The sequence below is a fragment of the Mesoplodon mirus genome, assembly GCF_964341445.2.
Source record: "Mesoplodon mirus genome assembly, chromosome: 7".
Lineage (NCBI taxonomy): Eukaryota > Metazoa > Chordata > Mammalia > Artiodactyla > Ziphiidae > Mesoplodon > Mesoplodon mirus.
The window spans coordinates 12,191,747-12,261,941 of record NC_138983.1 but is presented as its reverse complement, the minus strand read 5'-3'; the positions used below and the strand labels follow the sequence as shown (position 1 = coordinate 12,261,941).

Sequence of the window (70,195 nt, the reverse complement as noted above, 5' to 3'; positions counted from 1 at the left end):
GTAACATGTCATTGGGGAGGGGCGTTGATCTAGACTGGAAGGCAGGGAGGAGTCCTTAAAGGTGTTGTTTGTGCCACAGTCTGAAGATATAAGACTTCCCGTGTCTAAATCAGTAGAATTTATCAACCCCCAAGAGGAGGACACAGCACGCAGAGGCCCTACAACAGGAGGATGCCTGAGACATGCAGGGAACTGAAGGAGGGCCTGAATGGAAGAACACATAGAATGAGGCGGGCTGTGGCATGAAGCTGCAGCTGGAAAAGTAGATACAGGCCAATTGTACCGGACCTTCTAAGATAATAAGAAGTGCTCAGGGCTTCCCTGGTGGTGCAATGGTTGAGAATCTGCCTGCTAATGCAGGGAACACGGGTTCGAGCCCTGGTCTGGGAAGATCCCACATGCCGTGGAGCAACTAGGCCCGTGAGCCACAACTACTGAGCCTGCACGTCTGGAGCCTGTGCTCCGCAACAAGAGAGGCCATGACAGTGAGAGGCCTGCGCCCGGCGATGAAGAGTGGCCCCCGCTTGCCACAACTAGAGAAAGCCCTTGCACAGAAACGAAGACCCAACACAGCCAAAAAAATAAAAAATAAATAAATTTAAAAAAAGAAGTGCTCAGTGGGACTTCCCTGGTGGTCCAGTGGTTAAGACGCCACACTTCCAATGCAGGGGGTGTGGGTTCCATCCCTGGTTGGGGAACCAAGATTGCACATGCCGTGCAGTGCAGCCCCAAAATTTTTTTTAATTTAAAAATTAAAAAAAAAAAAAAGAAGTGCTCAGTGATGACAGAAAATGACCCTCCTCCTTCCTCCCTAACTCGCCCTACCTCCGTTGCTGCCTGTGTCGGTAAAAGCACCACCTTGCACACAGCTGCTTAAGCTCAAAGCAAAGTTATCCAGACTCTGGCTCCCAGCCTTACTTTCCACGTCCAACCTACCAGCGAGCTTGTGGCTCCTGCCTTTAAAGACTTCTCCTCTCCATCTTCTGCTGGCCCCCAAGCCTAGGTCTCATCAACTCCCGCCTGGACTCCTGCGACCCTTTCAGCCTGGCCTTCCTGATTCCACTCTTGCCAGTGAGTCCACCTTCCAGTCAGAATGATCCTGGCTTCAACCAGGCCTCTCCCCTTGGAAGTTTCCACGACTGTTGGGCAAATGTACAAACTCCCAACGATGCCCCCTCGTCCATCCGGGCCCTCCTGCTGCCCCCACCTCCCTTCTGGCCTCTCTCTTCTCTATGCTTTCACTGTTGTGACCTGTTCTCATCCATTAAAACCCCGTGTTCTCCCACCTGGGCCTGGAACATTCCCCCACCCTGGCCTATCTAACTAATCCTTCAGATTTTGACTTAACGGGCACTTCCTACAGGAAGGCTCCTTGCCTGACTCCAGCAATAAATCCCTTTGCTATATGACTCGTACAACATTCGAGTCACCCTTTTATAAAACTCATCACAATGTGTCTGTTTCCTCTGATACACTGTATGGGCCAGAGGATAGGGACCTGAGCCCACCTTCTCCACCACTATCCTCCCACCACTTAACAAAGAAGCCACCACCCACCACTGTCCCCAACCTGGCAAATTCCTACCCATCCTTCAAATCTCACTCACCTATGTTGCTTTCGGGGGACAGCCTTCCCTGAGCACCCAGACTTGGGGGTCATCCCTTTACATAGCCCCACACTTCCCTGGGCATCTCTTACAGCACCTATCACAGCTGTAAAAGTGACTGATTTTAATGTCCCCCCCTTTGATTTTCTGTCTTGTTTCTCTTTGCCCCAGCATTTAAAAAAATGCTTGTCACAAGACTCCCCCCAGCTCAGCCCACAAGAATTCTTATGAAAATCCCTAAAATTGCATGCAAAATTCTGTGCGTGAACAATTTTCTGAAGAACCAGTCTGTGGCTTTTGTTGGCGTTTCAAAGGGGCCCAAGATGTGAAAGGTTAAGAACCTTCTCCCAGGAGCTGAAGGGGCTGTCTTTCCTTCAAAACAGCCCTGCCAACCCAGACTTCTATGCAAAACCATTGCCCTAGAATATGAGTTCCAAGTGGGCAACAATCTTTATTTTGTTCATTGGTGTGCCCCGAATGCCTGGAACGGTGCCTGGTCCCTTCCAGGTGCAGGTGTAGAATGACCAAACGTAGTCTTTGACGGCTGTAACAGCTGTGAGAACTGTCTGTGTAGTGGTTAACTATTGCTGCATAACAAATTACCCCAAAATGTAATGGCTTAAAACAACATTTATCACCTCAGTTTCTCTAGGCTGGGAGTCAGCGTGCAGCTTAGTTGGGTCCTCTGCTTCAGGGTCTCTCACAGGGCTGCAAAGTGCCAGCCAGGGCTGTAGTCATCTGAAAGTTTGACTGGGGAAGGATCTGCTTCTGAGCTCACTCATGTGGTTGCCAGCAGGATTCAGTTCCTCACTGGCTGTGGGCTGGAGGCTGCCCTGAGTTCCCCACCACATGAGCCTCTTCATAGGGCAGCTCATAACATGGAAGCTTGCTTCAACAGATCTTGCAAGGAAGAGGAGAGGAGGAGAAAGGGAGGAAGAGAGAGAGAGAGACAATAACAAGATGGCCGTTACAATCTTTTGTGTCTTAACCTTGGAAGCAGCTTTCATCACCTTTGCTCTGTTCTGTTTGTTAGAAGCAAGTCTCTATTTAGGTCTAGTGCACGTTCAAGGGAAGGAGATCATACTAGGAATAAATAGGAATGAACAGCAGCGGCAGGACCATTACATGTTTTCTCATATAGTGTCTGGCTCACCTGAAAACCCAAAGAGCAGAAGGTGCAGGCCAAATGCCTACAGGTCAAGCAGATGGTGACGAGGGAAGAAATGAGAGGTGGGAGGTTTGGCGGACAGCTGAGCCTCCACCCATCCTCCAGCAACGGACCACTGCCAAGCAGGAATGTAGGCTGACTTGTCAGATCTTCTAACTTTTCAAAAGAAGCCAAAGTCCTGATTTTTATGAGACACTTCCCGGTTTTTAAAACTGATAATCGCCGCGGAGCAACTAAGCCTGTGCGCCACAACTACTGAGCCTGCGCTCTAGAGCCTGTGCTCCACAACAAGAGAAGCCACTGCAATGAGAAGCCCATGCACCACAACAAAGAGTAGCCCCCGCTCGCTGCAATTAGAGAAAGACTGCGTGTAGCAACAAAGACCCAGCGCAGCCAAAAATAAATACATAAATTTATGAAAATAAATAAATGAAACTGATAATCTAGCAAACACACATGCGAGCAGTTTTTGACTCTTCTCGATGGCAGAAAAGGCCTAACCTATTCTACTACTCTTTATATGTTTGTTCCATCTCTCCTATGCCCACCCTCCCAAACGCCACACTTGTTCACTGAAGGCAGGGACCTAGTTCATTCACTTGCACACTTTCTAAGGCTTTCTGCATGCAGCAAGCCAACAGTAACTACTGCTGAATAAAATATGTCATGGCTGACATGGAGCGTGCCCCACCCACACCCGCACTCCAGTCCTAGAGGGGCAGGTAAAAGTGGGCGCTCGTGTCTGAATTAGCTGGAATCCTGGCTCCAGCACTTGCTTGGTGTATGACCTTCAGCAAGTTACTAACTTTTCAGAGCCTCAACTTCTTCACCTATAAGGATAATGGTACCTGCCTCAGAGTTGTTATGAGTCTTAACTGAAATAATATACTTATTAGCACACTGTAGCAACTCGATAGCTATTCTTACTGGCATCATCCCCCTGTTTCCTCACCAGCTCCCTGGCATGTCTCCCCTGGATCCATTAAGCCATCATCTACCCCTACCCACCTGGCTGACAGCTAGAGGGAGCTTTAAAATGCAGATCTGTCATTTTCACTGCCAGGGTTTACATCCTTCAACAGTTTGCCGATGCCCTTCGGAGGAAATCCAAACTCTTTTAACTTAGCTCATCAGGCTCCTTGGAGCTGCGCCTGCCCAGCCCTCGGGCAGGTCTCATCTCTCACCACTACCTCCCTTCCCACTTGGCACTCCAGGCAGGCCAGAGCTTTGTTTCTTGACTGCTCCACACTTTCTGCCACACTTCATAGCTTTTGCAAGTGCTCTCTGTCCAGCTGGAACCTCTTCTCTCCATTCTCTACTACCCCTTCTAGATGTTCCAGCTATGTGCTCTGAAAATTTCTCACGTTCCTTGCTAAACCTGAGGGCAGGTACAATATCTGTTTTCCTCACCACTCTGCTCTTCCTAGTATAACGGCCGCAAGGAATACACGAATAATACACATTTGTAGAACTGGCCACAGCAGTGCTGATTCCCGTGGGCAGACAGCGCCACCTGTTGACCCAAGTTGGCACTTCAGTACCTAGAAAGGAGCCTTAGCTCTCTGCCCACCCTTAAGGTAGATGGACAATAGTTTTGAAGCTTTCAGGGGGTCTATCCCGAGACTCCTTACATCAAAGTTAGCAATTAAAAAAAAAAGAGCTAACATTATTGAGTATTTAACGTGGGAGAATTAGGCACTTTCCTAAGTGCTTTAGTTATTAACACCTTTAATCTTCACAACCACTCAATGAAGTAGGTACTTTTATCGCTTTATAGATAGGGTAACTGAGGCACAGAGTAGCCAAATGCCTCACCCAGGATCACACAGCCAGAAAATTTCATCCCAGGTGGTCTGACTTGAACCTGGATTTTTTTTTTTTTTTTTTTTTTTGGCCACACTGTGCAGCTTGTAGGATCCTAGCTCCTGACCAGGAAACGAACCCAGGCCCTCGGCAGTGAAAGCGCAAGGTCCCAACCACTGGACCGCCAGGGAATTCCCTGAACCTGTACTTTTAAGCCTGAAACTCACTGCCTCTACCGTCTCCTTTCCTGTGAGCCCAGTGACCTGGTGAGGTTACATCCCAGGCACCTCCCTCCGCTGTGAAGGCACTGGTATCAGTGGCACTGGCGTCCACCAAAATTCCTTCTGCAGGGAACCCTACATTTTGAGAACTGCAGTTCTCCAAGGGCACCCTCAGGACAGGAAGTAGATGCGGCCTCTCCTCCGCGAGCGGTCAACCCTGACCTCCGTTATTGCTCCTCTCCTGTGACCTCTAGCAAACCACCACCTCTCTGAGCCCCCATTTCCTAACAGGGCCTTTAGCCTGCTGAGTGGATGAGACTGGATACCCAGTCTCAGGAGCGCAGTCCCTGATTCACATTCAGGTGAATGCTGAATGGCAGCGGTTATCACTCGGTCCCTCCCTGGATCACACACATCACACATGAAGCTGGGTTCCTTCACGTTTCGATATCGCTGTTGAGAACCAAGAGGTTGTGGCTACTTCAGGCTTAGGTTCCACCTACTTTGCACTCTCTCCTCTAAATCATTCCTTTGTATCATTGAGGAAAATGCCTGCCTGCACTTGATTTTAAGTTGTTAGACAGAAATAATATATACCGGGCACTTTCTATGGCCCAGTCATTATTCTAAATAGTTTATTCCTATTAACTCAGTTAATCTTCACAACAGCCCTGATTCTCTCCACTTTACAGGTGAGGAAGCTAAGCACAGTGAAATGACACGTTCAGGGTCACACAGCAAGTGGCTGACGTGGAATGTAAACTTAAGCCATGGTACCAGTCTGTGCTTTTAAACACTACGTTAGACTCCCTCTGCTGGTTGAGGCTGTGTCTGCTGCCTTTACTCCCAAGTGCCAGGCACACCGCTTTGCACACTGTAGGTGTCAACAAACTTGTTTTAATATATAATATATATAAACACACAGTCACATGCCAGTGTGACAAATACCCTTTCTCCGACCGAGAAAGAGCTCCATCATACCCTGGGCTCCTGGAGACTTTCCAGAAAGAGCCTAGGCCTGGCAGTCTTCACAGACGACACCCAATGGGGGCACTTTTATTAGACAGGTGGGAAAGGACACGGTGCGCCTTAAGGTGTACCGCCTGGGCCTCATGCAGGCCCAGAACTCTGCTGCACCCTCTTCATCAGCTCTTCATCTTGCATAGACAATTCTGTCAACTTTTTGCCCATCCGCTCATGGATGTCCAGGTACTTGGAGACACACCGGTCCAGGCACACAGACTCGCCCTTGGACAGTTCTGCTTCCTTGTAGTGGGGAGGCACGCACTTCCGGTGGCAGGCACTGGTCATTCTAGAAAGAAGGAAGAGCAAGGTCAAGCCAGCAGCAACCTGTGGCATACCAGGAACCCTCAGCCATTCCTGCCCTGCTACACTGATTTCACTTCCCGAGAAGGCAGTGTAAATCCTCAGTTTGCAGCTCAACTATCTTGGAAGATCCTTGAGAGCAGGAACCATTAGCCATGTTTATGATTAATCAAACAGGAACCATTAGCTGAGTACCAGCTATGTTCCAGACATCATGCTAAGTGCTTGACATGGATTCTGTCATGCAATTCTCATGATAACCCTAAGAGGTAGGCACAATCATTATCCCCCTTTTTACAGATAAGGAAATGAAGGCACAGAGAGCCTCAGGATCACATAAAGCTGGGCTATGAACCCAGGTAGCCTGACTTTGCAGCCTACATTTAAAAATTATTCTGATAAAGAGCCCCCAAGATAAAACAACTAATCTAGGGAGGATACCAGAGAGCTTAAGCCAATAAAAATAGCAAATATTTGTTGACTGCTTACTTGACTTGTGTTGGGCTGAATGCTAAGAGCTTGTCATATACTTTTACATTTAATATGGATAATGTCTCTGTGAGGAAGGTACTATTATTAACTCCACTTTACAGATGGGGAAACCACTGGTCTAACAGTCCATGTAACTTGCCCAAGGCCATAGTAGTGGTGGTTGGTGCAGCTACGATTTGTTCCCAAATTTGCCAGATGGTTATGGGCACTAGTCAGGAGTCAGGCTGAGTTACTGGTTCTGACTTTGCTACTGACCAGCTGTGGACCCTGAGAGTTATTTAACCTCTAGAAACCTCAATGTCCTCACCTTTAAAAAAAGATAATGCATATAAAATGCTCAGCATGTGTCTGAGATGGATTAAGAGTTTAAGAAATGTTGACTACTAAGTGGGCTATGTGCTATTTGTCAAAAGGCAAATGCTCTACTGTTCCTGGAACACAACCAGAGCCTGGACGGGACCTTCTCTTCCTGCTCAGCTCCTACATCGCCAATTCCATCCGAACCTAAATGCCCAATTCCTTCTAGTGACCCCACACTGCGTCTGCATTAGCCCTAAGCATGGGGCGGGAGTTGGGGGGCGCCGGGAGGGTAAGCCCGGGCCTCAGGTTTCCCCAGAATGAGGAAAATAATCTTCATAAGTTATCCACCTCTGCCTTGGCAAGAGTGACCTGGGATCATTCTCTAAGACAAGGCAGCTTAGAATCAGCCCTTACCTGTTGTACATATCAGCCATCATCTCAACCTCCAGCTCTGCCGCCAGCTGCTGGGCCCTAAGCGGGTCCATTTCAGCCCTGCACCGTGGAAGAGATCTTCCTCTGGCCTCCTAATCCTGGGGGCAGACATCATGGTCAGCACCCACCCTTCCCATCGCAGGGGCTGGAGGATGTGGAGGAATCAGAGGGCATCAGACCAGCAGGGGCCACTGACCTCAGTGAATTCAAACGTCCCATTTCACAGATGTGGGAACTGAGGCCCCGAAGGGGAACACTGCCTAGCCCAAGGTCACAGAACATGTCAATGGCGGGGCTGGAAATCGAGCCCCGGAGCCCTGACTCCCAATCCCTCTAGGTCACCTCTAACCAGGAGAAGAAGGGGAGACCGGAATGGAGCATGAACCTGCGGGGCCCTAAGAATTCGATCATACGCGGGACTAAGGCGCCCGGGCCCCAGCCCAGGGTCTACACCTCTGAAATGGCGGCGCCATCATCAGGATCACCTTGAGGTCAGACGTCACTCACCACGGCCTGGAGCCTGCCACAACGCCCCCTATGTCCCCAACTTCGGGTAACTACTAGAAACTCACCGGGCGCTCAGGTACGATAAGGCGGAAGCACCTGCGTCATTTCCGGGAGGGAAGTCCCGCCTCTTCTCTGATCCGTACGCGCTTCCGGAATGAAGTACCAACGAGGCGGCGCTGGAAAATCCACTACCATAGAGAGGGAGCTGCTGGCCCCAGGCGTCTCCCAAATGCTAGAGAGGACTCCAAAATACCATAGAGGCTTGAGCGGGGCGCAGAGCGCCTACAGACTGGTTAGAATTCTTGTCTTTAGGGGTGTCACGGAGAGATTTGAGTTTATTGGTTCTGTAAGAGGGGCAGGACCACAGAACTCAGTGAACTTCGCCCTCACCTCCGGAGAGCTGAGGCCAGAGCGCAAATCAGGCGCCGAGTTGGAAGAATGCAGCCAAACAGGAGCTCTCAGTTTGTGATGTACTTAAGGTCACCTGGGACGCTTAAAATAATCCCGAAGCCCAGAGCTCACTTCGTACCAATTAAATCAGAATCCCTGGGAGTAGGACCAAGGAATCAGTACATTTTAAAACTTCCCAGGTGATTCCCATGTGCAGCCAAGTTTGAGGACCAAAGCTCAGAGGCCCTTTGTGTAAATACAGCTGTGTGTAGGTCACTAAGCTTTCTCTGGGGTTGCAGAGCCAAGCGAGACACGGTTCCTGCTTGCAGAAAGATGAGTCAAGTATACAGTATGTTTTAGTCAGCTTCTGTTAGACGCCCTGGGCCCTAAAGAGATGAATAGGACCATTGTGGCTGCCACCAGAACTGACCTAGTGTGTTTGGGTGAGGAAGACAGAGGGTACTTGTGAACTCTTCATCTTTCAAGACAATGTATTCCTTGGTCTGCACGCCCCCCTCGCTCAATCCCCCCCCCAAGAAAAACCCACCTCAATCCCTGGATTTTTCAAGGGATTTCCCAGTAAACAAAATTTAGAAGGTGCAAATTAATAATGCAGTGGTACACTGCCCATAGGAGAAGGTGGGCTAGACACTTTATATGGCTGGTCACCATATGCTTCCCTAAGGAAGTCCCAATTTTAAATATTGGCCTCATTACTGCTCTAAGGACTCAAACTTCTTTGTCAAACCCTGTGCCTTGATACTTTAAAATTTAGGTATAGCATTCAGATAGTAAAGTAGTAAAATACACAAGCTTAATTTTTAAATATATATTCATTTTTATAACTATCACCCAGATCAAGATACAAAATATTTCCAGCACCTTAAAAAGTTATCTCATGTTCCTTCCCAGTCAATACTCCCTCTTCTGCAGTGAACCACTATTCTGACTTCTATCACCATCAGTTAGTTCTGCCTACTCTTGAACTTCATGTAAATGAAATTATACATTATTTTCTGTTTTGTGCCTCACTTCTTTAGCTCAATGTAGCATCCGTAAGATTTCATCCATATTGTCATGTGTATCTCTTAGTCATTCTTTTTTATGGCTGTCTAGTGTTTGATTGTATAAATAAGCCACAGTTCATTTATCTATTCTCCTACTGATGGACTTTTGGGTTGTTTCCAGTTTGGGGCTGTTATGATAATGCTGCCACGTATATTATTGTATATGTGTTATCCTGGTGTTTACTTTTGAGAATATAGTCAACATATTATGGAGTATTAAGAAATTGCATGGAAAAAGGAGATGGGTTCTTAAGAGAGGAATCTGCTTCCTAGATGTGGTTTTTGTTAGGTTTTATGAAAGTTTACATACTGTATGATTCCATTTAAATCACATTCTCAACATGACAATATTATAGAGATGGGAGAAGAGATTAATGGTTGCCTAGGGTTAGAGTTGGTGGGGGGAGGGAAGGAGGTGTGCCTAAGGGGATAGCACAAGGGAGATCTTTGTGTTGATGAAATTGGTTCTGTGCCCTGATTGTGGGAGAAAGTGTTTATTCAAATCTAAGCTGTCATAGAAGTATACATGCCATTGTACCAATGCCAATTTCCTGGCTTTGATATTGCATATAGTTATGTAAGATTTAGCCTTCAGTGGATAAATCATAAGTAAAATTTAACCTTCTGTACCCTCTCTGTACTATTTATGCAACTTCCTATAAACCTATAATTATTTCAAAATAAAGTTTTAAAAATCATTACAAAACAAACGAACAAACAAAAAGATAAAAAAGGATAATGTATTTAAAGCACCTAGTCCATGACAGATGCTCAATAAAAATGAATCTTTTTGTTTTAGATTTTTATTTATTAGGGATAATTTTTAAAGTACAGAAAAGTGGAGAGCACAATATATTGAACTTCCACATATTAATGACCCATCACCAAGATTTGACAGTTGTCAACATTTAGCCATATTTTCTTCATCTAACTGTATCTCTAACAGATGAAGTCTTTTTTCCACAATGACATTTTTTTTCTTTGTTTTTCTTTCTTTCTTTTTTTTTTTTTTTTTGCTGCATTGGGTCCTTGCTGCGCGCAGGCTTCCTCTAGTTGTGGTGAGTGGGGGCTACTCTTCGTTGCAGTGCGCCGGCTTCTCATTGTGGTGGCTTCTCTCGTTGTGGAGCACGGGCTCTAGGAGCACAGGCTTCAGTAGCTGCAGCACACGGGCTCAGTAGTCGTGGTGCACGGGCTTAGTTGCTCCGCGGCATGTGGGATCCTCCCAGAACCCGTGTCCCCTGCATTGGCAGGCGGATTCTCAACCACTGCGCCACCAGGGAAGCCCCCCACAATGCCCTTTTCATGCCCTTAAAATTACAGACATCTTATCACTAAATGCAGCTGGCAATCAACAATATTGCACTGTTCAACCATTGGTACACAAACCTGGCTTTCAGATCATCCCAGGAACAGGCTCCCAAATTCTGGTTCCATATTTCTACTAACTAATTAAATTATGTATTTATTCGCTATCCATTTATTGAGCACTTCATATGACCCAGGCAATTTGCTGGGCCCTGGGCATACAGCCATGAACATGACAAAGTCCCTGCCCTCATGGAGCTTAGAGTCTAGAGAGAAAGTCAGGTAACAAGGAAATGAATAAGATAACTTTGGATTCCAATCCATATTCCATAAGAAAATAAAATATAGAGAAGCGATGGAGAGGATCTCAAGGTCATGGGAGACCTCTCTGTGGAAAGGAAATTTGAGCTGAGAGAAGGAGAATGAGAAAGAACCAGCCTTGCAAAGAGCAGAAGCAGAACGGTTTACAGTCCTGAGTATGGAAAGGAATCGACTCATCGGAGGGATACGAAGGAGGCCAGTGTTGCTGAAGCAGTGGGGAGGGGGAGGGGGAGGGGGAGGGGAGTCACAAGCCCTTAACACATTCTCCAAAACTAGTATGTTTCTTAGATCACAGGACACCTACAGGAGGTAAAGGTGTTTTGTCTTTCTGAGCAAAATCTCGATTCAGCACAAAAATCTGTTCAGAGCCTCCTGTGTACCCGTCACCCCGGCTCCAAATAGAACTCGTCTTTGTATTTCCTCGACTCTCAGCGCAGCGGCCCATCAGCTTGGGCCATCACTCTTCTCTCTCTCCCCAGCCGCTCCCCGCCCAGTGGGAGCCCTGAGAGACATCGCCCCCTCTGCAGCTGGCCCCTTCACCCCTTCTTAGCCCACCCTTCTGCAGCTGCTTTAGTCTGAGGAAGGGTACAAGGGACTATTTAAAGGAACGTAGTGGGGGAGGGGTGCAGAGGAGGCCTAGCCTACGCTCTGGATGGGCAGGGGAGGCCAGACAGCTGGTGACCATGCTCCAAATGGGCCTGCAGATGGTCTGGGGAGTTGCCAGGGCCAGGCGAGTACATCGAGAAGGGAGATGATCGCAGGACGGATGCTGCCCGGTGTCAGGCGGGAGGCACTGGCTGTGATTGAAAGGTGCCACCTGTCAGATCTCCATGGGAAATCCGAGCCTCCCAGTCCAGGGGAGAGTGTTGTACCAACAGGACAGTAAACAATGCTCGTCTGCAGCCCCAGGATCTTGAGGGGGCGGGGTGGGGGCGGAGCGGGGACTGAAGAGCTGGGGGCTAGAAGCCGCAGGGGCTTAAAGACAGCCCGGGAGTGCAGCCGCTCAGCTGGAGGAAGGAGACAGCTCCAAGCCCCCAGGGAGAGGCCCTACAGGTAGGAGAAGCCCTGGGCCCCTTTCTAGGCACCCCCTCCATCTGCCAACTCCTCTCCCATCTTCCAAGGGCCCGAGGAGCCTCCAAGCAGGGCCCCACAGTTGGAGAAATCCAGGCTCCTTCCTAAGTCTCTCCATCACTATGTCCACTCTTTTTCAATGCCAGAGTTTGGGGACTCAGCCCTGCGGTGCTGGGCAACTTGAGGTCACCCACCGAGCAGCCTGCAGGTGGCCATCCATGTGGACCTGACGGGCAGAGAGGGCCTTGGGAGACTTACCAGTTCAGTTGGGGTGGGAGGCAGAGTCTCTAAGCAGTTGACAGTGACATCTCCAAGGGATGTCCCTGCTGAGGTGAAAGCTTTAGGACCACTGGAAGACAGACTGGGGGGCAGTGGATCGTGGAGGTGTTAGCTGAGCCATCAAACGTTGTCTGTACCATGTGGGGCTTGGAACTCGGGCTCCTGGGTACTTTTCCTTCCAGTCTGCTGAGAAAAACAGGAAGAGAGAGAGGGGAGCTGTCTGCAGTGGACACAAAACAGGGGTGGAATGAATCTTTCCTTCCTCCTTCCTGGGGAAGGAACGAGGGAGGAAAGTGGAGAGGAAGGTCTGCCGTGCACTTGGAAGAGAGAGAGCTGACCTCTCCAGCCATATCGGACTGCCCTCCCCACCAGTGGGGCACCCCTCATCCTGGGCTGGAGCCTTTGAAGCGACACTGGCTGAGGAGCTGGTAGGGGCAGTGTCTCTGGCACATGCTCTGGACTGGTTGTCAGGAAACCTGGGTTCTAGGTACAGTTGGGCCATTTAACTGTCCTATGACTTTATCAAGGGACTTCAACTCCCCAAGCCTCAAATTCCTACTCTGTAAAATGGGGCCAGGAACACTTATTCAGAAGGGTTAGAGTCAGGAAGTAGGGAGGTAAAGCAGGACACCGCAGCGCAAGCTGTAAACTGCTATGGAATTAATGCTGGGGGTGGGTGGTGTTATCCGGGTGTCTCAGTATTCTGAGTTTCTTCACTCCTTGGCTATTTATGACAAGGCTGGAGGGTGGAAAGCTGAGGTGATGAGCGCACAGGATGGCTGAGGGGTGTGTGTGTGTGTGTGTGTGTGTGTACACCTGCCCTTCCCCTCCACCATGCTAAGTGTGTAGCATGTAGATGAAGGGTAAGATGGCTGCAGCACTCAGCTATGTCTTAGCCAATTACTCCTACATTTGAGGTACAAAAATGGCTTATCGGAACTTCCCTGGCGGTCCAGTGGTTAAGACTCTGCACTCCCAATGCAGGGGGCACGGGTTCGATCCCAGGTCGGGGAATTAAGATCCCACGTGCTGCACGGTGCAGCCAAAATTTTTTTTTAAATAAATAAATAAAAAGGGCTTATCATCTCATTGGTGTTCAGTTCTTTTTGCCTTGTCTTTTACCAACTAAATGCCCTCATGGCTGAGTCAGGACCTTAATCTGGCACAGGGCTGGGCAGAGGCCAGCCTACACCATACAAGCTGATGTGTACTGAGTGCTCCTTCCATGCCAGGCACACCCCAAAATACTTTCTATGCATTGGCTTCCTTAACCCTCCACTGTCCCTATGAGGTGAGACCTATTTTTATCTCCAGAAATCAAAATACAGGGAGGGTAAGTAGCTTGCTCAAGGTTACAGTGGGAGAAGCAGTGGGAGCTGGGATCCCATCACAGGAAGCTCCAGAATCAATGATTTTCACTCCTCCGTACCACCTTCCGAACAAGAGTGCAAGGCAGGGATGTGTTGTGTGGATCATTTAGACCGGCACTTGACATAGTTTCTTCTGCTAAAGGTGGCATCGCTCAAGAGGGCAATAGATGCACCTCAGGGAAAATAAAGCAAAAAGAAAACGAAGCAAGAAAAAAAAAATCCATGGCCACATAGGTTTGGAGAAAAGCAAGTTAAATAGAGCTAAGCAAAATTAAGGTTCCTTTACCATGGGGTATCTGGAATCTATTTAAGTGCTAATGAAGTTGTAAGACTCTAAAAGGGTCAAGGGTAGGCTGTTTCTGGAACAACCTTAGCCAAAGAACACCTCCCCCGCCACCGCAGCCCTTAATAAGGTCTTAGGAGACCCTAGTTTTCCACAGAACACAGTCTGCAAACCTGATCTAGACCAATCCTGTCATTGTATTGGAAACCGAGGCTCTCTCCAGAGAGGTAAAGAGACTTGCTCAGGTCTCAGACCAGGAGATGGGGGTCAAGGTATGCTCCTAGCTCCCTGCAGATGTGCATTCCATCTCCCAGGCTCATTTGTTTCCCTCTAACTTTAATAGATTCCCGGAGCTGCTGAACCATGAAGGGGCTCTGGTGGGAGGGGTGGAATTGGAGGGCAGCGTGAGCACCTTTGAAAATCCCAGCCTACTTCCTAGGAAACGGTGGGAGACCAAATCCAGGGATACCAGGACTTTGATCTGGGGGCAGTAAGAACTGAATGGGTGGCAGAAACAGAGCCCTGTCCCTCATACACCTGTCTTCTTGCCTCTGTCCCAGTTACTCAGGTACCCTGGGTACTGTATCCAGAACGATGGCCCTGCAGAGGGCAGGAGGTATTTTTAGCCAGTGACAAGGGGTGTGTACTTTTTTACTGCCTGAGTCATGCCCTGAACGTTATTTGGGGATTATTTTCTCTGTAAACAGACCTCCCCCCGCAAGAAGGGCAGAAGGCTGAAGGAGCTGACCCTGTCCGCCGCCCCCCACCCCTGAGCTGTTTTTGTAGATCGGACAGTACAATCATCCCTTAATGTCTGTGGGGGATTAGTCCCAGCTTCCCTTGCGGATATGAAAATCTGTGGATGCACCAGTCCCTCATATGAAATGTTGTATTTGCATAGAACCTTACAATCCTCTCTGATACTTTAAATCATCTCTAGATTACTTATAATACCCAGTACAATGAAAATGTTATGTAAACAGTTGTTCATAACAATGTAAATGCTATGTAAATAGTTGAAGTGGCAGCAAATTCAAGTTTGCCTTTTGGAATTTTCTGGAATTTTTTCTTCAAGTTTTTTCCATCCAAGGTTGGTGGAATCCACAGAACCCACGGAAAAGGAAGGCTGACTGTATATACAGTACTTGAATAAGAAACCTCATGATAAAGTTGGAGGATCAGATCTCCCTGCAGAGGTTACTTAGGGAGAGTATTTTCTGTTCTTCACCAAAAGAAACGCTTCCATGCCCAGGCCCAGCTCTTCAGAGAACCACACACACAGGCTGGCAGTGCTGGCAGAGACCCAGCGACCAAGCTGGCCCAGGGTTTCCCAGATTTCAGGCATTTGAACACCACCTCCATGATTTAGGTATTTTGTATCCTGTATTCTGCTCTCCTGAACGTCTTCCTTTGAATTAACTTACTTGACTTCAATAAATGTATTTATAAAAGAAACTTTATATCACTCTTGGAAATGGAAACTCGATATCACTGGCCAGAAACAGAAAGTAACTGTAAAAATAAATACAATGGAATCAAAACAGTATTATCAGGGACTTCCCTGGTGGTCCATTGGGTAAGACTCGGAGCTTCCAAGGCAGGAGGGCTGGGTTCGATCTCTGGTCAGGGAACTAGATCCTGCATGCATGCCGCAACTAAAAGAGCCCACATGCCTCAATGAAGACCCAGCGCAGCCAAAATAAATAGATAAAATAAATACTCAAAACAAAACAAAAAACAGTATTATTAAGTTCTATCTAGAGACTTCTGTCTGCTTTGGGCTCTGAGCATGAGGGCAGCTATCTCCATCAAAAGGGGAGAATAGCAAGTGCTCCATGGGGGTCTAGGAGGCTAGTCAGACTATAACCACCTCACTGGCTTATTCGAAAAGAGGCCAAGTCATTGAAAAGGCATTACAGAACCCAGTGTTCCTTAAAGCCCAAGTCACAACCTGCAGAGGACCTTTAGGTGGACATCATCCAACGTCAAGTAGACGTGGCTGGCCCAGCACCCCATGTTGGGGGATGTGGTGTTCTATCACTTCATTTAGCCAAAGGGAAAGTGGCTACTTGTGTCACATGTCCGAGCAGTGGGGGACCCAGGACTGAATCGCAGGTCTCCAGACTCCAGGGCCTTCACCGGCAGAAAGGGGGCATGACCAGGCCTGCTTGTCTTCTCTTTTCAGAGATGGAGTGGAAGGAAGGGAAGCCCTCTGAGGACGGGACCCCTGTGTCCCCAACCACGGAGGTCCCGGAGACAGTGGGAGGGGGAGCCTCTGCTGAGGAGGAGGCCACAGGCCCAGCTGAGAGGACCGTCACAGAGGGGCCTCCAGATGGGGCAGGAAAGCAGGAAAGGGCACCAGCTGAGGACAGCATGTCAGCTGAATTCCAGGGGAAATCCAAAGGGGAGGCTGAACTTCCAAAGGAGGACAGTGGGAAGAAAGAGACCACCGTGGCTCCTCAGGAGATGGCGGATAGGAAAGAAGAGACCAACTCTGAGCCCAAGGAGGCTGAGGGAAAAGAGGAGACCACATTGGCCTCTGAGAAGCAGAAGGCTGATGAGAAAGAGGCCAAGCCTGGATCTAGGGAGAAAGCCAACGTGAATGATGAGGCACAGGCTGCTGGGGAGCAGGAAGACAAGGCTAGAGGCAGGGAGGCTGCTGGGAAGGAGGAGGCCAAGGCTGGAGGCAGAGAGGCCAAAGGGAAGGAGGAGGCCATGGCTGGAGGCAGGGAGGCTACTGGGAAGGAGGAGGCCAAGGTTGGAGACAGGGAGGCCAAAGGGAAGGAGGAGGCCAAGGTTGGAGACAGGGAGGCCAAAGGGAAGGAGGAGGTCAAGGCTGGAGACAGGGAGGCCAAAGGGAAGGAGGAGGCCATAGCTGGAGGCAGGGAGGCTGCTGGGAAGGAGGAGGCCAAGGCTGGAGACAGGGAGGCCAAAGGGAAGGAGGAGACCATGGCTGGAGACAGGGAGGCTGCTGGGAAGCAGGAGGCCATAGCTGGAGACAGGGAGGCCAAAGGGAAGGAGGAGGCCATGGCTGGAGGCAGGGAGGCTGCTGGGAAGGAGGAGGCCAAGGCTGGAGACAGGGAGGCCAAAGGGAAGGAGGAGACCATGGCTGGAGGCAGAGAGGCTGCTGGGAAGGAGGAGGCCAAGGCTGGAGACAGGGAGGCCAAAGGGAAGGAGGAGGCCAAGGCTGGAGGCAGGGAGGCTGCTGGGAAAGAGGAGGCCAAGGCTGGAGACAGGGAGGCCAAAGGGAAGGAGGAGGCCATGGCTGGAGGCAGGAAGGCTGCTGGGAAGCAGGAGGCCACACTGGCCTCTCAGGAGGAGAGCGACAAGACCGAGGAGCCCAAGGCTGAAGCCCAGGAGAAAGCCAGTGCTCCAGAGGCCAAGTCGGACTCTCAGAAGGCCATGGAAGATGAGGCCAAGCCTGAACCACAGGAGGAGGAGGTGAAGGAGGAGGTGGTGAGTGAGGAAGAGGAGAGGAGGGAGGAGGCCCCACGATGCTCCGGAGCCCCCTGCCCAGCCCTCCCCCAAGCAAGCCCCTCCCCTGCTTTATTCCTTTGGGACAATCCAGTCTTCCACCCACTGATATCAAGAGCCTGGGGTGGGGGATGCAGCACTGTGGCCCCAGGCTGCCTTCCAGATCTTTCTGAAGCCCTCACAGAGCCTCAGGCAGGGGCGAGCCCACACAGCCCATGTTCTTTCCAGGAGCCAGGCTGTCCTGATGAAGAACAGGACCAGGCTGCGGAGGAAGAGTCAGAGGAAGGGGCAGGAGCGCTTCCCAGCTCCGCCGAGGACTGGCCGGAGAGCCCCACGGAGGAGGGCAGCGGCCTCAGCCCAGGTGAGTGAGGGCCCAGGAGCCCACGGACGCCGCAGGGCCCTCCCTGAGGGATCACGCGGGCAGCGCACCATGGGTCACCCCAGCTTGCCTCCCTCCCGTTCCTTTCCCCTAGATGGGCTGAGTCCAGACACCGCAGCTTCCGGAGAGACCAGTCCTTCAGCCAGGTAATGTCAGACTCTGGAGCCCCAGCTCCAACCCCTCCTACCGCTTGCTTCCTTTTTTTTTTTTTTTTTTTTTTTCTCGCGGTACGCGGGCCTCTCACTGTTGAGGCCTCTCCCGTTGCGGAGCACAGGCTCTGGACGCGCAGGCTCAGCGGCCATGGCTCACGGGCCCAGCCGCTCCGTGGCATGTGGGATCTTCCCGGACCGGGGCACGAACCCGTGTCCCCTGCATCGGCAGGCGGACTCTCAACCACTGCGCCACCAGGGAAGCACCCCCCGCTTGCTTCCTTTAAAGGCTGCCATCCCCTGGGCCTGGGCCTCCCCAGTGCTGGTCTCAAGATATGCCAGGAATTATGGTTTTCAGCCCCCTAGCCCAGGGCAGAGCCCAGGAGACAAAAGGAGCCGGAGTGTGGGAGCGAAGGGACAATGGAGCCTACCTGGTCCGTCTCTCACTCATCGCTGAAGCCTCCTGGTCTTGGTTGCCTCCGTGGTGTCAGCCTCACCCAGAAGCGAGTGAGCAGAAAGCCTGAGTTTGGACAATGACTCTACCACTTACCAGCTGTGTGACCTTGGCCGCATCACTGTCCCTTTCCTCCCCTGTGAAGTGGGCACAGTCACGGTACCTACCCCGTAGGATTTTTGTGAGACTCGAACGACATCTGTGTATAAAGCACTCAGCCCAGCGCCTGGTGCCTGGCTGGTGCTGGATAACATGAGAGCCTTACTCTTGCCAGGGCACAGCTTTCGTCATTAGAAGAGTCTTCCTTTATTTCGAGCTGAAGTTCACCTCCGTGTCACCTTCTTAGGAAAAGGTACCCGGTTGAACGTTCGTGGAGCGTGGTCTACCTTCCCCCTCCCACACAGGCCTTAGAACCACCTTGTCAGGTAGCTATTCTTGCCCCATTTTACAGATGAGGAAGCTGAGGCTCAGAGGAGTGACATGACAGTCCCAAGATCACACAGCAAATAAGAGGCAAAGGCAGGATTCAGACCCAGGTCAGACCTCAGATGTGCTCTAGCTCCGTCCACACCTGCCACCAGACCACACGCTCACCAAAGTGAGACTGAGCCTCACTATTCCTTCCCAGGCCCTCCCGGTGCTGGGCCCAGAGGAAACGTGTGCGAGAGTGGGGACCACAGCTTCGTATGCCTCTTGAGACTGCAGGGGCCGCGCTCAGCCAGCCTCCTCCCTCCTAGGTGGCTGGTCCCAGCCCCTCTCACCCTTCTCCGAACTTTTCCATGCAGTGAATCTTCACCCAGCGACGTGTCCCAGAGTCCCACGGAGCCCCCTCCCTCACAGGAGAAGAAGAAAGAGAAGGCACCAGAGCGCAGGGTGTCAGCCCCTGCCCGGCCCCGGGGGCCCCGTGCCCAGAACCGCAAAGCCATCATAGACAAGTTTGGGGGGTAAGATGCATGCAAGGAGCTGTGGGGCTGGGTTGGTTGGACGGTCGGGGTGGGGGAGTCCTGAGGGGCAATAGGAACAGCCCGAGCCTGGGCAGGAGGACTGACATCTGGGGATGGGGCTCCTCCCTGATGGGACCCTCCCACCTCTCTGGGCTGACCTTCTCTGTCCCTCACGCACAGGGCGGCCTCGGGCCCCACGGCCCTGTTCCGGAACACCAAGGCCGCGGGGGCAGCCATCGGCGGCGTTAAGAACATGCTCTTGGAGTGGTGCCGGGCCATGACGAGGAGCTACGAGGTGCATGGTGGGGCAAGGGACCCTTCCCCAGGGCAGCAGTGCTGGGAGGGTCTGTGCGGTGCAAAGCCCAGAGGGTGGGAGGTCTGGAGGGGGCAAAGTCCAGGTCCTCTGGCTGAGGCTCACCAAGGCCTCTGGGCCCCTCTTGCCCACAGCATGTGGACATCCAGAACTTCTCCTCAAGCTGGAGCAGTGGCATGGCCTTCTGTGCCCTCATCCACAAGTTCTTCCCCGATGCCTTTGACTATGCTGCGCTGGACCCCACCAAGCGCCGGCACAACTTCTCCCTGGCCTTCTCCACAGCCGAGTAAGCCATGCCAGGGGATGCAGACGTGGGTGGGAGCTTGGGTCACCTACACAGAATCGAGTGCCGGATTCATAGGGGTCGGGTAGTGCGGTGGTCAGGTAGAGGCTGTCACCACATATTCATGAATTCAACAGATATTTTTTTATGAGTTATTTATTTATTTTATTTATTTTTGGCTGCATCGGGTCTTAGTTGCGGCATGCGGGACCTTCACTGAGGTATGCGGGATCTTTTGTTGCAGCGCGCGGGCTTCTCTCTAGTTGTGCATGCAGGTTTTCTCTTCTCTAGTTGTGGCGCGTGGGCTCTGTAGTTGTGGCGTGTGGGTTCCAGAGCACGTGGGCTCGGTAGTTTGTGGCACGTGGGCTCTCTAGTTGAGGCGCGCGAGCTCAGTAGTTGTGGTGCGTGGGCTTAGTTGCCCCACGGCCTACGGGATCTTAGTTCCCTGACCAGGGATCAAACCCGCGTCCCCTGCATTGGAAGGTGGACTCTTTACCGCTGGACCACCAGGGAAGTCCCCAACAGATATTTTTTGACTGCTGGGAACTGTTTTAGGACATAGCAGTGAGAGAAAGTTGCAAAATCCCTGCGTGCCTGTGGTTCACATTCTAAAGGGAGAGACAGATCATAAACACACATACGTGTGAAATATAATGTGAGGGAACAGGTGCCGTGAAGAAAATGCAGGCAGGGTCAGGGGTAGAGGAGGGGCAGACAGGGTGGTTGCTGAGATTTAGGGCCAGATTCTGACTCTGCCATTTGTTAGCTGTGTGATCTTGGACAGGCTCCTTCACCTCTCTGAGCCTCTATATTCTGATCTTTAAAATGGGTGTGACATTTCCTCTTTGGCAGGGCTATGGTGAGAATTAAGTAAGTAAGTAAAGTCCCAATAAACAGTGCCTAACCCATGGCAAACACTTCAAAAAAAAATCTTAGGTCCTATGTTATAACGAATGATATCACAGTTGTTATGATAATTATTATTCAGTGTGGGACCTGGAGGGGATTTATTGCTGGGGTTCACACAGCTGGGTGCCGGGGTGGTGGAGGGATGGAGACAGGGGTGGACTAGATAGGCAGGAGGTGGTGTGAGGATCAGTGTGGCCCAAGGAAGAACCTAAGAGACCAAGACATGGTTGCCAGGTAGAGGGGGAGGAGGGGGCACTCCCCCCACAGAAGCACCAAAACCAGACTCAGCCAAAGGCCTCCATCTCCACCCACCGGAGAGGCATGACCTGATGGCCTTGGGGCTCCCAAGGAGCTCACGCCTGGAGCGGCCTGTCCTTTCCCACCTGGGAGGGGCTTCTGAGCTTCCTGGTAGAGACAGGACTATGCACAGGGAGTGGTCCATGAGCACAGCTCTGAGGCCCAGGAATGCATTTCCCGCCGAGTGTGTTTCTAAAGCCCCGGGGCAGGGAATAAGTCACTGGGGATGTTAGCAGCACCTTGTTCCAGGAGGCTGAGCCCTTTGGTCTAGTCCAGGCCTGGCCATCAGCCTGCAGGGAAGCCTGGGCAGCAATCTTCCCCTTTCTGGGCCTGCGTGTCCCCATCGGCAAGACGAGATGGCTGATATTGATCTATGCTTTTCAGATGTTTCTTTCCCCCCGGACGGATTCCTCAAGCAAAATATTAAATGAATGCCCAACATATTAAACAGATTTTAGGGAGGCCTTCTGAGGTTGGGAGGGGTTCCTGGAGCACTCCAGCTCAGCGCCCAACCCTGCTTCCCAAGATGGTCCCTGAAGCACGTCTATAGGGCCCTAGGGCACCAAGATGCCGTTTGAAACCCACCAGACTTGGTGCTCCAGAAGATCCCTTCCAGTTGATCCTGCCAAGGGAGGGGGGAGTGCCCTGGGGTGGGGGGTTGAGGGCATCGGGAGCACCACGTCCTGCTCTGGGCTCAGAAGCACCTTTAATGGTGATGAACCAGGATTGGAAAGTGAAACTCCTAGTCAGGGCTGAGAGCTCTTGGTGAATACAGAAGGGCACGTGGCTTGGCCCTGACCAGGGGTCCCCGGACTGTGGGGCCGGGTCATTGTCCTCCTGCAACTGCCTTGCCTTGGCTCCAAGCCTGCAGAGCCACAGAAAGGCAGAAGGAATAATCAGGTGATGGTAACAGGCTGAGAGGAGGCATCAGGCAGCAGTGAAAAGGGAAGGATGGGCAGGGGATGCGTGGGGATGGAAGCTGGAGGGAGAAGAGGTGGGGGTGCCTCCTTCTTCCTAGCTCTTCTTTTCTTTTTTTTTTTTTTTTTTTTTTTGGCTACGCCATGAGGCATGCGGGATCTTAGTTTCCTGACCAGTGATGACCAGAGATCGAACCCGTGCCCCCTGCAGTGGAAGCTCAGAGTCCCAACCACTGGACCTCCAAGGAAGTCCCCCTTCCTAGCTCTTTGACCCTCGGCAGCTGACTTAACCTCTTTTAGGGCCTGGTGTGCAGATTAAGCGTGCAAAGTAAGGGGGCCCCTGCCGCAGCTGGCTCCCTTCTAGAACTTGCCTCTGATTCCCATGGAACGGTCAACGCTGGGGCCCCCAGGCGGCTTGATGGGCTGTGCTGCTCGAGGAGCCCGACCCCGTTCCCCAAGCCCAGTGGGAATGAAGCTTTTGCCTCTCCTGCATGGGAACAGCACCCCGACCCACACCCAGGAGCCAAGAGCCCTGCATTGGTTGCAGGGAGCTCGTCCCATTCTTCGAAATCCTCCCGTCTGTGCCCCTGCCTCCCGCTCCCAGGCCAGCCCGGCTTGGGTTTCGGCCCAGCTGCCTCAGCTCTAAGAGAGGATTTCCGCTGGGACCCTGGTTTCTCCTACTGCCAGCACCCATGGCGGTTTGGCAGGCTGGGACTGCTGAGACCCGACTACAGGGCAGGGATGCCAGAGGCATCAGGCAGGCCTCGGTGGAGTCCCAGCTGTGTCACTCACTTTGACATTGGGCAAATCACCAAAATGCTCTGAGTCTCCAGTCCCTCTTCTGCTGGTTGAACATAGAGGAGTGGAGTAAATGAGACCATTCAAGGGAAAGCACTGGGGAGTTCCCTGGTGGCCTAGCGGTTAGGATCCCAGGCTTTCACTGCCGTGGCCTGGGTTCAATCCCTGGTTGGGGAACTGAGATCCTGTAAGCTGTGTGGCGCAACCAAAAAAAGGTGGGGGAGGGAAGCACTTGATAAAACTCCTGGCACATGGTGGCAAGGTCCCAACAGCAGTTAGATCAGATGATCAGCTTTAGCAAAGCCAGGAGTAGCACGTGGCCCCAGAGAGCAGCTGGGAAGTTAGAAAAAGAGGACTTGCTGCTAAGTTCTATGCGGTTGCTCAAACACATTAAGCACTCCGGCCTCAGGACCTTTGCACACGCTGTTTCCTCTGCCTGGAATCCTCTTCCCGCAGATATGTACCCGATTTACTCTTTTTAAATTTTGTTTAATAAATTTGTTTTGTTTATTTATTTTTGGCTGTGTTGGGTCTTCGTTGCTGTGCGCAGGCTTTGTCTAGTTGTGGCGAGCGGGGGCTACTCTTTGTTGCGGTGCACGGGCCTCTCACTGCGGTGGCTTCTCTTGTTGCGGAGCACGGGCTCTAGGCGCGTGGGATTCAGTAGTTGTGGTGCACGGGCTTAGTTGCTCCGCAGCACATGGGATCTTAGTTCCACGACCATGGATTGAACCTGTGCCCCCTGCACTGGAAGCGCAGAGTCTTAACCACTGGACCACCAGGGACGTCCCCAACTTACTCTAAGAGAACTTTCCTGGGCTCCCTATTAAAATTCTCCTTGGAGAATTCCCTGGTGGTCCAGTGGTTAGGACTCCGCATTTTCACTGCCAAGGGCCCAGGTTCAATCCCTGGTCGGGGAATTAAACCCCACAAGCTGCGAGGCGCTGGCACAAAATAAATAAATAGATGAAAAATAAAAAAATAAAGCCATCACTAACATACTATTAAGAAAACATCCCCCTGAACACAGACACATACCCTGTCCCGCCTCCCTGCCTTATTTTTCTCCACAGCACCTCTCATCGTCTGAGGCACCATCGATTTCTGTTTGAGTACTGTCTGTCTACTGCAGTGAGAATGTCAGTGACATGAGAGTGGGGAATTTTTATTTTGTTCAGCGCTGAATTCCCTGGAAGAGTACCTAGCACATAGCACCCCTCAATAAATACACGGAAACTGAAGCTGGAGATATTGCAGCTACAAGCCAACACTCTGGCTAGTGTTGGGGTTCTGTCCTTTAAACTCTCCCTGAGGACAGGTATATGAGCACGTGGAAGGGGTGGGCTAATGCAGAACTATAGACCAGAAGGTCCCGCTCCTACGTGAAGGCACACAGTGCAATGAAAACACGGGCTCAGGAATCAGACCACGCTGAGTTTGAGTCTGAACTCTGTTGGGCCTCCGTTATCTCATCTGTACGATGGGACGGTTGCCCTAGATGACCTCCCAGCTCTGCCACACACAGTTCTGTGGGTTTCATCCTTGCCGGGCTGTCCCCTTAGGCCCCGCATCCTTCACCGTTGGCTCTCTGCTCCACCCCTCCTCACCCCTCCCCAACCTGCCCCTCAGGAAACTGGCCGACTGTGCCCAGCTGCTGGAAGTGGATGACATGGTGCGGCTGGCAGTGCCCGACTCCAAGTGCGTCTACACCTACATCCAGGAGCTGTACCGCAGCCTCGTGCAGAAGGGACTGGTGAAGACCAAGAAGAAATGAGGGAAGAAATGAGGGGCTGACCAACCCTGTGGGCAGAGGTGGGCAGGGAGCCCAGGTGACCAGCCGTGGCCCAGAGGCTCACTTCTGCTCATGGTGGCAGCACTGCTGGGGCTCAGACAAGGGCACATGGCACCAGTCTTAACTACATGAAAAGTTCTTTTGTAAAATCCGCTCTAGCCCCTTAGTGCTCCCTCCCTACCCCACCAGGAACATCTCTCACTTGGATAATAAACCCCGGCCGCCAGGGTTCCTCATCTGACATGATTTTCTCAACAACCATGAAAGGCATTTGGGAAAGGAGAATGGGCTGGGTCCTACCACTAACCAGCTGTGTGTCCCTGGGCCAGTGAGTGAACCTCTCTGAGCTTCAGTTTACCGTCTGCATGGGGATGATAGGAGCTCAAAATTATGCAGGTGCTGTGAGCGTTAAATGACATCATGAAAAGGACAAACAGCCTTGCCCGGGGCCTGTCACATAAGTGTTCTTTAAGTGGTGGCCCAAAGTAACAACACATCTTACATTTCTAGCCATGGGTGGCACTTTCCCAATTCTCTTCCCTTTTTCCACACTTCTCCCAGATTAGGGAATTCCAGGGCAAGGACTAGAGTAGGAGATTCTCTACAAATCTCACCCCAGCTAGGCTAGTGGGGCCTGCAGTGATTCCCCTGACTCAAAGATACCCCATATTCTGTCTCTTAAAAGCCAGTGGTCTTCTAGGAGCCTAGAACCACTGCACCCAGCAAGCTCCTCCTTTGTAATCCCTCCAACCCTGGCTAGAGTTTTGGCTTGTTTTTGTTTTTCTGCTGCTCACTAGAGATGAACCCTGGAGCTGAGTATAATTTCCCGCTAACAATCTTGTCTGGCTTTATCAGCCATTTGGAGCATGTGCGCTGATGAGAACAGTTCATGAAAAACACAAAAACAAAACCCAGCCCGCTTGGCAGTGCAGCTGGAGGGGTGGCCCCTGCCCTGATCAGCAGAGTGGACCTGGCAACCCACTGAAGCGCTCTGTGCCTTGGTTGCCTCCTCTATAAAAATGGGGGTGTTACCCTTGTGGATGTGTCGACGACCGCTCAGGCCAAGGGTGGTCTAGTCCCTCACGGCCAGCTTTCCCCACAATGCTTGGGGTCACACAAGGCTCCATGCCCAGCGAGCCCTCAGCTGATGGAAAGCAGGGTCACACCTTTGGCTAGACTGCAGCTAAATCCCCAGCCTCCTCTTCTCCCGATGAACCACCCATCCCCTCAGTGAACACTCAGTTGGACTCCACAGTCCATCTGTGACTTTAATAGCTGGGCAAACACATGGTCTCCCTGGCTCCGTGGACTGGAAGCTGGAGGGGAAACACCTCCCCGCCTAAAGCCTGGTCCCTAGGAACCAGCAACCTAATGGGATAGCAAGTGGTTTAAAATGTAGTCAGGGAACCTCCCCAGCGGTCCAGTGGTTAAGACCCTGCGCTTCCACTGCAGGGGGTGTGGGTTCGATCCCTGGTTGTGTGGCCAAAAGAAAAATTAAAAGAAAAAAACCAACCAAAAAACCCCATGTAGTCAGATTTCTGGGATGGAGATTAGTTTCTTCACTTTATGATTCATCAGTGGAAGAGAAAAGGTTTTGCATCTCTACATGTCTATCAGCGGTCTGGCTGTTTTCAATCACTCCATCAGCAAAACACTCAACGTAAGTAGGAGTCCCTCATCCCTGTGCCCTGCCTCCCTCCCATACTCCCCCCTGTTCCTCTGCCCTCCCCGCACCCCCCATGCCTGGGCCCTCGGGGGATTCTGGTTGGCTGCTGGGCTCATTTCCCGCGAGCCGGCCTGCAAGGCAGCCTGAGTCTCTAAGGATCAGGCTTCCCACATCACAGAGCGCTGGAGAGCTGCCCTGCGACTCTGCAAACCTAAATGCCCCTGGCTCTGGGGCAGAGAAAGGAAGTGGGGAAAGCACACCTGAGGCCAGTGGGTCCACGTACCACACACATAACTGCGGCCCCACCACCACCACACACACATACACACACACACTCACACGTGCACACACACACACAAATGACTAATAATCTAAGAAGGAAAACTTGGAAGAAATGATCAGGAAATGGACCACAAAGGGGCTCTGGCCCCTAGCCCATGACATGTGTCCGTCCATCACACAGAAAGCATCCAGTGCAGAGGTGGGTCAGAGGCTGAGTTAGAAGGGTCGGTCCACTCCAAACTGGAGGGTGAACTCTTTGGCCCTCCTGTTGAACAGCTCCGGGTCCTGGGTCAGCTGGTCAGCAAGCTCCAAGCGAAGGGGCTGCCCCAGCTCTGGTTTATTCACCAGCACGTTGAGGGCCTCCAAAACTGGGGAGAGAGGTCAGATCAGGACATCAGGATGGAAGGAAAAAAATCCTGGGAAGGAAGCGACGGCTGCCCACTCCCCGAAACATCACACTCACTCCCTGGGAGACCCCCCCAGGAGGTTCTATGTCTTAGGATGACGCTACAACCAAATGAAATGCCTCTCACCACATTCACTGATGATGCCCAAAGCCATAACCAGTTACATCAGTGCTTTTCAAACTATGTTTCACGGTGTCACAGAAGCTACCTATCATGGGGGTTGGTGAGATAAACAGGGTTTCTGGGTTCTATTCCCTTTTCAAGAAGAAACACTTTGCTTTTCTCTGTTGTGTTATTAGGATTCCAAAACAACTTTTATTTGGGAAAAAGGATTCTGAGGCTCAAGACTGGAAACCACTACTGCCCCGTGGCTGGAAATCTTTCACGGGCGACTTTGGAAACCTGGTGAAGGCAGTGGCCCATCTCCCCAGGCACATGCACATATGCATACACACAGACGTGTGGTTCTGGGTTCAGAGCGTTTCGCCGACCTCCTGAAGCTCATCCAAGGACCAGTCCGCCCCATCCCCGCCCCCAGGATTCTTGTTTCCAGGGTTAAGAACTCCCGAGCTGGTCCAGAGGCAGGATTGATCGCACACTGATTACGTCCATAGGCTCTAGAGCCATAGTGTGCACTGTGGTAGCCACCAGCCATGCGTAGTTATCTCAATTTAAATGAATGGAAATTCACTACAATTAGGAATGCAGTTCATAGTCACATCAGCCACATTTCAAGTGCTCGAAAGCTACACGTGGCTAGTGACCGTGGCATTGGACAGGGCAGCTATAGAAGGATTCCATCACCACAGAAAGTCCTGCTGGACGGTGCTGTTCCAGAGTCACCCAAGCAGGCTCCGAATCCCAGCTCTGCCACTGGCCAGCTCAGGCAAGTGCTTCTCCTCTCATATGCCTCGGTGTCCTTAACTATTAAATGGAGCTAATGAGAGCACTGTTTCAGGGGGCTTCTGAGGGGATTAAATGAAGTTGGTAGGTTAAAAATGGCTGGTGTCCCTGGGTTAGAAAGTTCAAGCTCTCAGTGGTGCAGGGACATGTCTCAGGCCAGGTCCTCAATGGCTACCCAGCTCCATCTTTGTATGCCTGAACTATGATTACTCCATTATAATTTTAATTTGTCATCAATGGATAGATACCAAAAACATAATATGGAATAAAAAAGTGAATTTTTATACCAGAGAGGGTGTGGAGAAAAGGGAACCCTCCTACACTGTTGGCGGGGAATGTAAATTGGTGCAGTCACTATGGAGAACAGTATGGAGGTTCTTTAAAAAACTAAAAGTAGAGTTACCATATGGTCCTGCAATCCTACTCCTGGGCATATATCCAGAGAAAACTCTAATTCAAAAAGATACATGCACCCCAATGCTCAAAACAGCACCATTTACAATAGTCATGGAAGCAGTCTGAATGTCCATCGACATATGAATGGATAAAGAAGATGTGGTACATATGTACAATGAAATATTACTCAGCCATAAGAAAGAATGAAACAATCCCCTTTGCAGCAACATGGATGGATCTGGAGATTATCGTACTAAGTAATGTAAATCAAACAGAGAAAGACAAATATATGATATCACTTGTATGTGGAATCTAAAATACGATACAAATGAACTTATTTACAAAACACAGACAGACTTAGGGACATAGAAAACAAACTTATGGTTACCATGGGGAAAAGGGGGGGAGGAGGGATAAATTAGGAGTTTGGGATTAACATATACACACGACTATATATAAAACAGATAAACAGCTAGGTCCTACTGTATAGCACACGGAACTATATTCAATATCTTGTCATAAACTATAATGGAAAAGAATAGGAAAAAGAATATATGTACATAAGTATAACTGAACACATGTGCATAAGTATAACTAACACAACATTGCAAATCAACTATACTTCAAATAAAAAAGTGAACTTTTGGGACTTCCCTGGTGGTCCAGTGGCAAAGAATCCGCCTTACAATGCAGGGGATGCAAGTTCGATCCCTGGTCAGGGAACTAAGATCCCACATGCCATGGGGCAACTAAGCCTGTGCGCCACAACTACTGAGCTTGCGCACTACAACTATTGAGCTTGCACACCTCAACTAGAGAGCCTGTGTCCGCGAACTACACAGCCCACGCACCCTGGAACCCACGTGCCACAACTAGAGAAGAGAAAACCCACACGCCATAACTAGAGAGGAGCCCGCACACCACAATGAAGAGCCCGCGCACCGCAAGGAAAGATCCCGCATGCCGCAACAAAGATCCCACGGGCCGCAACTAAGAGCCGACGCAGCCAAAAATAAATGAATAATAAATAAATCTTAAAAAGAAAAAAAGTGGGGCTTCCCTGGTGGTGCAGTGATTAAGAATCCGCCTGCCAATGCAGGGGACATGGGTTCCATCCCTGGTCTGGGAAGATCCCACATGCCGCGGAGCAACTAAGCCCGTGCACCACAACTACTGAGCCTGCACTCTAGAGCCCGCAAGCCACAACTACTGGAGCCCACGCGCCACAACTACTGAAGCGTGCGTGCCTAGAGCCCATGCTCTGCCACAAGAGAAGCCCCTGCAATGAGACGTCCGTGCACCACAACAAAGAGTAGCCCCCGCTTGCCGCAACTAGAGAAAGCCTACGCGCAGCAACGAAGACCAAACGCAGCCAAAAATTAATAAATATATAAATAAATTTGTTTTAAAAAAAGAAAAACGTGAACTTTTAAAAAATGGCATGTGGGAATTCCCTGGCAGACCAGTGGTTAGGACTCTGAGCTTCCGAGCTTCCACTGGGCTGGGGGTCCACGTTCAACCCCTGGTCAGGGAACTAAGATCCCACAAGCTGCAAAACACAGCCAAAAAAAAAAAAAAAAAAAGGCATGTGAAGCTCTTAGCACAGTGCCTAAGTGCCTAATTAAGTGATGTATATTATCATTGTTAGGCCAGTCCCCTCAGCTGTCATTTAGGGCACTGAGCCCTAGAAAGGAACAGACTTCACCAAGGTCCCCAGATAGGGCATGTGGCCTACTTATCCCAAACCCTTCCCTCTATAGCCCAGCTGCTTCTCTTTCTCTCTCCCCTGACCCAGAGCAACGCTGCTCTTTCCCACCTGCCCAGGTATGAGAACAGAGGCAGGAGCAGGTCAGCCAGCCCAGGATCTAAGGACACATCCCTTCTATCTGACGACAGGCTCAGCTGAGACTCACAATTTTGTTTTTTGTTTTGTTTTGTTTTGTTTTGTTTTGTTGCAGTACGCGGGCCTCTCACTGCTGTGGCCTCTCCCGCTGCGGAGCACAGGCTCTGGACGCGCAGGCTCAGCGGCCATGGCTCACGGGCCCAGCCGCTCCGTGGCATGTGGGATCTTCCCAGACTGGGGCACGAACCCGTGTCCCCTGCGTCGGCAGGCGGACTCTCAACCACTGCACCACCAGGGAAGCCCAACTCACAGTTTTTATCTCCTTTCTTCTGGGCTTTTCTAACTGAAAATCAGTCCCATGACCCCCTCCCCCATCCAGTCCAGGTCCCTCCCTCTAGGCAGGGCCCAGGCCCACCTTGGCAGGTCTTGGTGAAAGGCTTCCAGTTCTCCTTGCTGATGATGGGCAGGCACACCCGCCCACTGCTGTCCACATTAGGGTGGTAGATCCTGGTTGTGAATGTCACTGTCGGAGGCTTGAATGGATAGTCCTCAGGGAAGCTGATGCGCAGGTTGAAGGCCTTGAGGTTGTAGGGAGGTTTCTCCTGTGCAAGAGAGGGATCAAGCTCTGTGCTCATTTTCCTTCTAGGGCCTGGATCCGGTTTCCCCCTCTCCCCGCCCCCACCCCAGGGTCCCAGGCATCCTCTGCTTCACTCCTAGGAAGAATCATGAATGGCGACATGCCGCAACACAAATAAACTCTGAAGGCATTGTGCTAAGTGAAATAAGCTAGATCCAAAAAAAAAAAAAAAAAAAAAGAACAAATATTGTGTGATCCACTTATGTGATGTACCTAGAATAGTCAAATTCATAGACATAAAATAGAAAATTAGTTACCAGATGCTGGAGGGAAGGAGGGATGGGGAGTTAGTGTTTAATAGACACAGAGTTTCAGTTCTGGAAGATGAAAAAATTCTAGAGATGGATGGTGGTGATCGTTGCACAATCATGTGAGTGTACTTAGTGTCATTGAACTCAGAACATAAAAATGATGAGGATGGTACATACTGTTATGTGTATTTTACCATGTTAAAAGAAGAAAAAAAGGAACTCGGAGCTGGAGTGACCAGTTGCCAGGAGCCAGTAGAAGACCCTCTAGATTTCCAGCAACCAGAAGGCTTTCCTGGGCATCTACTCTGTGCCACCCTGTGCTAAGGGCTCCACACACATTAGCCCATACAGCACAGTGGAGGGGTTATGTGGACTTTGGAGCCACTCTGCCTGAGTGTGACTCCTGGCTCTGCCACGTCCTAGCTGTGTAACCTCAGGCAAGTAACTTAACCTCTCTGTGCTTTTCCATACGGAACAAAGAACAGACTTCTTCATAGGGTTTATGTAAGAATTAAGTGAGCTAATTTATGTTAAGAGCTTAGAGTAGGGCCTGGCACATGGCAAGCACTATGTACATGTCAGCTATTAGGATAAGTATTATGAAAACTCATGAGTATTAGCATCTCCACTTCCAGATGAGGAAACTCAAGTGTAATGTATATAAGTAACTTGCCCAGGGCCACAGTGACAGTGCTAGGATGGGAACTCAGCACTGTCAACTTGACTTCTCCACACGTGGGCAGTACTCTACAACCCTAGTGGGGAGGAACCTCAGGACTTGGGTGACCCCAGCATAGAGCACAGGGGCCTTCAGGCTGGTTCCAAAGCTCCAAATCCTTCCAGAACCTTCGTGATAGAGAAGACAGGACAAAGACAGTCAGAATGACACAGGTATGCAAGCGTAGAGTCAAGGTTTTAAGAGAGCTCCTCTTCCTTAGCAGAAGGCAGAAAGGAAGCCATAGGGGTCTTGGGTGTGTCTGAGATAAGAGCTGGAGCAAATGCTGGGCAGATAAAGGAAATGCCTTAGCTTTCATGTTTTCGATAATAAGAAGAGGCTGGGACCTGGGAAGGAGACACAAGCCACGGGTGAGGCCTCAGAAAAGGACGAGAGAGCGTCTGTGTGTCCTTCTGCAGGGGTTGCAGGCTGGGCTGCCCAGGTCTTATGAGAGGAAGGAGGTGGCGGAGCCGTGAAGCTGAGAGCCCTGGGTCCTGGGAACCCATCCTGGCTCCGCCTCGAGCTTGCTGTGGCTTTGAGCAGCTCTGGGGCTCAGTTTCCTCATCTGTAAAGATGAGGAAGTTGGACCAGACAGAGGGCTTCACACTGCACCTTAGGGTCAGCTGAGAAAGCCCACTTCTTCCGAAGTCCTGAGGTAAATAAAGCATTTTGTTATTCTTCCAGCCCAGAGCAGGTGTGGTGGACTGTTTCAACCCAGCGGCCCATAGGACATGACAGAGGGTCAAGGGTTGCCCTGACTCAAGCCTTTCTCCATTGTTCTGGGCTACAGGTCAGTTGAAAAAGAAGACGGCACAGGGACTTCCCTGGTGGTCCACTGGGTAAGACTCTGCGCTCCCAATGCAGGGGGTCTGGGTTCGATCCCTGGTCGAGGAACTAGATCCCGCGTGCATGCCGCAACTAAGAAGCCCGGGAAGATCCCGCGTGCCGCAACTAAGACCCAGCACTGCCAAAATAAATAAATAAATAAAATTTAAAAATAAAGGAAAAGAATATGGCACAACCCAAGCCATTGCCTTGTCAGTAAGAAGTCCAAATCCTAAATAATCAAATGAATTGTTCCCATTAAATTCCAAAGAGCTAATAAAAAGCTCAATTGTTTTCATTTTTATTTCCAAGTATCCAAAGGTATATAGATGAACTTCTCAAAGAAAATATCTGTGGTCACTAATAATTAGATGATACAATAGACATCTTGCACTTTGATGGGTCCTTTGGAATATTACTTTCAAAGGGAGAGTCTACCGAGATGATCTTTAATAATAAACAGAGAAAAAGCAGAATAGTAGAGATGAGTTATCTGTGTTGTCATATGTAACAATAATTTTCTGAAATACGACTTTTTTTTTTTTCTTTTGCGGTATGCGGACCTCTCACTGTTGTGGCCTCTCCCGTTGCGGAGCACAGGCTCCGGACGCGCAGGCTCAGCGGCCATAGCTCGCGGGCCCAGCCGCTCCGCGGCACATGGGATCTTCCCAGACCGGGGCACGAACCCGTGTCCCCTGCATCGGCAGGCGGACCCTCAACCACTGCGCCACCAGGGAAGCCCCTGAAATACGATTTTTAAAAGAGAACAAAACACATTTTAGGTCTGAGGCAGCAAATTCTGCCAACTGTGGGAAACAGGAACTTTATCCCTATCCTCTGACAAAGACCCAACAGATCTTTTCCTCTTTTTCTTTTTCATTTTTTTTTTATGCCCTTTGTCTACTGAAGCTTCCGTGGTGGGCTTGGTAGCTACTGGCTTGCAGAAGGGTCTCTTACTAAATCCAGAAGGCTTTTAGCCTCTTCATCAGTCGGCCTGAACCTCAGAAGCAGTCAATCCAGAAAGAGACCCCCTCTGCCAATGATAACCTCCAGTGAAAAATAGGGTTCGAAGGCAGGGCAGATTCATGCCCAGTCCTAACCCTCCCTGCCCAGGCTCCTGGCCTAAGTGGCCCCAGTCCCAGGCCACGGTGCTATGGAAACTCACAGGCAGGAGGAGAGCGTGCCACACCAGCACGTTGGCATCATCGCTGAACAGGTTCCGCAGGTACCTGGGGAGCTCCTTCTGAAGGTCCTCCAGCTCCTGCAGGGGGACAGAGCACGGGCAGTTGGCCTAGTCTCCCCGACTTCAGCCCCCTTCCCCTGCCCCCCAGCACACTATCCAAGTCCCAAACAGGACCGCCCAGGGGACAGAAGCTGGCAGAGTCATAGAGAGTCATTTACTGAGCACTTGATACGTGTCAGGCACAGTGCTCAGGGCTTGGAGTGAATCACCCAAGTTTAGCCTCACCCCAGCTCTGTAGGTACCAGGTGGAGGGAACATGCACATCACTGCTTCCAGATGTTACAACTTGGGAGTAAACTCTCTTAGGAGCCTTTTCTCCTGAAACCAAGGTACTTAATGTCTGTCCTCTTGTCCTCTTCCTGGAGAGTCACGAGGTCCTCCCTCCCTTCCATAACACCCAGTATGATGACGTGCCTTTACACTGCTCAGGGCAGAACAGGCAGCAAAGACATCATCCCTGTGCCTGTCAAACTGCTCCAGACCAGGCCTGGGGAGGGGAAATGACTCAGGCAGACCATAGCAGAGGAGAACTCTACACACCAAGCAGAGAAACAAGAGGACAAGCAGTGACTCACTTTCCCAGAAAGGTGACCCAGTCACCTGGACATCACTGGGTTCCCCCAACAGCCCTCTCCTCAATAGCATCCTCTATTGCCACTTGACTAAGACATGGCCCAGCCCTCGAGAACTTCATTGGAGTAATGGAAGAAACACGGATGTGATTATGTGAATAACATGTGGACACATAATAGGGAAGGAGAGGAGAGGGGAGCAGGAAAGCTTCACGCAGGGTGACACTGTGAGCTGGGTCATGCGGAATGAATAAGAGTCTACCACGCAGAGAACTGGAGAGGTACCAAGGCAGAGGGGCCAGTAAGAGCAAATGTATACGGTGCGTCCCATGCAAGATTCATAGTTATTATGGGAAAAGGGCTCTACGGTCAAGTACACTGGGAAACACTAGGCTAAACAGACTTCTTTCCTACAGGACTTCCCAAAGCCTTTAACACGTTACTGTGTGTTGTGATTCTCCAAGGTATGAGCCGAAGCGTGCAGTACTTCTCAAATGTATTAGACCAAAGAACCCCTCTCTCCATTTTTGAGTCCATCTTGTGGAACAATAGACTTTAAAAATATATATATTTCCTTTTCTTTTTAAAAAAATTTTTAAAAATTGAAGTATAGTTGCTGTACAATATTATATGTTACAGGTGTACAATATAGTGATTCACAATTTTTAAAGGTTATACTCCATTTATAGCTATTATAAAATATTGGCTACATTCCTCATGTTGTACAATATATCCTTGGGGCTTATTTTATACCTAATGATTTGTACCTCTTACCCCTATACCCCTATGCTGCCTCTCCCCACTGTAATAGACCTTTAAATAAAAACAGCGGGACTTCCCTGGTGGTGCAGTGGTTAAGAATCCGCCTGCCAATGCAGGGGACACGGGTTCGAGCCCTGGTCCGTGAAGATCCCACATGCCGCGGAGTAACTAAGCCCGTGCACCACAACCACTGAGCCCACGTTCCACAACTATTGAAGCCCGGGCATCTAGAGCCTGCGCTCTGCAACAAGAGAAGCCACTGCAATGAGAAGCCCGCGCACCGCGACAAAGAGCATTCCCCGCTCTTCACAACTAGAGAAAGCCCGCGCGCAGCAACAAAGACCCAAAGCAGCCAAAAATAAATAAATAAATAAATAAATAAAACAAACAAAAAAAACAACCAGCAACAGATAAAAAGACATTCAGGGAATTCCCGGGCAGTCCGGTAGTTAGGACTCCACACTTTCAGTGCCAAGGGCGTGGGTTCGATCCCTGGTTGGGAACAGAGATCCTGTAAGCCACACGGTGCAGCCAAAATAAAAATTAAAAATAAATAAATAAAAGTCTTTTTTTAAAAAAGACTTTCAAGGGCAGGTCATATTTTTCTGGAACACCAAATGGTATAAACCAGTGGTTCTCAACTGGGGCGTTACTTTACCTACTTGCCCCTGGGACATTTGGCAATGTCTATGACCATTTTTGGCTGTCACACACGGAGGAGTGCTACTACCATCTAGTGGGTAGAGGCTGGGGATGCTGACAAACACTCTACAGAAAATTATCTGGCCCAAGATGTCAATAGTGACAAGGTTGGGAAACCCTGGTATAAACAAAGGCAGAGAGAAAGGTCCCCAAAGCCAGTCCACAGCTGGGGAGAGGTCCCTTCACACTGAGCACCATCTAAACTTTATCTGCCCCCAACATACAAACACACCCTTATCTCCTGTTTCTTATCTTTCCATACTCCAACACTGTTCATGCCAACAAACTGCTTCTTGCACCTTCTGCCCAGAATCTATGACCCCTCATTTATCTTTTACCCCAAACTAGAAGCATCTGCTACTACAAGTCCTAGTTCCAGTATCATCTGTGACTCTTCAGCAAGAATGAAGCCCCAGGTTGAACAGAGAAGTTCTGGAATAGACATTTTCCCCAAGTTTACTATAACTGGAAGAACTTGGATTTTACCGGTTGTATATGAGTTCTCTCAAGACTTTCCCAAAGCCTGGGGATGCTGAAAGCCAAGCTAGGACACACAGTTCGTTCCTGAGGCCTGTTAGGAAATCATCTGACTCAGAGGAACAGAAAATGAAAGTAGGGAAGCCACTGAAAGAGCCTGTGGGTTGGAGCCCCACCAATCTGGGCTCTAATCCCAGCCCCATCACTCCCTACTGGGTGACCTAGGACAATCAAGTTATTCTCTCTGAGCCTCAACTTCCCCATCTGTAAATTGGGGGTATAGGACTTATCTCACAGGGTTGCTGTGAGAATGAGATGAAATAACTAATGTAAACTACCTGGCATTTAGTGGTGCCAGTGCTATAAATACTGGCTCCTAGCTCTTTCCCACTTGGCTGGAAAGACTCTCTGCCCTATTTTGCTGCCTACGTCCAGATTTCAGTCCTTCTGGGCTGAGCCTGCTCTGGGTGCCGCAATCTCAGATCATTTTCTTCTCAGAGGCTGAGGGTAGCACCCCCTCTTCACCCCCCTCAAGCCTGCACACAGGAGGGGCACTTCTGAGAGCCTCAAAGCCTGAGAGGTGTCCAACCCAGGATTGCTCTACCTTCCCCATCTATCTCCAGTCCCAGCCACATCTCAGTCCTCCAAACACCTTGGGTTTTCCCACTTCCTGGGGAAAATCGCCCCCTCCCCATCCTTCCCGATCTCATTTCAAATTGTGTCTCTGATCGGAATGAAAGCTCAGAAGGGGTAGGTTTGTTTATCTCTGCCTCCTTATCTCCTAGAACGGGAGCCAGCATATAGGAGGCATTCAACAACATTTGTAGAACTAATGAATACATGCCACCTACTCCAGGACACCTTCTAGGTTCTCCCTGGCATCTTTTCCTCCCGAGAATACCCTGAGAACGTTGCTTTCAACTCCCACTCAGCATCGCATACTTCTCGGGACTCTAATGTGGGTACCAAAATATGGGGCGGGCCATGGGCTATTCCAAGACAAGGACCTTGTCCCGGTTATCTCTGTTCAAAAGGCACCTGCCACCACCCCCAACAGAACGCCTGGCTCCAAAAAAGACGCCAAGGAACCAACCCTTCCCGCACCCGAGACGCACGTAATTGTTATCAAAAGTTTCTGTCAGAGAAATGAAACTGAAACCAATTTGGGGGGAGGTGGCTCATCCCCATCCCCAGCACAGCTCAGGGAGCCAGCGACACCGCAGCTCGACACGTCCTCACCTCCCCAAACTCCAGCTCTGGCCCCTCTCGTAGACCCGCTCTTCCACTGGGGAGGGGGCAGGGATGCAGGGATTCAGCCAGCCCTGGTACCCAGACAAACAAATGCGCTCGGAGAGCTGGAGGAGGGATGGAGGGAGGACGAAATAGAAAGTCACCGGAACCGTGACAAAGGGGTCATCCTACTCGCGGTTACCTTCGCCACCCGCTTGCTCGCCGTCATCTCGGGACCGACTGTGAAGCTCTAACGGACTCCAGCTAGAGTGCGCACCGGACTGCGAACTCCGCGCGCCCCGCCCCGGGGACACCACCTCCGGGAGCCCCGCCCACTTTCCGTTCCACCCGCGGGGACCGGGTTAACCTGCTCCCCACCGCCTCGGCTGAGACTGCGAAGCCACCGAGGGAAGGACCCGCCCGGTCCCTGGGGCGGTGGGCTCGGATCCCCGGAACTTGAGCTCTTTTGTCGTGAGACCAGGCGGGCCTCGGAGAGCGTGGCGTTGCCAGATCCCGGCGTCCCACTAGGGGGCGCCCTGCACCAGGCAGCGAGCGCGAGGGGGCGCGGGGCCGGGGTCCGCCCATCCGGGTTCTAGTTCCAGCTCCGCCGCTAGAGGCCCAGCCGGGGGCTGCAGCATCTCCATCAGGCCCCTCTCAGCCGCCGCCCCGAACACACACTCGCTCTAAGCAAATACAAGATGCTCGCTATGCACGCTCAGCTCCACGACAGGTCGCTCGGGGGCCTCCGCCGTCAGACCGCCGCCCTAAGCCCCTCTAGCGAATTCTCAGAGCCCCCTGGGCAAATCATTTCCCCTCTCTGGGCCCATGTGCCCCATCTCTAAAAATGGGCGGAAGACAGCGTAGACTATATCCCCGACAAGGACCCCTCCCCTGGCAGCTTGGGATCCTTTGTGCTGTCCAGCATTCGCTCGTGGAACTGCAGACGTTTCTACCAGGTGACTTCTTGATGCAGAGCACCGCAAGGGGGCGCTATTGGATCCGTTCTCTTGCTTTGGGGTTTGGTAGACCCTTCAATCCTTTACTAGGTTTAATACTTAGTAAGTGCCTACTATATGTTAGATTTGGGAGACAGTTGGGGTGTTGGGAGCCCCAAGATGGACTTAAGGGGCCTGCTTTATTTTACCATCAATCCATTACAAACTGCAGGCCTACTGTGTGCCCCAAAACACAACCCGGAGTCTCCACCTCTGTCCAAGAGCAGAGGGCCTTTCCCCCAGCACAAAGCTGAGGCCACTGTGCACTAGCAGCCCCAGAGCATGGAGCAGCATCTGGGGAAGAATCTCCTAGTAATGATGAGACTCTCTGGGAGGACTGAACCCATCTTCCTCACCCCCATCCCCAGTCCAGAGGAGGAAGGGAATCAGAAAATATTTTGAGCACATATTTTGAGTTCTGAGCTCACTACCTCGCTTACTTTTTTTTTTAAATCAATTTATTTATTTGGGCTGCGTTGGGTCTTCGTTGCTATGCGCGGGCTTTCTCTAGCTGCTGCGAGGGGGGCTACTCTTCGTTGCGGTGCGCGGGCTTCTAATTGCGGTGGCTTCTCTTGTGGCAGAGCACGGGCTCTAGGCACGCGGGCTTCAGTAGTTGTGGGTCGCGGGCTCTAGAGCGCAGGCTCAGTAGTTGTGGCGCACGGGCTTAGTTGCTCCGCGGCATGTGGGATCTTCCCAGACCAGGACTCAAACTCGTGTCCCCAACATTGGCAGGTGGCTTCTTAACCACTGCGCCACCGGGGAAGTCCCCTCACTTACTTTTTATCTAAGTGTGTTGGAACCAAGCAGCTTCTCTGCTCAGATGTGGGATGTACTGTATTTGCAGAACGATTAATTCTGTTTAATTCAATTCTGGAAACTTTAACTGGGCTTCGGCTGCTGCTACTGCTTCTTCTGCTTCTTTAGGCCCCACAGCGGCTTGTGGGCTCTTAGATTCCCGACCAGGGATCAAACCCCAGGCCCACAGCAGTGAAAGCACCAAGTCCTAACCACTGGACCACCAGGGAAGTCCCAAACTGGGCATCTTCTATATGCCAGAAATGAATAGGACACTGTCCACAATCCCTTAACGTAGGTAGCAATGAAGGAACTGAGGCGTTTGAACCCACCTCTGGTCATTCATCTAGTTAATAGCGTTTACTACAGAGTGCCAGGCACTGACCACAATGAGAAAGTGGGGTCCCTGCGCTTGAGAAGCTCTCTGACTATTGGGACAGAGAGAAAGAATGCAGCCCCTGCATTTTTAATGCAAAGTGGTCAGCATTAAGCTATAGACAATCAACTGATGCTGTGGGAGCTGGGAGGAGGGTCACTGGATCCAGCCTCAGAGAGGGGCAGAGGCTTCCTAGAAGAGATAAAGATCCAAGTGAATTGCAAGCACGATGAGTTAGCTAGAATAGAACGTGGGATGAGGGTGTTCCAAGAAGACAGCATGAGCAAAGGTGCTTGGCTGTGAATATGGAAACTCAAAGTGGTTCCGTAACGTGGAGCAAAGTCTGTCCTCCAATCTGTGGTTTGCCTTCCTTTGTCTCACAGAAGCCCTGAGGCCTCAAAGTGAATTCAGAATCATGGACTTAGCCCAGCCTCCCCATCCTGGGGTGGATCCCAAACCCTTACCCAGCTGGGAGGCCCACAGGTGTGGCCTTCACATTCTCACACAAGGCAGACCTTTGTGTGTCAGAATGAGCCCTATTAGACCTGGATTCTAGTTCCACATCTGCCCCCCAGTGCAGCATGGCCTTTGGTGAGCTGTGGAAACTTCCACCTGCTTCCCAGGACCACTGTGAGGCTAAGCTCACAGCCCCGGAGGAACTTTGAAAACTGTAAGTCTGATGCTGAAATCTCAGCCTTTGTACACCGGTGCCTAATCTGTCTCAGAGACAGAGTTTTGGGTGAAGTTAAAAAGAAGAGCTTTAGGGCTTCCCTGGTGGCGCAGTGGTTGAGAATCTGCCTGCCAATGCAGGGGACACAGGTTCGAGCCCTGGTGTGGGAAGATCCCACATGCCGCGGAGCAACTGGGCCCGTGAGCCACAACTACTGAGCCTGCGTGTCTGGAGCCTGTGCTCCGCAAGGGGAGAGGCCGCGACAGTGAGAGGCCCGCGCACCGCGATGAAGAGTGGCCCCCGCTTGCCACAACTAGAGAAAGCCCTCGCACAGAAACGAAGACCCAACACAGCCAAAAATAAATAAATTTATTTAAAAAAAAAAAGAAGAGCTTTAGGGCTTCCCTGGTGGCGCAGTGGTTGAGAGTCCGCCTGCCGATGCAGGGGACACGGGTTCGTGCTCCGGTCCAGGAAGATCCCACATGCCGCGGAGAGGCTGGGCCCGTGAGCCATGGCCGCTGGGCCTGCGCGTCCAGAGCCTGTGCTCCGCAAGGGGAGAGGCCACAACAGTGAGAGGCCCACGTACGGCAAAAGAAAAAAAAAAGTTCTTATCACAAGAAAAATAATTTGTAACTTGCCTTACTGATTGTGGCGCTCATTTCCCAGTACATACAAACAGTGAGTCATTATGTTGTACAGCTAAAGCTAGTATGTCAATTATATCTCAATAAAAATTTTTTTAATAAAGATATACCCCCAACAAACTCTAGGTTTGACTTATTGTCTGTTTATTGTAAGAATAAAATGAGATTAGGGAATTCCCTGGCGGGCCAGTGGTTAGGACTTGACACTTTCACTGCTGAGGGCCTGGGTTCGATCCCTGGCCGGGGAACTAAGATCCTGTAAGCGAGAGATGTGGCCAAAAAAAAAAAAAAAGAACAAAATGAGATTGTATACATGAGGGGCACCTTGAAGATACCAAAACACTTTACCTGTTTATAATTCAGAGTTCTGGACCAAAGGTTCAAGTTGTTCAGAAGGGGCCAGGACCCTTCAGAGCGTCTTTGAGGGGAAGATTGGGTCAGAAAGGAACAGTTGTTGTCCTGCAGGCCTTCTCCCTGGGTTTGGTTCTGTCTGGGACAGGGAGGGTTAATCTCAGAATCACCCTAGCCCTCCCTTGTCTCCATACAGCCCAGAGAAGTTCTCAAGGAACCAAAGGCAGAAAGGAATTTCCTGCTTCTTTTGACTGAGGAAGGACTCCCTCTTCCTGTCTCCCTCACACATCTCCTTCTCCTGGGTAAATCTCACACACACGCACAGACACGCACACGTACAAACCTCTCTTGATAGGCTGCACCCCCGTGAAGGCGAGCCCTGCCCTTGTGGGTGAGGTGGAGGGTGTCAGCAGAGGTAGCCATGGAGACGAGGAGGCCCAGGAGGGGAGCTGGGGGTGGGGTTCTTGCCCCAGGAGCAGGAAGGTGGCCTGCTGAGTCTAGGAACCCGCTTCCTCAGCCTGGCTCAGCCACTCACGCACTTGCTAGTAAGGCCGAAAGCTCAGCCTCTGTGCACCGGTGCTGAATCAAATCTCAGAGACAGAGTTTTGGGTGAAGTAGAAAAGAACAGCTTTATTGCTTTGCCAGGCAAAAGGGGACCCAGCAGGCTTGTGCCTCTCAAAATTGTGTGTGTCCACTTGGGAGGATTTAATGAGGAGCTTTATAGTAATAGTCCAAGGGTGGGATTGCTCAGAAGACTAGGGTGTGTGCAGGTCCTGTACGCCTTTAATCTCAGCTCAGGTGGTCAGTCTCTTCATCTTGATGGGCTTCTTTGGCCCCTTTAATCTCGCCTCCGGTGGTTTCTTGGCTGCTCCTCCCTTGATTAGCAACTGTTCGAATCTGCCCTTTGGAACTCAGGGAAGGTCATGAAGGCTGGAGTCTTGCCTACAAACAAGAAATGGGGGACAGAAAGGCTTCCATGCCCAGAAGCCCCACAGGGTCTTGCTTGGTTTTGCTAGTTGGGAGACGTTGGACAAGAGAGGTAACAATAATAACAATGGTGGCAATATAACTACTGTGTATTGAATGTGCCAGGCTGTATTGGTCTGTTTGGGCTGCCATAACAAAATACCACAGGCTGGATGATTTAAACAACAGAAATTTATTTCTCACAGTTTTGGAGACTAGAAGCCCAAGATCAAGGTCCCAGACTACTTGGTGTCTGGTGAGAGCTCTCTTCCTGGCTTGCAGATGGCCACCTTCTTGCTATGTCCTCATATGGTCTTTCTTTGGTTCTTGTGCTCAAGGAGAGCAAGAGAACATTAGCTCTTTGTAAATTTATTTATTTTTTGGCTGCATTGGGTTTTCATCGTTGTGTGCAGGCTTCTCATTGTGGTGGCTTCTCTTTGTTGCGGAACACGGGCTCTAGGCTCGCAGGCTTCAGTAGTTGTGATAGGTGGGCTCAATAGTTGTGACTCACGGACTCTAGAGTGCAGGCTCAGTAGTTGTAGCGCATGGGTTTGGTTGGTCCTTGGCTCGTGGGATCTTCCCGGACCAGGGCTCGAACCCGTGTGCCCTGCATTGGCAGCAGATTCTTAACCACTGCACCACCAGCGGAAGTCCCAGAACATTAGCTCTTTTGTGTCTCTTCTTATAAAGACACTAACCCTGTTGAATCAGGGCCCCACCCTATGATCTCATTTAATCTTAATTACTTCCTTAGAAGCTCCATCTCCAAATACAGCCACATGTGGGGTGAGGGCTCCAACGTGTGAATTTTAGGGGAACATAAACATTCAATCCATAGCACAGGCATTGTGCTAAGTGCTTGGTATGTGTTATTATAATTGATCTGTCCCATCATTCTCACTTAATTTTCACTCTAACTGTATAAAATAAGTTCTTTTATTGTCTCCATTTATTTATTTTTTTTTTTTGGCTGCACTGCACAGCTTGTGGGATCTTAGTTCCCCAACAAGGGATCAAACCTGGGCCCCTGACAGTGGAAGTATGGAGTCCTAACCACTGGACCACCAGGGAATTCCCAATTGTCTCCATTTTACAGGTAAGAAAACTGAGGCTAGGTCATTGGCCCAGTGTCACATATCTGTCCAGTCTCTAAGCTGGAACTTAAACACAGACTGCTGACTTCTCACTTCTTAACCACTATGTCTACCTGGGCCTCAGTTTCTCATGTTAAAGATGGTGGTGAAAATTTCTGTCCTGTCTACTTCATTAGGTTATACTCAGGAATTTGATTCCTGCAAAGGGATGTGTACTTGTAAGTTGTCTTTCTTAACAGGGAACAACCTCTAGAATGTGACTGCCCCAGGACCTTCAAATTAGCCTCAGGTCCCCTTAAACCCAGAACTGGAAGGGAGTTTTGAGATTGTCTAGGGTTGTCTAACCACTCCACTCTCTGCAACACTGCACAGTGTGGATGAGAAAACAGGGGCCCAGACAGGGGAAATGGCTTACCCAAGTCATGGATCAGAACCCAGATATCCCTATGCGTGGTCTAGTGAGTTCTTTGCAGGTTTCCTCTAATTGTCTCAGCCTCAGCCTCAGTCCCTGACTTTTTCTGAATTGAACCTTTTGATGGGAGCAAAGGGGTCACACTTCACTGTTGGTTTGCCATCAGGGACAACTGGTATTTAGGAAGCATTCCCTGGTCCAGACCAGAATATGGTGAGTTCCATGTTCATGGCCACATGACTCTGGTCAATGCAATTTACAGCCTCCATACCTTGGTTTTCCCATTCATTTTCTTAGGATTAGCAAATGGAAGTGGTAACTGGTGGCTCAGAAACAAGGTCGATTTTGCAGGTATTGTTTGTGTGGCTTGTGCCAGTTTTTAACTATAATGCAACATTTTAAAAATGAGAGCTATAAGCACCAAACTAGGAAACTTATTTGCAATGTATCCCAAACAAAGTATTAATTCCCCTAATATATAAAGAGCACCCACAAATAAAGAAAAATAAAAACAACTGTAGTAGAAAACAGATGAAAGATATGAAAAGATAATTCAATGAAAATCATGTAGAAATTATTCTTAAACATGTGGAAAGACCAGCAATTATGCTCACAATAGGAGAAATACGTATGTACAATATTAAGTTACCATTTTTCACCTATCAGATTGATGAAAAATAAAAAGATGGATAATACACATCTTTGGGAGAGTCTGGAAAAACAGGCACTCTCATATATTGCTAGTTGAAATGTAAATTTGTACAATCTCTCTGATGAGAAAATTGTCAGTAACTATCAAAATCATAAATGTACATTTCTTTAATCCGTCAGTTCTACTTCTAGGATTTTTGCCTATAGATGATATATTTATCAATGTGTGAAATAATATAAATAGAGGTTTACTTATGAGAGCAAAACTTTGGAAACAATCTATATTTATCAAGAGGGGTCCGATTAAGTTAATTATGGTACATGCATGCAAAGAAATATTAGGCAGCTGTAAGCAAGAATGAGGAAGCAGGTGCTTCCCTAGTAGTGCAGTGGTTAAGAATCCATCTGCCAATGCAGGGGACATGGGTTCGAGTCTTGGTCCGGGAAGATCCTACAGGCCGTGGAGCAATTAAGCCTGTGCGCCACAACTCCTGAGCCTGTGCTCTAGAGCCTGCGAGTCACAACTACTGAAGCCCTCGTGCCTAGAGCCCATGCTCTGCAACAAGAGAAGCCACGACAATGAGGAGCCCGCACACCACAATGAAGAGTAGCCCCCGCTCACCACAACTAGAGAACGCCTGAGCACAGCAACGAAGACCCAACACAGCCAAAAAAAAAAAAAAAAACCTTTTCAGACACCATAGACAGAATGACATCCTAGCTGTTTGCTTAAAGACTACAGTGTATACATTTATGTTTGCAGGTTAGAGACTCACCTGAAAGGATACTTAGGAACTTGATAGACTAGTTATCAGTCTGGGAGGGAAAAAAATTTTATCTACAAACAGCATACCCTTTTCAGACTGCCTGCCTTTCATTGTGTTTGAAATTCTGTAATTTGTAGTAACTGATGCAAAATAATTCTTAGGGACATGCAAATTTTTTCTGTCCAGTAGAGGTTTAATTGACTTTCTTTCTCCCACCCCATGGAAAAACCAGTTTTGCTTTTATCTGCATGTTCATTTCAATACTCTTGATCTATAAATGTGTCTGTTTTCAGATTCTCTTTGAGTTTAACATCTGCCTGTTTCCCTTGTTGATTAATGAGTAGAATGAAATCTTTAACATGTGTCCATTTTATGTCTGTATGAAAGTCATGGTTTTATTTTTTTCTGGAAATTATCTTTAAACAGTTATAGACTAACCTGGAAGGGTGCAACTGATGTGTGGTTTATCAGTCTGTGGACAGAAACTGAGTGTCTTGGGGTGGGGTGGGGAGACTTAATTTCAATTATTTTGTATTTTTAAAATTTCCTACTATGTGAATAACTATCCATTCAAAACTATAAACAAATACAATGTGTTTTTTAAAGACAATTGAAAAGAGGGAAGCAAAAACAGGAAGTATAACCTAGGAATTAAGAATATGGAATTTAGGGTCAATTGGACCTGGATTTAAAGCTCTGACATTTTCTCAATTACCTTGGGCAAGTTACTTAACCTCTCTAAGCTTTAGTTTATCTGTAAAATAAAGGTAATAATACCTCGTTCGCAATGTCTCTGTGAACATTAAGTGAGATTTGAATATGAAAATTTTTAGCCAAGGACCTGACACATGGTAAGCATTCCTAACAAACCTGGACCACAATAATATGATGGTCAACATCATCATCAAAGCCAGTGTCTCGCATGTACAGGATGAACCCCCTGAAGGGATGTCAAGCAATTTTAGGTGGTACTAAATAACAATAAATCATAAGCTGAGAAAGCATTTCCCTTTTCAACTTCTTTTGATCCTTCTTGATTTCTCCAGGACAAAGTATCAGTTTGTTGCTAATCAGTGTTTAATACCTAACACATGTTAATTTCCATTTTTAACAAGGAATGAGGAGGCACAGAAGGAAGGAAGTACAGAGACTTCAGCAGGCAGAATCCGCTAGAATTTAGGAACATCATTTGTTTTCATTGCATTTCTCTTATAGGTACATTCATTCCATGGCTGCATTCTGACTTTCATGGACCCTAGGCATTTTTGCCTTGGTGAGCCCCTTCCTGCATTAAAAAAAAAATTAAAAATTACATTTCAAGTCTTTATTGGTATAAATAAGAATATAATCTAGACTGGTTTCGTTATTGCATTTATTTTTTCTTCTGATTTTAAAATAAATTAAGATTAAAGCATTTTCACAGGCCCCTAAAAGTACTCTGGGCTCAAGGCCCTGTGTCTGGTTGGCCCTGATTCATTCTATTTCTGGTGAGGGCTACCTATTTTCCATTTATAGAGGAGAATTCAAGTTTCCTTTTTATATAGGTGTATTCAAGTAAACAAAATGAGTCCATTCGTCAGCTCAGGCTGCCATAAAAATACCCTAGACTAGGTGGCTTAAACAATAGCATTTCATTTTCTCACAGTCCTGGAGGCTGGAAGTCCGAGATCAGGGTGCCAACACAGAAGAATGTTCAGGGACGTCCCTCTTCTCTGTGTCTTCACGTGGAGGAGGTGTAGGTGTTGCAGAGAGGGGGACCCCTTCCAGGGCCCAAGAGCAGGGTCTTGTCTAACACTCAAAAATGAATTGTCCGAGGAGACACACGTGCTGACAAAGCAGGAGACTTTATTGGGAAGGGGAACCTGGGTGGGATCCCGGAGGGTAAGGGAACCCAGGAGGACTGCTCTGCCATGCGGCTCCACCATCTCCGGGTTTATGGGAATGGGCTCAGTTTCCAGGTTGTCTCTGGTCAATGACTCTGGCTCAGGGTCCATCCTGGTGGCGCACGCATCGCTCAGCCAAGATGGATTCCAGCGAGAAGCCTTCTGGGGGTTGGTAGGACATATAGACTGGAGTCTCCTCTCTCCTTTTGACCTTTCCCGAATTCTTCTGGTTGGTGGTAGCTTGTTAGTTCAGCATTCCTGTTTAAGATAACTGTTTAAGATAACTCACGCAAGTGGCTACTACCTTGCCTGGCCAGGGCAGGCAGTTTCAGTCAGTGTTTGCCCTAACATATGTGTGTTTCTCTTCCTCTTCTTAGAAGGCCACCCTCCTGTTGGATTAGGACCCCATCCTTATGACCTCACTGAACTTTTTTTTTTTGTGCGGTACATGGGCCTCTCACTGTTGTGGCCTCCCCCGTTGCAGAGCACAGGCTCCGGACGTGCAGGCTCAGTGGCCATGGCTCACGGGCCCAGCCGCTCTGCAGCATGTGGGATCCTCCCGGACCGGGGCACGAACCCGTGTCCCCCGCATCGGCAGGCAAACTCTCAACCACTGCGCCACCAGGGAAGCCCCTCACTGAACTTTAATTACCTCCTAAAGACTATCTCCAGATAAAATCACACTGGGGTTAGGGCTTCCACATAGGAATTTGGAGGGGGTCGGGGAGACACAATTCAGTCCACAGCAAATATGAAAGTACATACTAGTACAGCAGTGCGAGAATATGGCAAAAATAAAAGTCCACTGTTTTAGGGGCTTCCCTGGTGGCACAGTGGTTAAGAATCCGCCTTCCAATGCAACGGACACGGGTTCAACCCCTGGCCTGGGATGATCCCACATGCCGCTGTGTAACTAAGCCCGAGCGCCACAACTACTGAGCCCGCATGCCACAATTACTGAAGCCCGCGTGCCTAGAGCCCGTGCTCCCAACAAGAGAAGCCACCACAATGAGAAGCCCCCACACCGCAACGAAGAGTAGCCTCCGCTCATAGTAACCAGAGAAAGCCCGTGCACAGCAATGAAGACCCAATGCAGCCAAAAATAAAAATAAATAATAAAACAAGTAAACTTATTAAAAAAAAAAAAAGTCCACTGTTTTACAGATGAGGAGACTGAGGTCTGGGAATATAAAGCCTTGTGGAGCCAGGACTGGAATTCCTAAGCCTTGTCCACCCTTCAGGACAATTTGTGACAAGGCATTTCCCAGGAATAGGATGGTCTCTTCTCCACTGGCTTAGATGGTCTGCACAGGGATGCAGGACTTACCCCACAGCCTGCTCTTCCCAAGCCCTCAGGCCTGGGGAGTTCACTGCCCAGAGAACCCTACCAGGAAATTACATCAGAAATGGGTTTTGTTGGCACTTCCCTAGTGGCGCAGTGGATAAGACTCCGCGCTCCCAATGAAGGGGGCCTGGATTCAATCCCTGGTCAGGGAACTAGGTCGCACATGCATGCTGCAACTAACAGTTTGCATGCCACAACTAAGACCCGGAGCAACCAAATAAATAAATAAATATTTTTTAAAAAAAGAAATAGGTTTTGTTTCCATCAGAACACTGCTTTAAAAACCATTCAGAGAGGCCAACAAAGGACAAAGTCCCTTTAAATCCAGGCGGCGGCACCTTGTTAAAAAAACAGTAAAAAAGAAATGAAGGAGCTTTGAAGAAGAGTAAACCAGCATTCTGACCAGGGGGCTCTTCAAAGGCCTGCAGCCCGACTCTGGTCACCCAGGTAGCCACATCCTGATCAGAGCACACATCCTGAGGTGGAAAGACGGGTCCTGGCTACCCCATCCCCCCAGGGCTTTGTTCCCTCTTCCTTTTCCATTTTAACCTAAAGGAGAAGAGGCTGAGGGGAAAGTCCAGAGACCTAGCAGGAGAGCCAGAATCCACCCATGGATCTAGCTTTCCGGGTCAGCTCTCTGGATGGCAAATTAGAATGGTGTTGCGGATGAAAGGGTAGTCTTTGAAAATGCAAACAGGACAAGAGTTCTTTGAGGTGGGAGCTTTTGCCACTTGTCTGAGCTGCACCGTGGCCGGAAGCATGGCCCAGAAAAGCCCTAGGGAGCTTCTGACTAAATGAAAAGACAGCAGGGTTTGGATCCCCAACGAATACCCTGGGGTGAGGTGAAGCAATGATAGAATATGGTTAGGATGGATGGAAAGCATCAATCTAGCCCTATTTGTAATATTAAAGAAAATTTTACCAAAAGATCATTTTATTGTAGCACACAGGGAAATGAAGGCAATTAATGTTAATGTTTAAATTTCTATGTATTTAGTAAGGTATGAAAATGAGAGTAACTTGGGGCTAGCAGTCACAAGGAAAGCATGACTGATATATACTGGGGTGAGCATGGGGTCAAGAGCATGGCCTCCGCAGCCTTGAATGGTTAATGTGCTCCTGGTGCAGCTGTTTCTCTGGAATTTGGGGGAGGGCTTGCTCTCCTCTGCTTCACTCCCACCTCCATGTAATATCTTTGTGTCTCTCCTCTCTTAGCCTCATCACTTCTTTAGAGGAGGTAATGGGCATCACCAGCCTCCTGGTTGCAGCTGCCAAAGGTGCCTACTTGGGTGGGTGTGCAGGATGAAATAACTGCTAGAAGGCACGGTAGGACAATTTCATCTGTGTCCTTTTTTTTTTTTAATATTTATTTACTTATTTGGTTGCACTGGGTCTTAGTTGTGTCACGTGGGCTCCTTAGTTGCGGCATGCATGTGGGATCTAGTTCCCTGACCGGGGATCGAGCCCGGGCCCCCTGCATTGGGAGCGCAGTCTTATCCACTGCGCCACCAAGGAAGTCCCTCATCTGTGTCCTTGATGGCCCATGTCAAAAGAGTCATCGAATCAGTCAACAAATATCTGTTGGGTTTCTGCTGTGTGCCGGGCGGTGGGCTAAAAGGAAGTTGCATGGAGCAGAAATGGAATCTGAGCCTGTCACAAGGCAGGCAAGAACTGTGATTGCAAACCATGAGGATGTGTCACATTAGCCCCCAGCCACAGCAGAAGTTAGCAGTTGATACCAGTGTGCCATTGGTGTGCTTCTTTTAATACCCATTCTTCCTGTTTGTGGGTAGTTTTCGTCCTTTAACTCACTGAGGTGAAGGATGGAAAGGGATCAGAAAGATGGAATTGTTAGGGACCAACAGGTGGAATCCCCTTGTTGATTGAAAAAAAAAATGCTCAATGTGAGTTAACTTTTATTTGGGGTAAAATGAGGACTATAGGGAATTCCCTGGCAGTCCAGTGGTTAGGACTCTGAGCTTCCCACCCCATCTGGTTCAATCCCTAGTTGGGGAACTAAGATCCACAAGCCAGGCAGTGCAGCCAAAAAAAAAAAAAAAAAAAAATGAAGACTATAGCCTGGGAGACAGCATTTCAGATAGCTCTGAGAAACTGCTCCAAAGAGGTAGAAGGTGTTGACTGAAAAAAATGCACAACCTAAAAGCTGAGAGTTATGTTTTATTGGGTGGACATTCTGAGGACTTCAAGCCCAGGAGACAGGACTCTCAGATCACTCTGAGGGACTGCTCTGAAGAGGCGAGGGGGTGAGGGAAGGATACATAGGAGTTTTTGCAACAAAGACCAGGTAGTCAGAACATCAAAATCAGATATCTCAAGTTAAGGAATTTAGTGCTTTTCTTTGTAAGGGAAGATGCAAAATCTGGGCTCATTGAAATCATTCCTTTGGTGTGCACCTAGGCTGTCTGGGACCAGTATCCTGTGTTTTCTCATCCTGAGTCTCCTCAGGGTGTACTGTTAGGGGGTGGCTGCATTAGCAGGCATTGTTTCCATCCTGAGTTCCCTCAGGGCTCACCATACGGGGCGGCTGTAATGTGATAGCTTGATGGCTGCAACATCCTTTGTCTACTGATATGGCAGGCAATATTTTTTATTCAAAGAGGAAAGGTCAGTGCTTTCTATGATTTTAGTGAAGGGGGCACGTACAGTCAAGACACATGTTGGCAGAGGCTGGCTGCTTGTCACGAGAAGCAGATGTCACATTTAATGATTTCAGTGCTTTTCTAGATACGAGGAAATGCAAGAATTGGGCTCATAAAATCTTCTCCTGAAAATATCTAACTTGCTGAAAGCCTGCTCTGCCAGTTTTTCCCAGAGCAGTGTGCCTCGCTCCTAATCTCCACCCTGAACTCCCTCCAGGGTGTGTTGAAGGTCAACAGCTGCAGAGGCTAGTGACTTCATCCTTGTACAGGCAGATGGCAAATGCCAATTTTTAGTTAGCACCCTCTCACTGGGTGAAGAACACTTATACTAGACTCATTCACCCATCTCCTATCCCAGTCACACACACGGTTGTCACTGATCATTACACACAGTCATTTGAGATTCTCAGCAGTTCATCCGGCTCCCATGAGGAGTCCCCACCCTCAGAACTTCTGTCTTTTAATTTAGGCAAGATGTATCCACTTATTCAACAAACAGTTACTGAATATCTTCTAGATGGTGAGCACCGTTTGATGTATCAGGAATAGAATGGTGAACAAGGCAGGTGGGGTCCCTGCCTTCAGGTGGTTCACAGTCTAGAGGGGAAGACAAATAACCATCAACGGAACAATGAGCAAACAAAATGATAGCCCTCTTGGGATAAATGTAATGAGGAAAGCCAAAGGGCACTATGGCAGAGAATAACAGTGAAGGTGGTCAGAAAGCCTGCTCTGAGGAGGAATATTTAAAGGCTCAAACCCACCTGAAGGATGAACCAGCCACACAGAAAGTTGGTGAAAGAAAAGTCCTGGCACAGGAAGGACAAGGAGAGAGGCAGGAAAGAGTATGCATGTTCTAGAAACTGTCAGAAGGCTGGGGGCCAGATGGAATAAGAGGGGTGTTGAGTAACACAAGAGGAGATTGGACAGGGAGACAGAGGTAAGCTGGGACCAGTCTCATAGGCCAGAGAGGCTGGATAATTTAGATTTTATTAGAAGTGTGGAGAGAAAGCCTTTTAAATGGCTTCCCATCAGAATGGTCTCCCATGGAAAATCAACTCATATTCTTTACAGTTCTGGCTGTGGCATGGCGAATGTGCGCAAGAGGCAGAGTGGGAGCATGGAAGCCAGTTAGGAAGCTGTTCAGTGGTCCAGGTGAGGTATGACTGTGGCTAGACTGGGGGTCATGCCTCAGAGAAGGAGAGGAGTGGATTCAGGATACATTCTGGAGATGTTACTGAAAGGCTTGCTTCATGGGCTGGATATAAGGAAAGATCAGTCTTCCCTAGACCCTCTGGTGAGAGGTATATCAGTCTTCTACCACCTTCTAGCCTCACACGCAGAACCTGACGTGGAGGTAGAGGGTTCAAATTAGGATCTAAGATTTTTTTTTAATATTTATTTGTTTATTTGGCTGTGCCAGGTCTTAGCTGCAGCATGTGGGATCTCTAGTTCCCTGACCAGGGATCGAACCTGGGCCCCCTTCATTGGGAGCACAGAGTGTGAACCACTGGACCACCAGGGAAGTCCCTAAGATGTTTTCTACCTTTTTATTTTATATTGGAGTATAGTTGATTAACAATGTTGTGATAGTTTCGGGTATACAGCAAAGTGATTCCATTATACATATACATGTATCTATTCTTTTTCAAATTCTTTTCCCATTTAGATTGTTACATAATATTGAGCAGAGTTCCCTGTGCTATACAGTAAGTCCTTGGTGGTTAGGATCTAAGATTGAAGACCCAAACCCAACCAAATTCAGTGTAACTGGAACTGTAAAGTAGATACAAAATCTAAGACTGCTAGTCAGTGATAAAACTAGGCCTTGCTACATAAACAGAAGAAAGGGGAAACTAGACACAAAAAAAGATTTTTAGTGACATTGATCAAACTAAAATATTAACTACATCTAATAGCATAAAATATATCAAGCACCTAGGAAAAAAATGAACAAAAACAGGTGGGATACATCTACAGAAAAAACTAAACACCTATACTGAGAGATATTAAAGAAGACCCAAATAACTGGAAAACTATAATATATTCATTAATTGGAAGAGTTGTCAATTATCCTCCCAAATAATCTATAGATGTAAATTAATACCAGTCAAAAATCCCAACAGAATTTTTTGTTTTTTCGTGGAACATGATGAATGGATTCTAAATACATATAGAAATGCAGGGATCAAGAAGAGCAATGAGGGGCTTCCCTGGTGGCGCAGTGGTTGAGAGTCCGCCTGCCAATGCAGGGGACACGGGTTTGTGCCCCAGTCCGGGAAGATCCCACATGCCACGGAGTGGCTGGGCCTGTGAGCCATGGCTGCTGAGCCTGAGCGTCCAGAGCCTGTGCTCCGCAACGGGAGAGGCCCGCGTACCGCAAAAAAAAAAAAAAAAGAAGAGCAATGACACTCTTTTTTTTTAAATTATTTTTTAAATTTATTTTTGGCTGCATTGGGTCTTCATTGCTGCGTGCGGGCTTTCTCTAGTTGTGGTGAGCGGGGGCTACTCTTCGTCGCAGTGCGTGGGCTTCTCATTGCGGTGGTTTTTCTTGTTGCAGAGCATGGGCTCTAGGCACGCGGGCTTCCCTAGTTGTGGCTCGTGGGCTCTAGAGTGCAGGCTCAGTAGTTGTGGCGCACGGGCTTCATTGCTCCACGGCATGTGGGAACTTCCTGGACCAGGGCTTGAATCCATGTCCCCTGCATTGGCAGGCGGATTCTTAACCACTGCACCACCAGGGAAGCCCTGCAATGACACTCTTGAAGGAGAAAAAAGTGGGGGGACTTGGTCTACCAGATACCAAAATTTATAAGTGATGTTGTCACAATTTGAGATCCACACAGGAAAACAAGCAAGTTGTACCCCTACTTCACATCATACCAAAAAAATCAGTCCCAGGTCATTCTAAACTTAAATATGAAAGCTCCCCCACCAAAAAAAAAAAAAAAGTTTGGATGACAAAACAAGAGAATACATTATTAACCCCATGTGGAAACATTTTATGAACAAATGCAAAATCATGCTAATCATAAGGGGAAAGAGTGATAAATTTGACCATATTACAATGAATAATTTTTATTCTTCAAAAGACAGTATTAATAGAAGGAGAAGACCAACCACAGAAGAGAATATATTTGCAACACAGATAACTGACAAAAGACTTATATCCAAAAGGAACTCCTAAATTAAAAGTCTCAATAGATAAATCAGCAAGTATCAGTAAAGGTAGACTAACAGCTATGACGACCAACCCCCAAATCTCAGTGCTTTATACAATAGAAGTTGTAGTTTATTTTTTGCTTAGGTGAGATCCAAAATTGATGTTCTTGACCACAGGAGGCTCTGCGCCACAAAGTCACTTGGGTACCCAGGCTGACAGACACTCAGCTGTCTTCATCATGAGGCCTCCAAAGGCAACCTGGACATCAACATCTAGCCAGTAGATGGGGGAGAAAGGAGAGTTTCATGGGTGGGGGATTTTTCAAGGCCAGGCCTAGAAATAGCTCATGTCACTTCCCCTAGCATTTCCTTAGCTAGATCTTAGCCACTTGGCTCACATAGCTGCAAGGGAAGCAAGGAAATGCAATCAAGCAGTACAGCCAGGAGAAAAAGGAAACAACTTTGATGAACAGCCATTCGGTTTCTGCCACAAGACATTTCACCAAAGAAAAAAACACAAATGGACAATGATCATGAAAAAGTGCACGGTCTCATTAGTGATCAAGGAAATAAAAATTAACGCCATAATGTGCAGCCGCTGTTGAAAACAGTATGGAGGTTCCTCAGAAAACTAAAAATAGAATTACCATATGATCCAGCAATCCCATTCCTGGGCATATATCCAGATAAAACTATAATTCAAAAAAATACAGGCACCCCTATGTTCATTGCAGCACTATTCACAATAGCCAAGACATGGAAACAACCTAAATGTCCATTGACAAAGGAATGGACAAAGAAGATGTGGTATGTATATACAATGGAATACTACTCAACCATAAAAAAGAATGAAATAATGCCATTTGCAGCAACATGGATGCAACTAGAGATTATAATACTAAGTGAAGTAAGTCAAAAAGAGAAAGACAAATACCATATGCTGTCACTTATATGTGAAATCTAAAATATGACACAAATAAAGCTATCTATGAGACAAACAGAATCACGGACATAGAGAACAGACTGGTGGTTGCCAAGGGGGAGGGGGTTTGGGGATGGAATGGAGTGGGAGGTTGGGGTCAGGAGATGTAAGCTATTATATATAGGATGAATAAACAACAAGGTCCTACTGTATAACACAGAGAACTATATTCAGTATCCCATGATAAACCATAATGGAAAAGAATATTTAAAAAAGAATGTATATATATATATGTATAACTGAATCACTTTGCTGTACAGCATTGTAACTCAACTTTACTTCAATTAAAAAAATTAAGACTATAATGAGATATTAACAGATTGACTAAAAGTTTAAATTACGGCAATACCAGATGTTGGTGAGAATTTGATGGAATACTAGCTTTTTGTTTTAAACGCCTCTCATTCCACTGGTGAGGGAGGGATTCCTGCCCTATAGTTAGGGGGATCACTAAACACACAACACTTGACACTTGGACAGATAAGATCAACAGCAGCTTATTGGTCACATATACTCACATCCTGAGGGATGAGGACATCCCATGCCATACAGGGCCACACAGAGCAGAGCAAACAACCAGGGGCTGTGGGAAGCAGGCTTTGTGGTATCAGGAAGATGGAGTGCCCTCTGGCTCCCATGGTAAGATATGATTGATTTGTTTGAATGATTCTACAGGCTGACAGGAAACTGAAACCCAGTTCTCAGAGGTAATCAGGAACTGTGCCTGGTCCCCTGGATAAGGAGGGTTGTTTGGTTAGGGGACCTTTTCCAATGGAACAGAGTGAGGAGATAGACTTGCTCTTAGGCCACTAAAGGCCCTCTCTGTTTTGCCAGCTGTCAAGGCAGTACATAATAAGCCTTAATTTTAGGTCTGTGTAAGTCAGGGTTATCCAGAGAAACAGAACCAACAGGATGTGTGTGTATGTGTATACTACATACATATACAAATATAAATCAGTGGACTTTGAGTAAAGCAGATTTCCCTCTATAATGTGGGTGGACCTCATCTAATCAGTTATAGGCCTTAGTAGAACAAAGACTGGCTTCCTCTCTCTCTCTCTCTCTCCATATATATAAACATATATATATAATATTCTCTATAAATCCACCTGCCAATGCAGGGGACATGGGATCGAGCCCTGGTCTGGGAAGATACCACATGCCGTGGAGCAACTGGGCCCGTGAGCCACAGCTACTGAGCCTGTGCGTCTGGAGCCTGTGTTCTGCAACAAGAGAGGCCACGACAGTGAGAGGCCTGTGCACCGCGATGAAGAGTGGCACCCACTCGCCGCAACTAGAGAAAGCCTTTGCACAGAAACGAAGACCTAACACAGCCAAAAAAATAAATAAATTTATTTTTTAAAAAAGACTCTAGGGCCTCCCTGGTGGCGCAGTGGTTGAGAGTCCGCCTGCCGATGCAGGGGATACGGGTTCGTGCCCCGGTCTGGGAGGATCCCATATGCCGCGGAGCGGCTGGGCCCGTGAGCCATGGCCCCTGGGCCTGCGCATCCGGAGCCTGTGCTCCGCAACGGGAGAGGCCACAACAGTGAGAGGCCCGCGTACCGCAAAAAAAAGAAAAAAAAAAAAAAAAAAAAAAAGACTCTATATATGTATGTATTCTGGATGTTGATAGATAGATAGATAGGGAGAGAGAAAGAGAGAGAAATTTATTTTAAGAAATTGATTCACATGATTGTGGAGCCTTGGTGAGTCCCAAATCTAATGGGATAGGTTGGCAGGCTGGACTCAGGGAAGAATCGCAGTTAGAGTCCACAGGCTGTCTGCTGGAAGAATTTCTTCTTGTTTAGGGGTGGTCAGTCTATGTTCAGTTAAGACCTTCAACTGATTGGATGAGGCCCATCCACATTATGGGGGTGATCTGCTTTACTCAAAGTCCACTGACGTAAATGCTAATCTTTTCTGAAAAAAACAACCTCAACAGAAACATCCAAACATCCAGAATAATGTTTGACCAAATACCTGGGCACAATGGCCCAGCCAATTTGATACATAAAATTAACCATCACAAGGTCTAATACAACAGTTTTATAAACTGCTATGAAAGTTTAAATTGGTAAAATCACTTTGGATGTGGTAGAAAAATTGAAGGTGCTCACATCTTTTAACTCAGCAACATCGGCCCTAGAGAAACAGGCCACACGCACAGGTATATTCATAAATGCATTATACAGAAGAGCCTGAAACTGGAAACAAGTGTCCATCAATACTAGAAAAGATAAAATTGTGGTATATGAACATAAAGGAATTCTATAGAATACTGAAAATGCACAAACCACAGCTGCATGCACTGATATGGACAAATCTTAAAAGCGTAATGTTGAGTGAGAGAAGCCAGATGCTTAAGAATACACACTGCATGATTTCATTTATATAAACTTCCAAAATGGACAAAACTAACAATATTGTTTAGGAACAGTGACATAGGTGGCAAATGTATAAAGAAAGGTAAGGAAGTAATTACTATAACATTCAGACCATGGTTTCCTATAGGGAAACGGAATTGTGATTGAGAGGTGAACAGGGGATGCTTATGGCTTGACAATAATAATCTATTTTTTGAACAGGGTGGTGGTTACATGGATGTGAAATTATAATATTTTGTTAAATTGTACATTTATTTTATGTAATTTTCTTTATGAATTACTCTTTATAGTTTTTTTTTTTTTTAATGTTACAAAGACACTGGGAAGCCATTGCAGATTCTTTGTGCATTATGTGTCTCATCAGAAAATGAAATTAAAAGTCTAGGTGGGCCTACAGGGATGATTTGCTCAAGAACGAACACCCGCCTTGATGTAAAACTCCATTCATGAATGCGCAATTTACGACCACTCTAATGGAAAACAAAAATGATTCCTTTTTCTGGAATTTATGAGAAGTTAGTCATCACCACTCAAAAACTGCTACCTTTTCAAGCACATTTTACGTACTTTTCACCTGCCTTACTTAATCCTCAGAATGGCCCTGTAGGGGAGACAGCACAAACCCCATATTAGATTCTGAAACTATAACTCCTCAGAGACATTAAGTTCCCCCCGGACAGTTAATAAGTAGAAAAACAGGATTTGGCCCCAAGTCAGTGTGACTCAGAGGCATATGTCCTTTCCCCTTTCTGCACTGCATCTAATCACACACGGCCCTGGGTGGGGGTGGGGGGGAATGTGCAGCCCCTCTTCCAGATGAAAAAAAACTATCATTTGTGGCAGATAAATAGTTGGATGATGAAAGATACTTACATGGTTTGTAGGGCAAGGGTAATTACATATTAGAGGGTGGAGCATAGAAAAGTCCTCAGTTGGGTAGGTGACCATGTGGGCTGCATGTCCAAATAGGGCAGTGTTAGGATGTTGGCTTCCTGTCCCCTTGTCAGGCATGGATGAATGAGGGATGGAGCAGGGGAGCTGGCTTTCCTGGGACTGGGGCAGGCACTTTTATCCTCAGGAGCAGTGCAGGGAAGCAGAAGCAGCAGGTTAAAACAAGAAATTATAATCTGAGGCGGTCCAGTGGTTAAGACTCTGCACTTCCAATGCAGAGGATGCAGGTTCGATCCCTGGTCAGGGGACTAGGATCCCACATGCTGCAAAAGAGAAAGGAAGAAAAGAGAAAGAAAGAAAGGAAGCAAGAAAGGAAGGAAGGAAGGAAGAAAGAAATAAATCATAATATGAAAGGAACCAAATTCACAGCTGAGTAAATTGTCCAAACCTGGGTTTTCTATCCAAAAAGGTGGCAACAGAGAGCTGGAGCCAAAGGTTACAGGCAGGACTGTGGCAGAGAAGACAGGTAAGCTGCTGAGTAAGAGGGTAAAAGTGGGCAGGGAAGAGGGAGCTTTCTGGAACCAGAATGCAATTAGGGTCCTGGGAATCAACCCAAATGCCTCTCAGTGTGAGATCAAAGACATAGTTTATGACACATCCACACAGTGGAATACTAGGCAGCTGTAAGGAAGAATGAGGTACAGCTGCCTGCAACGACATGGAACCATGTCCGTGACACTCAAGTGAGAAAAGAAATTATGGAAGAGTAATAATTATGTGTGCAGGAGAGGTGGATATAACTTCATAAATAGAGAGGAGGGTCTTGAAGAATACACTTGCAAATGTTACCAGCAGCTGTGTCTGGAATAACTCTTCATTTTATAAATGTCTGGATTGTTTGAAAATTTTTACAAAAAAATTTTTTTACAAAACATTTTTTTACAAAAAAAGTACACATGTGACATTGTAGTGATAACTTTGAAAGCATGATATAAATTTTCCTTAGAAAGAAACAAACGAGGAACTTCCCTGGTGATCCAGGGAATAAGACTCCTTGCTCCCAATGCAGGGGGTCCGGGTTCGATACCTGGTAGGAGAACTAGAATCCCGCACGCATGCCGCAACTAAAGATCCTGCATGCCTCAGCTAAGACCTGGTGCAGCTAAAATAAATAAATAAATATTTTAAAAAGAAAGGAAGGAAGAAAGAAAGGAGCCCATTTATTTTTTATTTATTTATTTTTTTGTCCTTTTTATTTTATGGGACCGTTGAGACAATATAATGGGATAATTATAGGTAATAACTAAAGGTAAACATTTTGAAATGCAAACGTCATGTGCAAATACAAGACCAAAGCACTAGTATTTCACTGTCAGAGTTTCTGTTCCAGGTCTCACTTTCCTCATTTATAAAAAGGGGGGAGGGCTGGGATTAGCGTAATACCTAAGGTATAATAAATGTACAATATATATTAGTTGAATAACTTATTTCCAAAGTTCTTATTTTGACTCTATAATTCTGAAATGCCCCATAGGTTGAAAAAAAAGTAAGAAACGTGGTTATGAAAAGTAAACCATTGCTCAAATACTTGAAGTAAAATCTGATTACAAAGAATTAACTCAGAATAAAGGTTTCCTTCTGATCATCCCCCCCAAAAGAAAGCTTTAATATAATATACAGAGCAGGAGCCCATTTAGAACACCCATTAGGAGTCATCATCTGTTTCTGTTCTACCCAGAAAAGCTTTGTATTCTTTGGCCTTACAGGGCCTTCAAGTAGGTTGTGAGTCTGGGGTTTGGGTGTTTGTTTCTCAATAATTATTTGGATCTAATGCAGGTCTTTGTCTCTCACTCCCCGCTACCTCCTACTGGTAGACTGACAGGAAGGTGAAAATCGAGGGTTATTTTATTTTATTTTATTGTGATAACACTTAACATGAGGTCTATCCTCTTACATTTTAAGTGTACATTGGCGTGGGCTATAGGTACGATGTTGTATAACAGGTCTCTAGAGCTTGTTCATCTTAATTAACCAAAGCTTTTTTTTTTTTTAATATTTATTTGTTTATTTATTTGGTTGCACCGGGTCTTAGTCGCAGCATGCATGTGGGATCTAGTTCCCCGGCCAGGGATCGAACCTAGGCCCCCTACATTGGGAGCATGGAGTCTTAATCACTGTGCCACCAGGGAAGTCCCTAACCAAAGCTTTATGTATATTGATCAATAATTCCCCATCCCCATCCCCGACCCCCCCCCAGTAACTACCATTCCGATCTCTGATGTTATGTGTGTATGTGTGTATGTGGAGTCAAGTAGGTGGTGTGTTGCTGTGCATACATAAGAGAAATGGTTGGCTCATGTCACACACGTCCTAGGTAAATTTGTGCACCTGGTCTACCTGGCAGGGCTAATCAGAAGAGGTGTTTCCTCTTCACTCTCATCTCTCCCAGGCAAAAAATATTTGCATCTTTTCCTTTTTGGCAGGTCAACATCTGACATTACAGATTCTGGGCCCTGATCTATAGTAAATAAGAAATCAAAGGAAATTTTATTCTCCTCGAATGGTATTCCTCAGCCAGGGTTCTGAAGAGAGGATTGAGCCCTATTGCCCAAGACATTCTTTGTACGTAATCATTCCACCTCTCTCTGCATCTATAGTGGTACTAGTTATGTGCTATCTGTGAGAGAAATGAGGAAATAATCACCCAAATGATTCTCTGTCTTCTGAGAATCTGGTAACCCTAATTCTTCTGCCTGAGTTCCAAGGTTGGGGCAATTTTTTTCAGAGGAGAAACTACAGGTGTACAGATTTTGAGAAAGCGTTCACCCACAGCAATTTGTACCTTCTGTATCTGAGGACTCACCCAAGAGGAAAAACCTGACAAAATGCTCTGAGTACAGGGCTCCCCTGGTGGCACAGTGGTTGAGAATCTGCCTGCTAATGCAGGGGACATGGGTTCGAGCCCTGATCTGGGAGGATCCCACATGCTACAGAGCAACTGGGCCCGTGAGCCACAACTACTGAGCCTGTGCGTCTGGAGACTGTGCTCCGCAACAAGAGAGGCTGCGATAGTGAGAGGCCCGCGCACCGCGATGAAGAGTGGCCCCCGGGCTTCCCTGGTGGTGCAGTGGTTGAGAGTCCGCCTGCCGATGCAGGGGACACGGGTTCGTGCCCCGGTCCGGGAAGATCCCACATGCCGTGGAGCAGCTGGGCCCGTGAGCCGTGGCTGCTGAGCCTGCGCGTCCAGAGCCTGTGCTCCGCAACGGGAGAGGCCACAACAGTGAGAGGCCCGCGCACCACAAAAAAAAAAAAAAAAAAAAGAGTGGCCCCCTGCTTGCCACTAGAGAAAGCCCTCGCACACCAAACACAGCTTAATTAATTAATTAATTAACTCCTACCCCCAACATCTAAAAAAAAAAAAAAAGTACAAAGAGCTTTAGTGAGAATTTGAACTCATCCGTGGAACTTGAACTCATCCACCACCTGGAACTCCGCAGCAGGGAAAAGTCATGTACACATATGACACGAAAGAGCTTCATGTGGGCTTATCCTGCCTCACCCATTGGAAGGGAAGGTTCTAATGGCAGAGAAACCCAGGACCTGCCCCCAATGGTGGGGAAAGGACTGAATTCACAACCCTAAGCTGATTGACTATCGGATCGCCCACACTAAGGAAAAATTGTGCAAACACCTGATTAAGTCAACCTCAGGCCATTCACTCTGGGGAAGGGCTTCAGCTTCGCTCCAGTTTCATCAGGCAGGACAGTATCCACAAAGCAGAGACACCCTCTAAATGTCCAGAAGAGATGGCTTTGGCCAGAGAGCTGAGATGTCTAAAGGAGGTTGGGAAGACCTCTCCACTGGTCCTTGTCCACCCTGAGACTCTGGTCCACAGAGCACCACAGTCTTGCAGCTGGACACAGGATGTTCACTCTGCTACTGGCTTTAGGCTAGCTCCTGGCACCTGCCAGTAATTCATAGGGGTTAATACAGGATTTCAGGCTCAGAGAGACGTGGTCCACATCCTGGCTCTGTCACTTACTAGCTGTGTCATGTTAGATGAATCAAATAATTTCTGCTGAGTCTCATATTTTAAAAATTTGATTTCAGGTGGGATTAATATTAGCACCCACTTCATTGGTGTCATGAGAATTAATGAAAGGATGAATGAGGTTGACTTCCATCATCTTCTTTTTGTTTGGCTGAACCACAAGTTCGAAGGCCCCACCTTGGGCCCTGGGGATGGAGAAGTGGCATTGTGTGCACAGCTGTTTCAACCATGGCACTGATGTGAAAGAACTTCCCCATGACTTTGGAGGTTCCCCAGTGGTTGCAGGGAATGAAGTACCTGCAAAGCTGGTGTCTTTGTCTTTTCCAAAGACACCCCTCCCCCCTCCAAGGAGCCACACAAATATTCTCTCTCGTTTCTGTCCTTGGTCAACCCCTTAGAGGTAGCAATTCTGGCGCTAGCAGCCAACTTTCCAGAATGTGCCAAATAGGACAGGCCCAGCAGTGAGGTGATCACAGAACATCAGAGCTGTATCAGGTCATCAGAGACCACCTTGTTTTGCAGAGGTAGGGTTGCCAGATTTAGCAAATAAGATACAGAATGTCTAGTTAAATCTGGATTTCAGATAAAAGACCAAAAACTATTTTTTTGAGTATAAGTAGGCCCCATATTGCGGGGGGCATATTTCCAAATAAACTTTTTCTCGTTTACCTGAAATTCAAATTTAACTGGGCTTCCTGTATTTTATCTGGCAACCATGAGAGGGGAGCTAGGTGCTGAGAGGGAAAGCAACTTGCCGGGGTCACACAGCAAGCCAGGTCTCACAGCCAGGTCTGTTGGCTCCCAGGCCACTCTCTCCCACCCTCAATACATATAGCCCAGCTTTGTGTTTTTCACTTAAGGTGAATGCTCGCTAGACTGGGTGCTTCAGATTCCTTGTCTGTTACAGAATGGAAGAACCACTAACTCCGGGTTTCCAAGAGGAGAATCAGAACACCTATGGAGGAGAGCTGAGGTGAGGTTAGGACTTCAGGAGGTTCCGTCCAGCCTTATTTTCAAGTGAGGGCTCTCCAAGTGAGCCAGCCATTTAAGTGCTGTAAGGCTCTTAACTATTAAATGGGCACAATCGGGCCTATTTCCAAAGGGTTACTTTGAGGATCCACTGAGATGAGCAATTCCGGGAAAGCTGGCTGCTTGTGAACTGTGGAGCACATTTTGTGTCTGTGCTGTTTCTATCATGACCCATAAAGATGCAGGAGGAGGCTTGGCTGTGTACAGCTGAGCGCTGCACCCAAATGTCCCCACCCCCGGCTCCCAAGGGGCTTTGGGCTAAATTCCCGGCCTGGCTTACGAATCAGTATCCGTCCCATCCTGATTTACGGGAAATCACACCAGCGATCAATCAGCCTTAATTTGTAATTGGGCAATGTCCTGGGCCAGCCAATAGCTAAGACCGAACACCCGCCCCCCCACACCACCACCCCCACCACCCCGCCACACCCCGCCCCGACGCTGTGGGACTCTCCACTTAGTCTGCCCTGAAGCTGCCCAGTGACCGGGAGTTTGGAGCAGGTTTGGTGCTGGGGAGGAGGGTGTTGGGAGAAGGAGGTCTCCTCACCCTCATCTCCTTTTCCTCCCCAGTGCCCCGCCCCCTCCCCTTTATCTCTGCAGTCTCTGTTTGCTTGCTTCCTCTTAAGACCTCTGCCTCCCCCTCCTTCCCCTCCATCTCCTCCCCCAGGGCTGTCGTGCCCAGCCCCCTCTGGACCTCCCCTCCTGGCAGGGCCCCTGGCCTCATTGTTTAGCTAAAGCAGGACCCTCTGGATGGAACAGATGGACGGAGACCCGGGCCTGGGGGGAAAGGAAGGGCCAGCCGGTGCCGGGAAAGGGAAGCGGTTTGGGGAAAACAAAACAGGGGGAGGAGCCAGGGAGAAGGTGGCCTCGGCACGGAGGAGGGAGGGGACGGAATTCGCTGAGAGGGGTTAGGGCCGCGAATGGAATGGGGGCGGGCCCCGGGGTGGGGCGGGGTGGAGGCCCCCTAGGCCCGAGGCTCGGAGCTGGCACCGACGGTGGCTGGCTCTGCAGGTCTGGGCTGACGTCGCCGCCCAGATGGCCTCCAGGCTGACCTCGCTGACCCTCCTGCTGCTGCTGCTGGCTGGGGTGAGTGACCTCTTCGAGAGGTGGGGGAGGGGAGGGGGCCGAGGATTAACCCTTCAGGCTCCGGAGAATGAGGAGAGCTCCTCTTGGGCTCAGCAAGTGTGATCCTAGCGCCGGAGTTCGTGCAGAGCATGGGAAGAGCGGGGATTCAGACCCACGCAGGGTCTACTCCTGACTTGCTACGGTACCAGCTGCGGTGGCCTTGAGCCAGTCACTTCTGCGAGGCTACCAGTCCTGATTTACGAAGTGGAGAATAAAGCAGAAGGATCAAAGAGGGGAAGGAGATGGACAGCATTTTGCGATATTAAAAGCAAGGGGTTGTTGAGGAAAACTGGGCTGCGGAATGGAGGTTGGGCTGCCGAGACCTAGGCTCTCCCCCGTGGTCTGGGAGGTCAGGGATAAGGGATGAGCCCAGGACACAGGTGGGGGCTTAACTTCGGCGCGTGCATTCAGTGTATGTGTGTGAAGTTGACATTGGCAGTGCCCTTTGAGATGTATCAGGTGATGTGGTAGCGATCAAGGATCTGGAATCAGAGACCCAAGTTTGACTCCTAGTTTTTCCTTCCGCTTCCCTTGAGACCCTGGGCTAATTACTTAATTTGTCTCAGCATCAGTTTCTTTTACCAATGAAATGGGATAATATACGCTTTCTCTGAAGGAATTACTGGTGGTGGCTCCAGGGCAGGCCCCTCTGCTACCAGGCTTTCCCAGGAATAATTCTCTGGTAGCCCACCTTCTCTTCCTGCTTTGAGTGTTTGAAGGGAACTGTGCCTCATAATAAAAGAAAGAAAGAAAGTCTCTTGAACCACAGGATAGAGCCTCCTCACATCTGATTGGTATCAGCCCTGTGGATCCAGAGAGCTTACAAGGAGGGGAAAGTGAAGGAGATATCCCAAAAGGAGATATTCCCAACAATGTATCCATTCAAGACACCGAGGGCTCTTCCACGCTGCTGAAAACCAACTTGACCATCGAAACAGTCAATACCACCCAGCCCTTCAACCAGTCCACCACTCAACCCATCCAACCAACTACCCAGGCCACTACTAAGCCCTTCTGCCCAGCGCTTGTCACCTCCTGCTCTGACTTGGAGAGTCATTCAGCAGAGGCCGTGCTGGGGGAGGCTTTGACAGATTTCTCCCTGGATCTCTACCACACTTTCTCAGTAATAAAGAAGGAGGAGACCAACATTGTCTTTTCCCCGTTCAGCATCGCCAGCCTCCTCACTCAAGTCCTGCTTGGTAAGAACCTGACTGAGTTCTCTCCAGGTTATGTATTAGATGTTCCCATGAGGGGGGTACATATCCAGATACATACACAGCTATCTATGCCTCTGGAAGGAAGCTGTAAAAATGGGCTACACTGGGGGTGAGGGAGGGGAATCTTTTTATTCTGGAACTTTCATTTATTCTTTCATTTAACAATGATGTAATAGGCACTATTGCTTATAAAATCCTATGGACTATACAAGAACATATAAAATAAGGTCCGAGCCACCAATCATGGTTCAAGGTAAGGCCATAAGGAAGATGAATGATAAGAGAGAGATGTAGAGTAGAATCATGATAATGCTGCTTCTTAGCTGTGTGACCTTGGGCAGATCACTTAACTTCTCTGAGCCTGAGTCCTTCTGTGTAAAATGGAAATGGTTGTAGTGACCTAAAAAAAATTAAGCAGATAGCCCAGTGCCTGATGTGGTAGGAGGTCAAAAAATGTTAATTCCTCTGCTTTCCTGAGAGACCACAATCAAGTCCCCTGGGGTAATTACCCTAGGAATGGCACCAACAAAGTGCTACAGCAGTGGAAACAGCTGTCACTCCAAGGGGGAATTCCAGGAAGGCTACTAGAGACAATACAGTGAGCACATAAGAACCTTTCTTCTGTAGTCCCAGAATCCTAACATCCCTAGCCTGTACCCACTGGATGCCAGTAGCAGCCCACCCCCCAGTTATGACAACCAAAATGTCTCCACATGTGGCCAAATGTCCCCTGGGAGGCACATTTCAACTGATTGGTTTCAGTTAATTTTTTTATTGCCCAAAAGATATGGCTTGAATCTTTTCTCCATCCTCCAATTATTAACTCTGTGATCTTAAAATGAGTAGATTACTTACTCTCTTAAACCTCAGTTTTCTCACCTGTGTAACGGGGATAGGAACTGTCCTTACATAAAAGGGTTATGGTGAAGATTCAATGAGATAATATGGGAGAAGCACTTATGAAGCCTGGAATGAAGTAAGTGCTCGATACATTTTATCTATTACTGCACAGAAGATGTGTACAATAAGTATTCAATAATGAAAAACGGAAAGGGTATTGAACATGCATCCTCTTTTACGATTTCCTGATGTCTCTTCTTAACCATGATCTAGTGTCCCTGCCTATAGGGTGAACCTTTGTAAACCTGAACCAACTAAATAATAGGTCATGCGGAACAGGCAGCGATTGGACCAGGCTTTGGATGATGAGTGGTATTAAAATTAGGTAGGAAAACGGACGAAGAAAGTATTCAAAGCCCTAGAAAATCCTGTGATTATTCATAATTCCCCCACCCTTCTCTTTCTGACATGTATTATCTTCCAAAACACTTCTGGCTCTGATGATATGGGATTCCCCCCAGTGCAGCCTGGTCCCTCAACCCTGGTCCCCAACGGTGGTTTTTCACTCCTCCTGCAGTTGCCCCTCGTCTCTGCTGTTTGTTGTAGGGGCTAGAGGAGAAACCAAGGAAAGCCTGGAGCGACTCCTCTCTTACCCCAAAGACTTTACCTGTGTCCACCAGGCCCTGAAGGCCTTCACGTCCAAAGGCTTTACCACAGTCTCTCAAATCTTCCACAGCCCAGGTGAGTTCCCCAGGGAAGGATGGCAGGTGCTGAGCTGGGTCCTCAGGATTTTGATGGAGACCCAGCACTGGGGAAAGAGAGGACAGAGGGAATGTTAGAACTAGAACAGGGGGACGGAATGCAGAGCAGGTTGGGGCCTCAGAAATATCAGGTGGCTCCTGGGAGCTGGATAGGTCCCCTGGTGAGACCTTGGACAAGTCATCTGCATTCATCAACTCCATCTAAAGTAAGAATAGCCTTCTGCCGCGATGAAGAGTGGCCCCCGCTTGCCACAACTAGAGAAAGCCCTCGCACAGAAATGAAGACCCAACACAGCAAAAATAAATAAATTAATTAATAAACTCCTACCCCCAACATCTTTAAAAAAAAAAAAAAGAATAGCCTTCTGCATTCAGTAATAGAGAGGGCTGGAGAGCTTTAGACATAAAATAGACAAAAAATGCCTGTCAATCTGGGGGTTCCCGGGTTCCCTGGTGGTCCAGTGGTTAAGACTCTGGTCTTTTCACTGCTGTGGGCACAGGTTCAATCCCTGGTTGGGGAACTAAGATCCTGCAAGCTGCAAGGCCGAAAAGAAAAGTTTGTTAATCTGGGTCAGGGGGTCTTGGGACTCCTGTTCTTTGTACTTTTGCGTTATGTGACTTTGTTGTCATTTATGTATATTACATTATTAGGTAGGTAATCAGAGCAATAAGCTTCCAAAATGACCTAATGCAGTTCTTTCAAATTTTGCTCCCCAGAGCCCTAGGGTTCTGCAGAGCTGCTGCAGGAGTCCTGGTGGGAGTGGGGAGTCAGGGAGGCTGAGTGGGAAGTGAGGTGTCACTTCCTGTGAGAGGGAGATGAAGCCAGGTGGGCTTTGAACTCCCACCAGCCTCAACCAGAGCCCTTTTGTATTGTGGGCTTCAGACATGACTATATTTGAAACCTCAGTTCTACTGAGCTTAAAAATTACAGATTTAGTGTGATTTTCCTCTTTGAATAAGGAAAAAAATTTCCCTTTTATTTTTTTACTATAAAAGCAATACTCATTCATTGTAGAAAACTGAGAAAATATTGGAATTCCCTGGTGGTCCAGTGGTTAGGACTCTGTGCTTCCACTGCAGGGGGCATGGGTTCGATCCCTGGTCAGGGAACTAAGATCCCGCATGCCGCTCGGCGTGGCCAAAAAAAAATAAAATACAATAAACAGAAAAAAATCCCTGAGAACATATAGGAAAGAAAAAAGAAAGAAAGAAAGAAAACTCACCTATCACACCATTATCTAAAAAAAAAAACCAAAAACCCTCTTTTTAGAGATTGGTAAAAATATGGCTTAGAAGGATTCAAGAAATGTTGCATTTACTTATTTGCTATAAATCAGATTTATCCTCTGTCTTGCTAGGTTGGTGGAAAATACAGCTGCCTTCAATATTATCTATTTAGTCCAGGAAAAATTTCTCTTTCAAACACTTTTTTTCTTTAGTGGACCTGGGCTTTGGAGAGCAAAACCCAGGAAGTCTTGTCACACACCCTCCAGTGAGGCTGAAAAGCAGAGTCTGTTTCCTGTTGAATTAAGGGAAGAAAAGAGGGAAAAATACAGGCAAATGGAAGTTAAGATCTCAAAGAGTTACCTTGCCAAGCCGTGGTCCCATGGCAAATAGAGACAGTTAAAGCCTAGGATGAGTTCTCCTGCTCTTAGCTCAGGATTTGCCTTCTCTGGGTCTCGCTGAGCACATCTGTAAGAGGAGTGGGCTGGACCCCTGCTCCGACATACCATGTTCATTGGAGCAGAAAGAATGATGGGAAACAAGCTCCCTCTCCAAGCCTGCTCTTGGAAGGGGAGAGAATGTTCTGGGATCTCATGCCTCCCTCTCTCAACCTGCTTCCGCTGCCAGACCTGGCTATAAGGGACACCTTTGTGAATGCCTCTTGGAGCCTGTATGGCAACAGCCCCAAAGCCCTGGCAAATGACAGTAAAGTCAACTTGGAGTTCATCAACGCCTGGGTCGCCAAGAAGACCAACCACAAGATCAGGCAACTGCTAGACAGCCTGCCCGACGACTTCCGCCTTGTTCTCCTCAACGCTATCTACCTGAGTGGTAAGGGGGCCCTGGACCAGGGTGTCTTCCCATCCTGAGTGCCTCCTTCTCCTCCTGGCTTAAAACCCGCTCAACCCCAAGTTCCATGACTGGATCCCATGGTACCTGCCCCACCCCTTGCTAACAGAACCTTTAACTCTGCTTCATCCTCTCCCCACCTGCATTAGAGTAACCCTTCCCCCACTCTTCCCTCTAGCCAAGTGGAAGACAACATTTAACCACAGCAGAACAAATATGAAGGCCTTTTACAGCAGATCCTCTGTGATAAAAGTACCCATGATGAATAGCAAGAAGTACCCTGTGGCCCATTTCACAGACCCGACTTTGAAGGCCAAGGTAAGTTCTTGGCCCTTCGCACTCCTGTTTCAGAGCCTCTTGCGTATCCTGACTTCTTTCCTGCTGTGGCTCCATCCGTGTGGGGCATAGCCTTACCCTTAATTCATCATTTCTACTGCTTCTGACTCTATTTCCACCCTATCTTTTCTCCTCCCCCTCTCCAGCCTTGGCCGAGGCAGGCATTATATATTTGAGGT

General features: G+C 48.4%; 4 protein-coding genes across 6 annotated transcripts in view; 2 read left to right on the top strand and 2 right to left on the bottom strand.

Annotated features, from left to right (window-relative positions):
* Positions 1-5,680: 5,680 nt before the first annotated feature.
* TIMM10 (translocase of inner mitochondrial membrane 10) lies at positions 5,681-8,012 on the bottom strand. Of its 2 annotated transcripts, none has more exons than XM_082629723.1 (3): positions 7,922-8,012; positions 7,332-7,447; positions 5,681-6,111 (listed from the first exon to the last, which is right to left on the bottom strand). In XM_082629723.1, exons 2-3 carry the CDS (start codon positions 7,400-7,402, stop codon positions 5,910-5,912), a joined length of 273 nt encoding a protein of 90 aa, XP_082485849.1. In that variant the 5' UTR covers positions 7,403-7,447; positions 7,922-8,012; the 3' UTR covers positions 5,681-5,909. The 2 variants fall into 2 exon arrangements, with proteins under 2 accessions (XP_082485849.1, XP_082485850.1); XM_082629724.1 differs by lacking the exon at positions 7,922-8,012 and adding an exon at positions 7,857-7,898.
* An 8,117-nt stretch (positions 8,013-16,129) lies between these two features.
* SMTNL1 (smoothelin like 1) lies at positions 16,130-24,772 on the top strand (the record flags this gene model as incomplete). Its single annotated transcript, XM_082628486.1, has 8 exons — positions 16,130-16,582; positions 17,198-17,398; positions 17,645-17,777; positions 17,890-17,941; positions 19,184-19,342; positions 19,523-19,637; positions 19,790-19,941; positions 24,486-24,772. The coding sequence occupies 8 exons, from the start codon at positions 16,130-16,132 to the stop codon at positions 24,628-24,630; spliced, it is 1,410 nt and encodes a 469-aa protein (XP_082484612.1). The 3' UTR covers positions 24,631-24,772.
* A 626-nt stretch (positions 24,773-25,398) lies between these two features.
* Positions 25,399-37,866, bottom strand: UBE2L6 (ubiquitin conjugating enzyme E2 L6). Its single transcript, XM_082627760.1, has 4 exons — positions 37,762-37,866; positions 33,739-33,834; positions 30,561-30,747; positions 25,399-26,964 (listed from the first exon to the last, which is right to left on the bottom strand). The coding sequence occupies exons 1-4, from the start codon at positions 37,786-37,788 to the stop codon at positions 26,813-26,815; spliced, it is 462 nt and encodes a 153-aa protein (XP_082483886.1). The 5' UTR covers positions 37,789-37,866; the 3' UTR covers positions 25,399-26,812.
* A 26,208-nt stretch (positions 37,867-64,074) lies between these two features.
* Positions 64,075-70,195, top strand: part of SERPING1 (serpin family G member 1) — an 11,982-nt gene continuing 5,861 nt past the window's right edge. The window contains exons 1-6 of one of the 2 annotated variants that reach the window (XM_082629081.1): positions 64,075-64,165; positions 64,676-64,750; positions 65,559-65,988; positions 67,453-67,587; positions 69,459-69,662; positions 69,859-69,998. In XM_082629081.1, coding sequence (XP_082485207.1) covers positions 64,700-64,750; positions 65,559-65,988; positions 67,453-67,587; positions 69,459-69,662; positions 69,859-69,998 — 960 coding nt within the window. In that variant the 5' untranslated portion in view covers positions 64,075-64,165; positions 64,676-64,699. Of the gene's footprint in view, positions 64,166-64,606; positions 64,751-65,558; positions 65,989-67,452; positions 67,588-69,458; positions 69,663-69,858; positions 69,999-70,195 lie in introns of those variants that run through there. The other variant, XM_082629082.1, reaches the window with a different exon arrangement.

Bases quoted from the DNA above. Each gene is read 5' to 3' on its own strand.
- TIMM10 (XM_082629723.1), bottom strand. From the start codon at position 7,402: ATGGACCCGCTTAGGGCCCAGCAGCTGGCGGCAGAGCTGGAGGTTGAG. The intron at 6,112-7,331 runs GTAAGGGCTGAT...CCTTCTTTCTAG, and splicing joins ATGGCTGATATGTACAACAG to AATGACCAGTGCCTGCCACC.
- UBE2L6 (XM_082627760.1), bottom strand. From the start codon at position 37,788: ATGACGGCGAGCAAGCGGGTGGCGAAG. The intron at 33,835-37,761 runs GTAACCGCGAGT...GTCCCCCTGCAG, and splicing joins CGAGCAAGCGGGTGGCGAAG to GAGCTGGAGGACCTTCAGAA. The intron at 26,965-30,560 runs GTGGGCCTGGGC...CTCTCTCCCCAG, and splicing joins TTTCACCAAGACCTGCCAAG to TTTTGGAGGCCCTCAACGTG.